The 72,089-nt window shown below is 39.5% G+C and overlaps 1 protein-coding gene across 1 annotated transcript; it reads left to right on the top strand.

Moving 5' to 3' along the window:
- The first annotated feature begins 8,954 nt into the window (after positions 1-8,954).
- Positions 8,955-47,519, top strand: hyal2a (hyaluronidase 2a). The gene is made up of 7 exons (XM_079841303.1): positions 8,955-9,107; positions 13,615-14,569; positions 21,666-21,755; positions 25,135-25,512; positions 34,075-35,028; positions 35,101-35,190; positions 44,192-47,519. The coding sequence occupies exons 2-7, from the start codon at positions 13,640-13,642 to the stop codon at positions 44,543-44,545; spliced, it is 2,796 nt and encodes a 931-aa protein (XP_079697429.1). The 5' UTR covers positions 8,955-9,107; positions 13,615-13,639; the 3' UTR covers positions 44,546-47,519.
- Positions 47,520-72,089: the final 24,570 nt, after the last annotated feature.

The following is a 72,089-nucleotide window of genomic DNA, read 5'->3' on the forward strand; positions in this document are numbered from 1 at the left end:
TTGGGTAGTTTTAAACCAGCAATTAGGTAGTTTTAGACCAGAGATTGGGTTGTTTTAGCCCAGAGATTGGGTTGTTTTAGCCCAGCGATTGGGTTGTTTTAGCCCAGCGATTGGGATTGGGTAGTTTTAAACCAGCAATTAGGTAGTTTTAAACCAGCGATTGGGTCGTTTTAGCCCAGAGATTGGGTTGTTTTAGCCCAGCGATTGGGTTGTTTTAGCCCAGCGATTGGGATTGGGTAGTTTTAAACCAGCGATTAGGTAGTTTTAGCCCAGAGATTGGGTTGTTTTAGCCCAGCGATTGGGTAGTTTTAAACCAGCAATTAGGTAGTTTTAGCCCAGAGATTGGGTTGTTTTAGCCCAGCGATTGGGTTGTTTTAGCCCAGCGATTGGGTTGTTTTAGCCCAGAAATTTGGTTGTTTTAGCCCAGCGATTGGGTTGTTTTAGCCCAGCGATTGGGTAGTTTTAAACCAGCGATTGGGTCGTTTTAGCCCAGAGATTGGGTTGTTTTAGCCCAGCGATTGGGTTGTTTTAGCCCAGCGATTGGGTAGTTTTAAACCAGCGATTGGGTCGTTTTAGTCCAGAGATTGGGTTGTTTTAGCCCAGCGATTGGGTTGTTTTAGCCCAGCAATTGGGTTGTTTTAGCCCAGCGATTGGGTAGTTTTAAACCAGCGATTGGGTAGTTTTAAACCAGCAATTAGGTAGTTTTAGACCAGAATAGACAATAGTTTTAAACCAGCGATTGGGTCGTTTTAGCCCAGAGATTGGGTTGTTTTAGCCCAGCGATTGGGTTGTTTTAGCCCAGCGATTGGGATTGGGTAGTTTTAAACCAGCGATTAGGTAGTTTTAGCCCAGAGATTGGGTTGTTTTAGCCCAGCGATTGGGTAGTTTTAAACCAGCAATTAGGTAGTTTTAGCCCAGAGATTGGGTTGTTTTAGCCCAGCGATTGGGTTGTTTTAGCCCAGCGATTGGGTTGTTTTAGCCCAGAAATTTGGTTGTTTTAGCCCAGCGATTGGGTTGTTTTAGCCCAGCGATTGGGTAGTTTTAAACCAGCGATTGGGTCGTTTTAGCCCAGCGATTGGGTTGTTTTAGCCCAGCGATTGGGTTGTTTTAGCCCAGCGATTGGGTAGTTTTAAACCAGCGATTGGGTCGTTTTAGTCCAGAGATTGGGTTGTTTTAGCCCAGCGATTGGGTTGTTTTAGCCCAGCGATTGGGTTGTTTTAGCCCAGCGATTGGGTTGTTTTAGCCCAGCGATTGGGTAGTTTTAAACCAGCGATTGGGTCGTTTTAGTCCAGAGATTGGGTTGTTTTAGCCCAGCGATTGGGTTGTTTTAGCCCAGCGATTGGGTTGTTTTAGCCCAGAAATTTGGTTGTTTTAACCCAGCGATTGGGTTGTTTTAGCCCAGCGATTGGGTAGTTTTAAACCAGCGATTGGGTCGTTTTAGCCCAGAGATTGGGTTGTTTTAGCCCAGCGATTGGGTTGTTTTAGCCCAGCGATTGGGTTGTTTTAGCCCAGCGATTGGGTAGTTTTAGCCCAGCGATTGGGTTGTTTTAGCCCAGAAATTTGGTTGTTTTAGCCCAGCGATTGGGTTGTTTTAGCCCAGCGATTGGGTAGTTTTAAACCAGCGATTGGGTCGTTTTAGCCCAGAGATTGGGTTGTTTTAGCCCAGCGATTGGGTTGTTTTAGCCCAGCGATTGGGTAGTTTTAAACCAGCAATTAGGTAGTTTTAGCCCAAAGATTGGGTTGTTTTAGCCCAGCGATTGGGTTGTTTTAGCCCAGCGATTGGGTTGTTTTAGCCCAGCGATTGGGTTGTTTTAGCCCAGCGATTGGGTAGTTTTAAACCAGCGATTGGGTCGTTTTAGTCCAGAGATTGGGTTGTTTTAGCCCAGCAATTGGGTTGTTTTAGCCCAGCGATTGGGTTGTTTTAGCCCAGAAATGTGCTTGTTTTAGCCCAGAGATTGGGTTGTTTTAGCCCAGAGATTGGGTTGTTTTAGCCCAGCGATTGGGTTGTTTTAGCCCAGCAATTGGGTTGTTTTAGCCCAGCGATTGGGTAGTTTTAAACCAGCGATTGGGTAGTTTTAAACCAGCAATTAGGTAGTTTTAGACCAGAATAGACAATAGTTTTAAACCAGCGATTGGGTCGTTTTAGCCCAGAGATTGGGTTGTTTTAGCCCAGCGATTGGGTTGTTTTAGCCCAGCGATTGGGATTGGGTAGTTTTAAACCAGCGATTAGGTAGTTTTAGCCCAGAGATTGGGTTGTTTTAGCCCAGCGATTGGGTAGTTTTAAACCAGCAATTAGGTAGTTTTAGCCCAGAGATTGGGTTGTTTTAGCCCAGCGATTGGGTTGTTTTAGCCCAGCGATTGGGTTGTTTTAGCCCAGAAATTTGGTTGTTTTAGCCCAGCGATTGGGTTGTTTTAGCCCAGCGATTGGGTAGTTTTAAACCAGCGATTGGGTCGTTTTAGCCCAGAGATTGGGTTGTTTTAGCCCAGCGATTGGGTTGTTTTAGCCCAGCGATTGGGTTGTTTTAGCCCAGAGATTGGGTTGTTTTAGCCCAGCGATTGGGTTGTTTTAGCCCAGCGATTGGGTTGTTTTAGCCCAGCGATTGGGTTGTTTTAGCCCAGCGATTGGGTAGTTTTAAACCAGCTATTGGGTCGTTTTAGTCCAGAGATTGGGTTGTTTTAGCCCAGCGATTGGGTTGTTTTAGCCCAGCGATTGGGTTGTTTTAGCCCAGCGATTGGGTTGTTTTAGCCCAGCGATTGGGTAGTTTTAAACCAGCGATTGGGTCGTTTTAGTCCAGAGATTGGGTTGTTTTAGCCCAGCGATTGGGTTGTTTTAGCCCAGCGATTGGGTTGTTTTAGCCCAGAAATTTGGTTGTTTTAGCCCAGCGATTGGGTTGTTTTAGCCCAGCGATTGGGTAGTTTTAAACCAGCGATTGGGTCGTTTTAGCCAAGAGATTGGGTTGTTTTAGCCCAGCGATTGGGTTGTTTTAGCCCAGCGATTGGGTTGTTTTAGCCCAGCGATTGGGTAGTTTTAAACCAGCGATTAGGTAGTTTTAGCCCAGAGATTGGGTTGTTTTAGCCCAGCGATTGGGTTGTTTTAGCCCAGCTATTGGGTAGTTTTAAACCAGCAATTAGGTAGTTTTAGCCCAGAGATTGGGTTGTTTTAGCCCAGCGATTGGGTTGTTTTAGCCCAGCGATTGGGTTGTTTTAGCCCAGCGATTGGGTTGTTTTAGCCCAGAAATTTGGTTGTTTTAGCCCAGCGATTGGGTTGTTTTAGCCCAGCGATTGGGTAGTTTTAAACCAGCGATTGGGTCGTTTTAGCCCAGAGATTGGGTTGTTTTAGCCCAGCGATTGGGTTGTTTTAGCCCAGCGATTGGGTAGTTTTAAACCAGCAATTAGGTAGTTTTAGCCCAGAGATTGGGTTGTTTTAGCCCAGCGATTGGGTTGTTTTAGCCCAGCGATTGGGTTGTTTTAGCCCAGCGATTGGGTTGTTTTAGCCCAGCGATTGGGTAGTTTTAAACCAGCGATTGGGTCGTTTTAGTCCAGAGATTGGGTTGTTTTAGCCCAGCGATTGGGTTGTTTTAGCCCAGAAATTTGGTTGTTTTAGCCCAGCGATTGGGTTGTTTTAGCCCAGCGATTGGGTAGTTTTAAACCAGCGATTGGGTCGTTTTAGCCCAGAGATTGGGTTGTTTTAGCCCAGCGATTGGGTTGTTTTAGCCCAGCGATTGGGTTGTTTTAGCCCAGAGATTGGGTTGTTTTAGCCCAGCGATTGGGTTGTTTTAGCCCAGCGATTGGGTTGTTTTAGCCCAGCGATTGGGTTGTTTTAGCCCAGCGATTGGGTAGTTTTAAACCAGCGATTGGGTCGTTTTAGTCCAGAGATTGGGTTGTTTTAGCCCAGCGATTGGGTTGTTTTAGCCCAGCGATTGGGTTGTTTTAGCCCAGCGATTGGGTTGTTTTAGCCCAGCGATTGGGTAGTTTTAAACCAGCGATTGGGTCGTTTTAGTCCAGAGATTGGGTTGTTTTAGCCCAGCGATTGGGTTGTTTTAGCCCAGCGATTGGGTTGTTTTAGCCCAGAAATTTGGTTGTTTTAACCCAGCGATTGGGTTGTTTTAGCCCAGCGATTGGGTAGTTTTAAACCAGCGATTGGGTCGTTTTAGCCCAGAGATTGGGTTGTTTTAGCCCAGCGATTGGGTTGTTTTAGCCCAGCGATTGGGTTGTTTTAGCCCAGCGATTGGGTAGTTTTAGCCCAGCGATTGGGTTGTTTTAGCCCAGAAATTTGGTTGTTTTAGCCCAGCGATTGGGTTGTTTTAGCCCAGCGATTGGGTAGTTTTAAACCAGCGATTGGGTTGTTTTAGCCCAGAGATTGGGTTGTTTTAGCCCAGCGATTGGGTTGTTTTAGCCCAGCGATTGGGTAGTTTTAAACCAGCAATTAGGTAGTTTTAGCCCAAAGATTGGGTTGTTTTAGCCCAGCGATTGGGTTGTTTTAGCCCAGCGATTGGGTTGTTTTAGCCCAGCGATTGGGTTGTTTTAGCCCAGCGATTGGGTAGTTTTAAACCAGCGATTGGGTCGTTTTAGTCCAGAGATTGGGTTGTTTTAGCCCAGCAATTGGGTTGTTTTAGCCCAGCGATTGGGTTGTTTTAGCCCAGAAATGTGGTTGTTTTAGCCCAGAGATTGGGTTGTTTTAGCCCAGAGATTGGGTTGTTTTAGCCCAGCGATTGGGTTGTTTTAGCCCAGCAATTGGGTTGTTTTAGCCCAGCGATTGGGTAGTTTTAAACCAGCGATTGGGTAGTTTTAAACCAGCAATTAGGTAGTTTTAGACCAGTGATTGGGTTGTTTTAGCCCAGCGATTGGGTTGTTTTAAACCAGCGATTGGGTTGTTCTAGCCCAGCGATTGGGTTGTTTTAGCCCAGCGATTGGGTTGTTTTAAACCAGCAATTGGGTTGTTTTAGCCCAGCGATTTGGTTGTTTTAAACCAGTGATTGGGTTGTTTTAGCCCAGCGATTGGGTAGTTTTAAACCAGCGATTGGGTTGTTCTAGCCCAGCGATTGGGTTGTTTTAACCCAGCGATTGGGTTGTTTTAAACCAGCAATTGGGTTGTTTTAGCCCAGCGATTGGGTTGTTTTAGCCCAGCGATTGGGTTGTTTTAGCCCAGAAATTTGGTTGTTTTAGCCCAGCGATTGGGTTGTTTTAGCCCAGCGATTGGGTAGTTTTAAACCAGCGATTGGGTCGTTTTAGCCCAGCGATTGGGTTGTTTTAGCCCAGCGATTGGGTTGTTTTAGCCCAGCGATTGGGTTGTTTTAGCCCAGAAATTTGGTTGTTTTAGCCCAGCGATTGGGTTGTTTTAGCCCAGCGATTGGGTAGTTTTAAACCAGCGATTGGGTCGTTTTAGCCCAGAGATTGGGTTGTTTTAGCCCAGCGATTGGGTTGTTTTAGCCCAGCGATTTGGTTGTTTTAGCCCAGCGATTTGGTTGTTTTAAACCAGTGATTGGGTTGTTTTAGCCCAGCGATTGGGTAGTTTTAAACCAGCGATTGGGTTGTTCTAGCCCAGCGATTGGGTTGTTTTAACCCAGCGATTGGGTTGTTTTAAACCAGCAATTGGGTTGTTTTAGCCCAGCGATTGGGTTGTTTTAGCCCAGCGATTGGGTTGTTTTAGCCCAGAAATTTGGTTGTTTTAGCCCAGCGATTGGGTTGTTTTAGCCCAGCGATTGGGTAGTTTTAAACCAGCGATTGGGTCGTTTTAGCCCAGAGATTGGGTTGTTTTAGCCCAGCGATTGGGTTGTTTTAGCCCAGCGATTGGGTAGTTTTAAACCAGCAATTAGGTAGTTTTAGCCCAGAGATTGGGTTGTTTTAGCCCAGCGATTGGGTTGTTTTAGCCCAGCGATTGGGTTGTTTTAGCCCAGCGATTGGGTTGTTTTAGCCCAGCGATTGGGTAGTTTTAAACCAGCGATTGGGTCGTTTTAGTCCAGAGATTGGGTTGTTTTAGCCCAGCGATTGGGTTGTTTTAGCCCAGCGATTGGGTTGTTTTAGCCCAGAAATTTGGTTGTTTTAGCCCAGAGATTGGGTTGTTTTAGCCCAGCGATTGGGTAGTTTTAAACCAGCGATTGGGTCGTTTTAGCCCAGAGATTGGGTTGTTTTAGCCCAGCGATTGGGTTGTTTTAGCCCAGCAATTGGGTTGTTTTAGCCCAGCGATTGGGTAGTTTTAAACCAGCGATTGGGTAGTTTTAAACCAGCAATTGGGTAGTTTTAAACCAGCAATTAGGTAGTTTTAGACCAGCGATTGGGTTGTTTTAGCCCAGCAGTTTGGTTGTTTTAGCCCAGCGATTGGGTTGTTTTAAACCAGCGATTGGGTTGTTCTAGCCCAGCGATTGGGTTGTTTTAGCCCAGCGATTGGGTTGTTTTAAACCAGCAATTGGGTTGTTTTAGCCCAGCGATTGGGTTGTTTTAGCCCAGCAGTTTGGTTGTTTTAGCCCAGCGATTGGGTTGTTTTAAAGCAGTGATTGGGTAGTTTTATTTAACCCAGCTATTGTTTAAAAATGACTATGGCTGGCTTAAAATGAATCCAAAATAGGTTGGAAATTAAAAATCTGACTATTTTATTACAAGAGGCAACAATAATAATCTAAATGTCAACATTTATAAGCAATTTAATAAATGTTAATTGTTGAATTATTATTCATTAAACTTATTAATAATGTTAATTTCCAACATATTTTGGGTAGATTTTTAAGCAAGCTCAAGCAGTACAGTCATTTTTAAACAATAGTTTGCCCAACAGCATTTTTAGAGATAAATTGCCCTCTAAAGCTGCTGGTTGACCTTTGACCTGAAGGTTTCTGTGGGAGTGTCTTACAGGAGTGGAGATGGAGAGATAAAGCAGGGGAACTTCTGCCTCTGATCTGCTCATGCTCAGGGATGGGTGTGTGTGGTCACTTCCTCTCATATTGTTAAAGCTTCCTGCCGCTGCCTAGCTGATGTCAGACCTGAGGAAGGAAGTCCTCTCTCTTTCATGAGCACACATGAGTCAGCAGAACCTGAGGCGGAACAGGAGGTCAGAGGTCAGGAAGCCCAACTCTGATGTCATATCCATCACGCCAATCCTCAAACATCACATGATAAAGACCAAACCATGGCTAAATATACACGTTCAAAAGCTCGGGATTGGTATGATTTCTCATGTTTTTAGAAGAAGTCTCCGTCACTTTATCTTTGGCTTCACCACAAAAAACACATTAAATATCATCACACAAATCACATCCTTGTGGAACTCCTGTAATTATACATTATACACTTTTTTTTAAAAAGAAATTAAAAAATTTATTCGGCAAGAAAAGTGATCAAAAGTGACAGTAAAGACATTTATAATGTTCAAAATGATTGTATTTTAAATAAATGCTGTTCTTTTGAACTTTCTATTCATCAAAGAATTCTGAAAAAAAAATGTAAACACTGATATGAATCATAAATGTTTCTTGAGCATCAAATCCTCATATTAGAGTGATTTCTGAAGGATCATGTGACACTGCAGCTTTCATCTCAGGAATGAATTATATCTTAAAATATATTTAAATATAAAAAAGCTTTTTTAAATCGTAATCATATTTCACAATATTAGATTTTTGTGTATTTTAAATTAAATAAATTCAGCCTTGTTGAGCCTAAAAGTCTTATTTTTAAAAAAACATAAAAAAAAAAAAAAACTTTTAGGTCATAATTTATTAACATGGACAAATATTAAAATTGACATAACCTGTGTGATGGATGATAAATGTAAATCCCCTGGGCTAAACCAACCCAACAGCTGTGATAAAACAACCCAATCCCTGGGCTAAAACAACCCAACAGCTGGGCTAAAACAACCCAACCCCTGTGATAAAACAACCCAATCCCTGGGCTAAAACAACCCAACAGCTGGGCTAAAACAACCCAACCCCTGTGATAAAACAACCCAATCCCTGGGCTAAAACAACCCAACAGCTGGGCTAAAACAACCCAACCCCTGTGATAAAACAACCCAATCCCTGGGCTAAAACAACCCAACCGCTGGGCTAAAACAACCCAACCCCTGGGCTAAAACAACCCAACCGCTGGGCTAAAACAACCCAACCGCAATGAAAAAACAACCCAACCACTGTGATAAAACAACCCAATCGCTGGGCTAAAACAACCTAACCACTGGGCTAAAACAACCCAATTGCTGGGCTAAAACAACCCAACCGCTGGGCTAAAACAACCCAATTGCTGGGCTAAAACAACCCAACCGCTGGGCTAAAACAACCCAATCCCTGGGCTAAAACAACCCAATCGCTGGGCTAAAACAACCCAACCCCTGGGCTAAAACAACCCAATCCCTGGGCTAAAACAACCCAATCCCTGGGCTAAAACAACCCAATCCCTGGGCTAAAACAACCCAATCCCTGGGCAAAAACTACCCAATTCCAGGGCTAAAAAAACCCAACCACTGTGATAAAACAACCCAATCACAGGGCAAAAACTACCCAATTCCAGGGCTAAAAAAACTTAACCACTGTGATAAAACAACCCAATCCCTGGGCTAAAACAACCAAATCGCTGGGCTAAAACAACCCAACCCCTGTGATAAAACAACCCAATCCCTGGGCTAAAAAAACCCAACCGCTGAATTAAAAATTTTTGGGGGGAATTTATATTATATTAAGCGACTAGAAACCTAGAAGACCTTGTCACACTTTAAAGATAATTGTTTTTCCATTTGTTTTCTTTTTACTGATTTATTATTGTATGTTCATTAAATGATGCGTGTTTATTCAATAAAAAAACGTTCTTTTGGACCTGCTTGTCGACGCTGTACTCATTTGCATACAGGAAACACGCCCCCAGCGAGCTGCAGATAAGCCACGCCCATGCAGCGAATCAATGAAACAAACTTATGGAAGCGGCGCTTTGAAGTTGTTGCGCTGCCGCTCAGATAAAAGCGTCCCAGATGAAGAATGTGATTCCGCTCAGAGCATCGCGACATCGCCACATCTGAGCGCGTTATAAGCAGCGCAACGCTCCCGAAGGCAACAGGCGACGTGGAAAGCGGAGCGATGGAGTTATTTATCTGGGAATGACTGCTGTTTTTATTAGCAAAGGTGAGTCATTTCCATGTAAAAGTTGTCGCGGTTTCATGAGTGTTGCTCTATGGGTGATGTGAACGGGCTGCGGATTGTTTTACACACTTTTTACACACAAAAAGTCTACATTATTCCTCGAAAAATAGTGCCATGGGATGTTTCAAAGTACACATTACTCATATGTTGCTCTTTTGTAACGCAAGGGATTGAGTTCTCAGTTATGTTTTATTTAAACATCAACATCATTAGAAGAAAAAATAGACATATATTAGTTAATTTTCAAGATTAATGTGGAGCGCATATATTTAGATATAGTTTTTGATATCTCTGACTCCTGATTGCTGATTAAAAGGCAAGATTGCATCTTAACAACCGTAAACATTGCCTGAGAAACATCTGATTATAAGCAAAACTGCCATTTGCTCTTCATTTAATGCCATTACTGTATGAGAAACATGAGATATGAGATATTCTGCCTTACATTGCAATATCATCACGCGTCTTTCTATGAATGTGTTGCTTAAAAAAGTGTTAGGCCTACTAAAATACTATTTGTATGCATTTTCTAAATGTATGTTTACATAAATAACATGGATATCTAAGATATAATATTTAAAGGATTTTAGCAGTGGGAATAGCAGTAACACTTGGGTTTTTAACATAATATCATTGTATTATAATAACCAACTTTATTTAAAATAAGAACACAAAATCATAATATCATTGATTAATAAATAATGAAATTTTCATTTATTATATTAAACGTGCGCACATCGATACATCACGGTGTGACCTCTTGGCTGATTTAAAATAGCAATATTTTACAGTAAAGTTGAGTAGTAGATTGTTTTTTTGTTTTTTTTTTACATTTTGAGCGTATTACCATTTGATTTCATTATGTATTAAAAGTGTAAATAAAATGCCTAATGAGTGTATTTAGTATTTATTGGGTCGGTGTAGGGAGGGCTTTTATTTTCCCATTAAGGTGGCATCCGTTTAATAATTGTAATAAATATAATCATTTACACTGTGTGTTATTATTGCATCCTGTTAAAGGTGCACTATGTAACATTTCCAATCCGAACACCACTAGGCCAGTGTTATGTATTTTGTTCAGTCGAGTACTTACAATATCCCAAATGTTTCCAACTATTTGTAAATCGTGAGATGCGATTCTGTGTGTGGGCGTGGCCTGTTGATGACATCATATCCGCGTTAGTTTGTGGTTTTATTCTGCAGAAGCGCTTTCCTCTCACTGGAGTGTGAACAAGTGTCATAGCAGCGGCGAGAGAACACACAGAATAACGCCATCCCATCATCAACACACTCAGATTCATGTGTTCAGGCGTTATTTAGATTTTTTTTTTCCGCACAAAAACTATTGTCGTCGCATCGTAAGATTATTGTAGAGTCACTGTGGTGAGATGGACTTTGTAACGATGTTTTTAGTGCCTTTTATGGGTCTTGTGAGTGTAAATGTACTGAATGCCAATGGAGGCCTATCTGAAGCCTTTCTCAGCATCAGCTTTACACTAAAATATCTTCATTTGTGTCTGAAGATGAACGGAGGTCTGACGGGTGTCCAACGACAGGAGGGTGAGGAATTAATGACAGAATTTTCATTTTTGGGTGAACTAACTTTTAGTCTCGTCCCTTTAAGCAACATAAAATAAATTTTAAATAAAAATCTATATGTGTAGGCTTAGCCTACGCTATATTAAGCCTACATATAATAATCTATCTGGTAAATTACTTGTATGAAAAACTTGAACATTAGCAGCAACGTTGCCGTCCAACAAGCCACATTAGCCGCGGCTAACTGTGTTTTTAGCTCAGCCTTCTTGTTTTTGTAGTGTGCTTCAAAGTGGGTAGTTATAGTCGCTCGAGAAGGGATATTATATCCTGGCTCCATGAAGTGTATTAACTCCCTAAATCCCTTACTATCAGTGGTGCTGACTGGCATCATATCTTTTTCGATCATGCCGCAAATCCCCTGAGTAATGCCCTCCGCTTTCCTGTGGTCATACTCGCCTTCCCACCACAGCAGCGATGGTAGGCGACAGACTTCCTCCCTGCAACACGACTGCATGCAAGTTAAGAAGGTGGTATCTTAGCGAACTTGTAGAGCTGTTGTACTTAATCATAGTTTACAATGGGCGTTTTTGTCATCATTAATTAATTAGAAATGCTCCCACACTCCACTCCGTTTTGACCGGCATGCAAGTTTGTGTCGGGTCTCTTGCCGCCCGCGCGTTCGCAATGTTCAATTAAAGGACAATTAATTTAATTTAATCGAGTACATTCTTGTCGACAATTAATCGATAATTGATTAACCGTTTTAGGGCTGTCAACGAATATTCTAAATTCGAATATATATTCGAATAGTTTTTAAAAAACGAATTTCGAAGGTGAAAATTAATATTCGAATAAATAAAAAAATGTGGGGAAAAAACGCCCGCGGTAGTAGAGGCGTGGCTGTCTGCTTTGCGAGTGAAGCCTTGTGTACTTTGGCCTGTCTCCGCTGACTGCGCGCGCTCCTCCCCAAACGGACGAGGCGTTTATATTTGACGCGCTCGGCGTTGTGCTTTTCTTTGAAACGACAGATGGCGACTCGGAGTAATTGTTCTATAAACTATCAGGAAAAAGCGTCGAGAAGAAGTGGGCTAATGTACACAGGTGACGATATTTATTTTAGTACACTTCACCGAAAACCACACTACAGAAGAATCATGTAAAACAGATCAAAATAAACCTTGATATAACTTGTGACACGAGAACAAAATGTATGTAGAAATGTAACGTTAACTTATACAACTCAATTTATGATATCTAAATGTTTCCTAATTTCACTAAACACTTTCGTGAGTTTTCACTTAGTTTCGTGAACTTTTCTTTATTAAACGGGCTTTTTTATGCTTTTGTAGGCTCGTTTTGTAAATATAAGCAACTAATTTGTATGTGCAAACTGGACCAGCCTTACTTTGCATCGCCCGCCACAAGCTCTGTGTCTGCAACACGACAAGAGGCCATAACGGAGAAATTAATTTAGTTCATTTGTAAGGACATGAGCTTGATCAGTGTCGTGGATGGGGCTTCAGTGAGTTCTGTCAAGCAATGGAGCCGAGGTACTGACTGAAGAGATATTGCATGAATGAAGGATAAATGCACTGCTTCCACTGGTTTGATTATTTACCGTTTCATGTCAAGGAAAAGTTCCATGTTTACCACAGCACAGCTCGCTCGGAGCGTTCAATAATATGCTGTAAAACTTATATTAATATTTGTTTCAATCACTGAATGAAGCCTGCTATATTTGGGACAAGAGTCGCGACCTTAAATTGCTTGCACAAAACTCAGCTCTCAAAATGTGTTTGTTCATTTAAACCGTTATGCGCAGAGAGCGCGAGGGCGAGTCTGCGGTCTTTAGCCATTAGTTGATTTACTTGTTTTTGTGTAGGTAATACGTTGTCAAATATGTTTAAACTTAAATAGACTACCTATATAAGTAGTTATGTCTCTTTGTATTAATTTGTCCTGTTATTGACGTAATGCGCTTCATTGATAAAATGCGCAACCAGATGTTCGAATAGTTTGAAAATTCGTGGCTTTTTTAGAGTGAATATTCGAACGTCATTTTTGAGCAATTTTGACAGCCCTAAACCGTTTACATCCCTAGATCAGAATTAGCTGTAATTAGAAATAGTGATAGACCGATATATCGTCCGGCCGATATATCGGGCGGATATTTGTGATTTTTACGTGTATCAGCATCGGCCGATATAAGGCTGCTGCTTTCGCCGATATTTTTTTCCCCCTGCATTATTTACAGACAGGCGTCCACAGGGCAGCTCTCACCGTCTTCAAACTCTCATGCTCTCCCGTCCTCGCGCATATTAAAGGGTTAGTTCACCCAAAAATTTAAATTGTCATTAATGACTGACCCTCATGTCGTTCGACACCCGTAAGACCTCCGTTCGTATTCGGAACACAAATGAAGATATTTTAGTGTAAATCCGATCGCTCTGAAAGGCCTCCATTGGCTCAATGGCACGGTTCACTCTCAAGACCCTTAAAAGGCACTAAAGACATCGTTACAAAGTCCATCTCACTACAGTGGTTCTACAATAACTTTATAAATCAGCGAGAATAGTTTTTGTGCGCAAAAAAACCCTAAATAACGACTTGCATAGTGATGACGATGTCAAAACACGGCATCATGAAGCTTCGAAGCGTTATGAATCAGCGAGTCGAATCATGATTCGGATCGCGTGTCAAACCGCCAAACTGCTGAAATTTGGCGATTCAAACCGCTGATTCGACTCACTGATTCATAACGCTTCGAAGCTTCATGAAAAAAGCTTCATGAAAAAAAGTATAAGTAATGTATATAAGTAATTATTCGCGCGAATTGCGTCCGGTGTGAACGCCACATAAGGCTGATGAAAAAAAATCGGTATCGGCATCGGCACTAAAAAATCCATATCGGTCGATCCCTAATTAGAAATGTGACTTTTTTTCCCCCCAGGCTCTTATTGTGAACGACTGAAGTCATGGCGCACTGGATCCAGCTTAATTGGAGAATCTGCTTGTTGGTCCCACTGGCTCTGGGTCATCTAACTCCGGCTGAAGACCTGAAGCCCACCATCTGGCCTCTTTACCCTCAGAAGCCGCTGGTTCTGGTCTGGAACGCCCCGACCGAAGACTGCAGGCCTCGCCACAAAGTCCACTTCCAGCTCGATCAGTTTCAGATCGTGGCGTCTCCTAACGAGGGCTTCACCAGGCAGAACCTCACCATGTTCTACAAAGACCGGCTGGGCTTGTATCCATACTTTGAGCACGGCACCGCCATCAATGGTGGACTACCGCAGCTCGCCAGCCTCACGCTCCACCGCGAGCAGATGCCAGAGGGAATCCAGAAGTACATTCGCGACCCGTTCGCACGAGGTCTGGCCGTCATCGACTGGGAGGAATGGCGTCCGCTGTGGATGCGTAACTGGGACGCCAAAGACGTATACAAGAGCCAGTCACAGCGCTTAGTGGCCCAGAAAAACCCGGACCGGACTCCCATCCAGATCAAGAAACTGGCCCAGCAGGAGTTTGAAATGTCCAGCCGGATATTCATGCTAGAGACGTTACGGCTGGCCAAAAGCTTGCGTCCCAACCAGCTGTGGGGATTCTACCTCTTTCCGGACTGCTACAACCACGACTATCGCAACAGCCTGGAGAATTACACGGGCCGCTGCCCGGATGTGGAAGTGGCCCGGAACGAGCAGCTGAAGTGGCTGTGGAATGAAAGCACAGCCCTGTTTCCTTCCATATACATGGGCTCTGTGTTGCGGTCAACATCCTTCGGCCGCCAGTTTGTCCGAAACCGGGTGAAAGAGGGAATGAGATTGGCATCGGTGGGAGAGGGACTGGCACGTCCTGTTTTTGTCTACAGCCGCCCGACGTATAACAATGAGCTGGAATTGCTGACAGAGGTGAGTTTGCAGAAAGCACAGACATTTGCATTGAACAAAATCAAGCCCTTAGTGACCGTTGCAAACTCGGACATCGGTCAACAACAGTGTCAGGGTTCCCACTCTTCCTGGAAAACCTGGAAAATTGATGACAAATTTTCCAGTCCTGGAAAACACATGGAAAATGAGAGAAAATGTAAAATGTCCTGGAAAATCTTGTTGTCGTCTGGGAAAATTCTTTAAAAAAAAAGTTATTTCTTTAGCCGAGTATAAGAGTTTATCGCTGGCCCAAACAATTAGCGCTAGTTGCAGAAGCACATGTTCAGGAATGCTGAGTTTGATACGTGTGAGTAGTATTTTGAATAATGATGTTTAGTCTTGTGTTGCCACTTGCAGCCGTTAGCTAATGCTATAACTGCTCAAATGTGTGCAGTGAATGTTAACTCGTAAGCTGTAGGGGTGGTTAATCTGTCTGATTTCCCGATTCGATTATGATTATTGAAGTCCCGATTCGATTACAGTCGATTATTAACGATTCTCGATTAGCGATTATTGATTTTCCATTTCACAACAGTAAACGAAAATACACTACAAAGTGATTGCAGTATAAAAAAAAGGTCAACTACTGAATTACTTAACTCTTTTATTGAGTAACAACAACTCAAAGCACGTGTCGTGTAGTTACACAGAAATGAATACATCACATTGTGTTGTGACTCATCAAGTTGAACTAAACAATAACAAATAAATGAAAGGCTTATTTCCTTTAGGAAGTAGATCAGAACCAACATACTGTAGAAATTGGACAATTTTCTTCTAGAAAGACAACGTGTTCAGGTGGAGGAAGACTGCAGGTTGCAGTCGAAACATGTCAAGGTAAAGAAGAAGTTTTTTCTCCACCTAAACACCTTGTCTTTCTAGAAGAAAATTGTCCAATTTAATCATTAAGAACACAAAATGAACATTTTTGAACAACTTACTGTAGCTTCAGCTTATATACTGTACTGTAGAACACAGTGACAAAATGTCAAGAGTGTGCGTGATGGATGCGGTGCGCGCGTGGACCGCTCGAGCTCCTCTCGTTCGTTTCCTGACGTGAGAAAGACAAAAGGGGAAAAAACGACAGAAGAAAAACGCGTTCGTGTCGGAGGAGTGTCGAGGCCCGTTCGGTTCCGTGAGCGGGAGCCGCGGGTCGGTGCAGCGGAGCGCGGGACTCGAGCCCAGGGAGATCAGACGGGCCTGTCCGGTAAACACATCCCGTTATCAGACATCTGTGCTGCTTTAGTGTGGCGTTGTGTGTGTTTCCAGTATGAGTCCGGGTGTGTGTGTGTGTGTGTGATCCGCTCATCGCGTCCTCAGGATCGGCTTTATTCCCGCGAATGTGCGCGTCAATGTGTGTCGCGCTCGCTCATCTGACGCGCTCATAAATCTGCGGATTGAAGGCGTTTATTCGGCGTTTGTGCGCGAATCTGAGCCGTGCTAACGCGCTAATGTGCCTGAGCTCCAGAGGAGGCGAGGCGGGAGGATTTCTAGAGTGTTCCCTCAGAATCATCTCAGCATTAACGACAGATTTACATTCATCTAATGAACACACACACACACACACACGGTGGTAGTGTCAGGTTTAGATAAATAAAAAAATCGATTTTTGAAAATTTAATTATCGATTCATACTCGTCCATAACATACTCGCGATTAATCGATAATCGATTTTTTTCACCACCCCTAGTAAGCTGCTACCTAATCACATAATTCTGATATAAAGTCACATTTGTGTGTTATAAAGTCAGAATTGCAAGATATAGTCAGAATTGCGTGATATAAACTCGCAATTCTGAACTTTTCTTCACAGTTGACTTTTTTGCGCAGTTGCGAGTTTAAATCTTGCACTTCTTTTCTCTGAATTGCGAGATCTAAACTGCAATTGCAAGTTATAAAGTCCAATTCTGAGGAAAAAAGAATTGCGACAATTTTTGCGTTTATATCACAAAGATGTAAACTCGCAATTGCGAGAGAGTCAGAATAGCGAGATAAAAAGTCACAATTACCTTTTCTTTCTATTCTGTGGTGTAAACAAGCTTCCATAGTCATTATGTATGATTAAGAGCTCGTATTGAAAAATGCTGGATTGTTAAGTAATGGTAATAAACTGTACGGCTTTTAAAGACTTAGAAAGCAATATTTGGCATGATCCTTGTCTTTTATTCTTGCCGTAGTAAAATTGAAAATGTCCTGGAAAAGTACTGGAAAATGGTTGCTGAAAAAGAGTGGGAACCCTGAGTGTGATTTTCGGCAAAATTGCTGAACCTCCAAAAGTGGTATTGGGTTTATTCTTATGTAAGGTGAAATTAAAGGGTTAGTTCACACATTAAATATAATCGATCACTTTATATATCATATAAAGCGATCGAGTCTCTTCAGAAAATTCACTTAATTCATATGGATTAGTTTTATGAGCTCTTTATGCACTTTCTGAAGTGCAGCTGTCAATGGAGGGACGGAAATCGCTCCGATTTCATCAGAATATCTTGTGATCTGAAGATGAATGAAAGTCTTATAATTTTTCAACTAAATATCCAAATAAATCTAATTATTAAACTAAATTAACTATATAAACTAAATTACTGATCTAAAGCCCACACTGTCACTGCATGATAATTGAAATGAACTGATGACTGTTTTTCTCCAGAATGGCTGTACGGCTGAATCAAATTGTTGCATTATTTTCCTGTTTAACACTGTGAAGCTGCTTTGAAACAATCTGCATTGTTAAAAGCACTATATAAATAAAGTGACTTATAATGAATAAATGCCGACAGAATTTTAAACCTGAGCATTGTTTGAGACACTTCTGTGATGGTTAGATTATTAGAGGGCCCTTTCACACCTACTTTGTTTGGTCCGGATTTTCTGACTTTCAGTTTGATCCGAATCAAAATTACAGGTGTGAAACCTCCCCTGACCACGGTCCAGACCAAACAGACGAAATCTGGTCGTCTCAGTCCGGATCAAACTAAACAAAGGTTTGGTTGGTTTCTAGTGTGAAAGCATTACCTGTATGGTTTGGACTTTCAGAGCATTTACAGGAAGTTCCTGTTTATGTTTAAATATTATAATGTTATTTTTCAATTTCATCTCGGCTATATTGATTATGAAAAGTGAAAAGATGCGCAATATGTCAGAAGACGGAAGGTCGGAAATTATTTTAACCACTTTCTTAAAGGGATAGTTCACCCAAAAACGAAATGTTTATGTTTATCTGCTTATCCCCAGGGCATCAGAGATGTAGGTGTGTTTGTTTCTTCAGTAGAACACAAATGAAGATTTTTAACAGTGTGATAGTCGTATGATGATGTCAATGGAGATATTTTAGAGTATGAGAGTAAAAACACATAGACATACGAATCCTTATTAACCCATGCGGCTCGTGGGGACACATTGATGTCTTAAGACATGAAACCATCAGTTTCTGCGAGAAACCCAACAGTATTTTTTTACCTCTTATCAGATGAATGTCATCTAGTATTCCCAGCGCCATAACTTCCGGCGAATAAGGTCAAAATACTGGCGCGATCAAAGATAGATATATATATATATATATACCGGTCCACGCAGGCATTAATGAGGAATCTATGTATATATCGATGATTGGTCGGTATTTTGACGGTATTTTGACCTTATTCGCCGGAAGTGATGGCGTGGGGACGGCTGATGCAGAGCCACAGAAAAAAATGAAATGCATTTTTAAATATGGATATTTTTCTAACACAAATGCGTCGATTCGCTTCAGAAGGAGTGGAGCAGTTATATGACGTGTGGAGCAGTTATATGACGGACAGATGCATTTTTTATGGACTTCAAAAACAGAGCAACTATTACTGCTATTATAAAGCTTGGATTAGCCAGAACATTTTTAATATAACTCAGATTTTATTTGTCTGAAAGAAGAATGTCATGCACACCTCGGATGACTTGAGGGAGAGTAAATCATGGGCTAATTTTCATTTTTGGATGAACTATCCTTTTAAGTTTTGTTTTGTAGAAAGCCTTTCTATAAAGTTCATTTCGTTTTATATAAATCATATCTTAATTTTAATCAATGTTTCATCAGCCAATTGCCTGGATTTAATAAATAAGAAGCAAATACAGCAGACAATAATCGTGACATGGAGGCGTCTGAGCGATCACTAGCATTGCTCTTGAACACGTCTCATAAATAAACCCAAACTCAGCCTCACAGACATGAGGAATATGTGTATAGAAAGCTTGAAATGTCCACTTTTAAACGAAACAATAAGAAAAAGTCCAGCAATGCCACTGTTCACTAGTGGCAACGATATGCGTCCGTTCATTCACTCTTGTCAAAGGCGCTGAGGTCAGACGCTCGTCCATTTACAAACCAATCAATGTCCAGATGCCGCCCACATGATGAAGACGAGTGGACACAAGTGTGTCATGTAAAGTTGCTCTCGCATAATTGCAACGTGAAACCAAACCAAAACTAACAGAATGTATAAAACGTATCAAAACATGAACTTTGGTTTGGACCTGGGTGTGGACTTTCAGGAGTGAAAACGCCCAGAGAAACATCTGATGAGTGGACTTTCCATTTGCCCTTTATCTTGTTACTACATTTAACTGATTTTGGTGTGATTTTATGCAAAATTGCAGGACAACCAAAAATGGTTAAAAAAAAGTTTCTATGCATGCTGGAATTAAGAGTAACACTTCATTTTTTTTTTTCTTCAAAAAGAGATGGTTAAATTACTATTTATTAACTTTTTACTATGGCTTTAATAATCTGAATCATTATGCAAATTAATTAACATTTAAATTAGTATGTTTACATTTTATAAATGCATTTATCCAAAATAAAAAAATTAATGAATTATCCCAGTATTATGGTAAAATACTGTTCCCATGCACTTTTACAAAACTTGGATAAAACTGTCATCGCTCATTCCCAAATATACTGGTAGAGCATCAGTTCAAGCCCTCTTTAAATAAATGTAAGTAAATATTGTAAACGTAAATAAATATAATAAAATTTGTATATATTATACATATATTTCAATACATTTATTTAAAGAGGGCTTGAACTGCTCTACCAGTTTTGGGAATGAGAGATGACAGTTTTATCCAAGATTTGTAAAAGTTCATGGGAGCAGCATTTTACCATAATTTGGGATAATTCTGTTCATTTAAACCAATTCAAAGACAGATTTAGAGCAAAAGCAACAGTTGCTTAGGTAGCAGTGCTCAGTAACATTTGCAAAGAGCCAATACAACTTATGCAAAATCTCTCCATAGAGCCTTCAACTGACCTCTGACATGTACCAGAATGTGCGGAAATAAAGGTTGACCTTAAAGGACAAAGTCCTCCATTCAACTGCCAGTGACTCTCCACACGGTTTGTCCAGTTGCCAAAGAGACGTCTTCTGAGTGTCTGCGAATATTTCTTCTATTGTGTGCGTTAGTAAAGTTCACACGCCCAGCTGTTTTCTTCCCCCTAAAGATCTTCAGGTTTTATGCACACACAAACAAATCATCTTTAACCCTTAATCACCCCTTGGGGTCCAGCTGACCCCACTGGACTTTTCCTTTATTTTAAAAAAAGTTTTTTTTAAAACTCTGTGACTTTTCCTAAATAATCTATCTAAACATGCACAAAAAATCTGGGCTTGATTTGGTGGTTCTAAAAGGTGTGTAAAAAAAAAAATTTCCATTGAAGGTCCTCGGGGTCAGATTGAAAATGAATGGAAAACTGAAAAACTATTTTTTTTTCCCTTTGTTTGTCACAAAAATAAAACAAAATCCAATTTAAATCTGAAAATGTCTACATTTAAATCAAGGTCTGGTCCTAGAGCATAAACACAAAGTGGAATGAACTTTCTATCTCATATACACACACGCACATGCGTGCACAAACACACACTTGTGTGACTGCAACAGAGCGCATTTGTATAGAAATTGGCAAATAAAATCAACAAAACTGGCATAAATCTGACAAATTGCCATACATAAATGAAGGACTAATACTAGAGCACAAATGCAACATGGAACTAGCATGTACACACACACACACACACACACACACACACACACACACACACACACACACACACACACACACACACAGGTGTCTGGGGCATTTTTTAGATTTTGGTAATGATGGAAAAATGTAAAAAATATATATTTATTTGATTGTCAAATTTTTTTTCCAATAAATCCAGTATAAATCTGTAAATTTCTACATTTAAATCAAGGTCTGGTCCTAGAGCATAAACACAAAGTGGAACGAACTTTCTCACACACGCACGCACGCACACGCGCGCGTGTGTGACTGCAACAGAGAGCATGTTTATAGAAATTGCCAATTACAATCAACAATTCAACTAATACTAGAGCACAAATGCTACATGCATGTAAACACACACACACACACACACACACACACACACACACACACACACACACACACACACACACACACACACACACACACACACACACACACACAATTAATGAAGTGAAAATGAAGTCCCTATGGACCTCTGCTGGATATATGTGGTCATTGCACTTTCTTTCTAAATAAAAACAAATTATACATCGTTTTCCATGTAAAAAAATTATATTTCCTCTGTAAATGTTTGGGGTCTATCTGACAAACGTAAACCCTACTTGAGGGGTGATTTAAGGGTTAAAACAAGATTACTTTTTGTTGTTGTTAAAATACTTACTTCTGTAGGTAAATATGCAGAGACAAGTATATGATTCATCTGAAAATGTGACATCTTTCATAACTGCTCTGTTTGAGTCAAGATTACAGCGAGTGTATTGTGTGTATGGCCTTTGTGTGGTTTATCACAACGCTCTTCCTTGCATACTCATAATTCCTGCTCTTTATCTCTGTATTATGTGTGTTTGTGTGCAGTGGAACAGGAAGGGTGCTGGTCATGTTTTCGGTGCCACCGCCCCACCACACCGTTCCAGCTGATTTCCTTCCAGATTGTTTCCAAGATGCTGTTACAAAATTGTACCCATTCATTATTTGTGGCCTCAACTCACAGCAATGTCCGAGATCCAATCACTGAGTGCCTTATTTGTGTTTGTGCAGATGGATTTGGTGTCCACCATTGGGGAAAGTGTGGCCCTGGGCGCAGCTGGTATCGTATTCTGGGGCGATGCCAATTATGCCAGCAGCAATGTAAGCATTCACACATCACATTATATATTATTTTAATCATTAATAGTCCTTGTTAAGGGGTTCCTATGGTAATAATAACTGTAATGAAGTTAAAGGCTCAGGTCATCATACTATAAGAGTATCCTGCAACTTCCTTGTTAGTCCAAAAACTGCTTTTATTGTTGCCAAGCCCAGAGAACGACTCATTGTGGGATGTGCCTACTTTGGCCCCGCCCACTGGAGTGTTAGTGAGATGACGAGGAGAGAAGAGCGAAACTAAAAATAACATCACCTTCCAAAGGATCCTAAAGCGTATTTATTCTCATCAATGTGAATGTCTCAGTTGAGCATTATTTATGTGTGTTCGCTACATTTCACTGTGGATTCTTTGGGAAATCAGTCGCAGACTTTGATTATATATACAGTAAATATAATGCTATAATCAACACTTTTCATGATTAGTTAACCTTGAGAGCTGTAATAGTAAAAATGTGCTAAATGTTTTCGAGAGGGTTCCACATTTAATACTAGCGATTTCATATGCAAAGATGTCAGCCAATCACAGCAGTGGGCGTTTACACAGAAGTCTCACAGCAGCCAATCACAGCAGTGGGCGTTTACACTGAAGTCTCACGGCAGCCAATCACAGCAGCCAATCACAGCAGTGGGCGTTTACACTGAAGTCTCACGGCAGCCAATCACAGCAGCCAATCACAGCAGTGGGCGTTTACACTGAAGCCTCACAGCAGCCAATCACAGCAGTGGGCGTTTACACTGAAGTCTCACGGCGGCCAATCACAACAGTGGGCGTTTACACTGAAGTCTCACAGCAGACACGCCCCATCAAACATAGCATTCAAATCAGAGGCTAAAATGCTGTTTATTTCTAAATTGACAATTTTTTAAAAATATAAAAATCATACTAACATCATAAGTGCACCACAGGAAACATTATGAAAGAATAAAACTAAACCTCTTTAATCACAAAATAAACATAAACAACCAAGTGTTCCGTTCCCACGGCTCTCAGCCCCGCCCTGCTCGCCATAAAGAGAATAATTAGGGGCCAAGCACCGAAGGTGCGGAGCCCCTCTTGAAACCGTTAGATTTCTTATTATTCCGCCATGGAAGTCTATGGCAGCCCATAGAACCGTTTGCGGGAAAATTATGAAATTTGGTACACTGATAGAGGTCATTACCAATAGTAAACACACCCATTTTGGAGTCTCTAACTCAATCCCTCTAGCGCCACCACCTGTCCAAAGTTTGACTCATATTTTTGCTAATAACTTTTGAACCCGAAATCCTTTTTTCCTCTGATTCCTTGGCTCAAGCCGATTCGATTGCACCCTATGATGTCATTTCCGTCATGAAAATTTTCCCGCCATTTTTAATGAACCGAAACCCAACTTTTTCGAACTCCTCCTAGGCCGTTGGTCCGATTTGCACGAAAATTTAACCAGATCATCTCCAGATAGTGCTGACAAAAAACATGGAATTCAAGTTGATTCGTCAAATCGTTTTCGATTAACACACAAACAAATTTTATGTAACGCTTGCAAAAACACACTTAAGGCAATATCTCCGCAACACTTTATTGTATTCAAACCAAACTTGGTACAAGTCATCACAAGCATGACCTGAGGCAACATGCAGCGTTTCGGCGCAGCGCCACCTACTGGTCCGGAGATACAAAAAATAGCTATTTTTGCTTATAACTTCTTAACCGTTTGTCCAAATATCATAAAATATGCCGAGTCGTCTGATATCCAATTTTACCATATCGGCCATTTTGACTGTTGGCCATTTTGAATTATGTGCTAAAATGCTGTATTTTATTAACGCATGAACGGATTGTTACGAAACTCGGTTTGGGTCATCAGCACGATGTCCTAAAGTAGCCTGAGAAGTTTTGAAACAGCGCCACCTAGTGGATAATTTTTTCCCCAAACGCTTTTAACTTTGGGTGGGGTTGACTTATTTTCGTGGGACTAACTTTTTTAGTCTTCTGAATCCTTGCCGAGTCCAACGATACCAGACTTGCCAGGTTTCGGCGTGTGGTTTGTGCAGCGCGGTAATTTAGCGCTTAAAAAACGTTACCTGATATCTTCGAAACCGCTAGTCCGATCGAGACGAAACCAGCGCCAGAAAATCGGAAACATAGGTCGATAGCGTGATATTTCAGCCAAAATGTCAAAATATTGATAGTAAGGGGTAGTAAAATCCAATCAAACTCAGGTGTCAGTCATCTTTTACATGTTTTTTCATATAAATGTCTATAACTCCAAAATAAAATGAGATATTTTCACCAAAATTGACACACACGTGTATGGGCTCACTCCGATGACACATAAAAAATTGTAGGATTGTGCCTCTTGGTGGTGCTATAATAGAACAAAACCTGACATTGGCACTATACAACTCAATGTTTTAATGTGGTGTTTCAACGTTTTTGCTTCAAATGTCTTCACTCATTTGTTCAGTTGGTCTGCTGCTAGCTTCCTTGTTTGCTTCTGTTGCGCTTGGCCCCGTTAAAGGGTTAGTTCACCCAAAAATAAAAATTCTGTCATTAATTACTTACCCTCATGTCGTTCGACACCCGTCAGACCTCCGTTCATCTTCAGACACAAATGAAGATATTTTAGTGTAAATCTGATGCTCTGAAAGGCCTCCATTGGCTCAATGCACTTTACACTCTCAAGACCCTTAAAAGGCACTAAAGACGTCGTTACAAAGTCCATCTCACTACAGTGGCTCTACAATAACTTTATGAATCGGCGACAATAGTTTTTGTGAGCAAAAAAACCCCTAAATAACGACTTGCATAGTGATGACGATTTCAAAACACGGCCTCATGAAGTTTCGAAGCGTTATGAATCACTGAGCCGAATCATGATTCGGATCGCGTGTCAAACTGCTGAAATTTGGCGATTCAAACTGCTGAATCGGCTCACTGATTCTTAACGCTTCGAAGCTTCATGATGCCGTGTTTTGAAATCGTCATCACTATGTAAGTCGTTATTTAGGGTTTTTTTGCGCACAAAAACTATTCTCGTCGCTTCATAAAGTTATTGTAGAACCACTGTAGTGAGATGGACTTTGTAACGACGTCTTTAGTGCCTTTTATGGGTCTTGAGAGTGTAAAGTGCATTGAGCCAATGGAGGCCTTTCAGAGCATCAGATTTACACTAAAATATCTTCATTTGTGTCTGAAGATGAACGGAGGTCTGACGGGTGTCCAACGACATGAGGGTGAGTAATTAATGACAGAATTTTCATTTTTGGGTGAACTAACCCTTTAATGGCTGCTTGCAGCTATATTTATTAGTGCTTCTGTTGTTTATATTAGATTCATATTATGTGTTATGTTGATCATCTCTTTATTATTTTCCTCATTCAGGCCAGTTGTTCCAGTATAAACCAGTTCTTGCGGGGTCCACTGGGCCGATACCTCCTTAACGTCACCACGGCAACCGAGCAATGCAGCCGCTTCCTGTGCAGTTTCCACGGCCGGTGTCAGCGCAGACATCCCGACTCGGACACATACCTCCATCTTGACCCTCAGACACACACAATCATTGGCCAGGGGAGTGACCTGAGGGTGAAGGGAGCAGTGAGTGAGGAAGAGCAGCGGCGGATGAGTGAAGACTTTCAGTGCCAGTGTTATAGCGGGTATCAGGGCGAGAGATGCGACCTCGAGGACCCTCTTCAGCAGCGGGGGGGCGGACACGCACTAAAAGCGTTATGGATTTACCTTCTCTGTCCATTGCTGCTTCATGCACTGATCTGAACACTCGTTTTCTTGCTTATGAAATGTTTTGTCGCTCCAAATGATGTTCTGAAAAGGTCCCTCGCTTTTCATGTGGGTGAGCTTGAAACTAAAATGCATAAGTACAAACACAGGAAACTCAAAGTTCCTTGGAGTTTAAGTAAGCACTTTTGTTTGTTGTCACATGTTACTCGCACACCAGATGTAGGACATTGTGCAACAGGAAAATCTCATGAAAATTTATGACTAATGTTTTATTTGATACTCAGATAGTTTAGTCTTTGAGTCACCGATCTCTGCACTCTATTGTAAACACAACAGTCGGTTCCGGAACTCATTTTCTTCATGACTTATACACCTTTAAAGACAGAAACACTGTGAGCTATGAGGTTGTTAATCTATTATATTTTCTTCTGCTGGATTTCATCTTATTTTTTTAAATAATTGTTTAACAGCGGAGTTCCTGGTAGAAAACTACATTACCCATGATGCTGTACAGAAAATTACACCAATCAGAGAGTGAAACATGCAACATGTGCCAAAAAATCTTGTTAGCTCCGCCCACTCCCAGTTAAGCACTGCAAATGCCTTAATCGAGTCAATCTATGCTCTCAAAATGAGGTTCATTCTCGAGTTACACCGCACATCTGAGCTTCTTGAGAACCAATGAGGTTCATTCTGGTGTTACGCATCACGTTTGAGCTCCTCGAGAACCAATGAGGTTCATTCTCGTGTTACGCAGCACGTTTGAGCTCCTCGAGAACCAATGAGGTTCATTCTCGTGTTACGCAGCACGTTTGAGCTCCTCGAGAACCAATGAGGTTCATTCTCGTGTTACGCAGCACGTTTGAGCTCCTCGAGAACCAATGAGGTTCATTCTCGTGTTACGCAGCACGTTTGAGCTTCTCGAGAACCAATGAGGTTCATTCTCGTGTTACGCCTCACGTTTGAGCTTCTCGAGAACCAATGAGGTTCATTCTCGTGTTACGCATCACGTTTGAGCTTCTCGAGAACCAATGAGGTTCATTCTCGTGTTACGCATCACGTTTGAGCTTCTCGAGAACCAATGAGGTTCATTCTCGTGTTACGCATCACGTTTGAGCTTCTCAAGAACCAATGAGGTTCATTCTCGTGTTACGCCTCACGTTTGAGCTTCTCGAGAACCAATGAGGTTCATGCTGGTGTTACGCATCACGTTTGAGCTTCTCGAGAACCAATGAGGTTCATTCTCGTGTTACGCCTCACGTTTGAGCTTCTCGAGAACCAATGAGGTTCATTCTCGTGTTACGCCTCACGTTTGAGCTTCTCGAGAACCAATGAGGTTCATTCTTGTGTTACGCATCACGTTTGAGCTTCTCAAGAACCAATGAGGTTCATTCTCGTGTTACGCAGCCTGTTTGAGCTTCTCAAGAACCAATGAGGTTCATTCTCGTGTTACGCAGCACGTTTGAGCTTCTCGAGAACCAATGAGGTTCATTCTCGTGTTACGCAGCACGTTTGAGCTTCTCGAGAACCAATGAGGTTCATTCTCGTGTTACGCCTCACGTTTGAGCTTCTCGAGAACCAATGAGGTTCATTCTCGTGTTACGCCTCACGTTTGAGCTTCTCGAGAACCAATGAGGTTCATTCTCGTGTTACGCATCACGTTTGAGCTTCTCGAGAACCAATGAGGTTCATTCTCGTGTTACGCATCACGTTTGAGCTTCTCGAGAACCAATGAGGTTCATTCTCGTGTTACGCATCACGTTTGAGCTTCTCGAGAACCAATGAGGTTCATTCTCGTGTTACGCATCACGTTTGAGCTTCTCGAGAACCAATGAGGTTCATTCTCGTGTTACGCATCACGTTTGAGCTTCTCGAGAACCAATGAGGTTCATTCTCGTGTTACGCCTCACGTTTGAGCTTCTCGAGAACCAATGAGGTTCATGCTGGTGTTACGCATCACGTTTGAGCTTCTCGAGAACCAATGAGGTTCATTCTCGTGTTACGCATCACGTTTGAGCTTCTCAAGAACCAATGAGGTTCATTCTCGTGTTACGCCTCACGTTTGAGCTTCTCAAGAACCAATGAGGTTCATTCTCGTGTTACGCAGCACATTCTTTTAATGAAAGAATTGTCATTTTTGGGTGAACTATCCCTTTAAGAAGACTAGGAATATAGCGCACGAGTTGTGTGAACCACTTGTAATAATTAAGATGAGACTACTAGTGCTGGAAATGTGACTTATGCTGGCTGACCCGAGTCTGAATCTGGCCTGTATGTCATTTCCTGATCACAACCCCGTTTCCCATCCTGTTCTATAAAAGCAAAAACCCTTAAAATAAATATTAAGATGCTTCTCTTAAACTGAGAGTTATTTATATCCTGTTATTTAAAAATATTTAGCAGGTTTGGATGGCATCCTCTTTATTCATGGACTAATGTAGGCCTAACTGTTGCCGAATCAGCATTTATGCACACTTTTTGCTTCGTTCAGCATCTGTCATATTCATATGTGAAAGGCACAAGCACTGGACTGTGAGAGAAGCATTTGCATTACATCTGAATTGTGACATTTTTGTGAATTAGATTTTCTGAAGTTGTGATGCACAGAGTAACATGATTATATTTGATCAAAACGATTTATGCTGTTGATTAAACACCTTATTGACTGATAACATTCGTTTTAAAGACGTTTTTAAAGATTTTTGTCAAGTTCACAGTCAGAGACCGTTCAGTGTTTCTCGGTTAGTGGAACTTTTTCTGAAGAACGAACCGGGGAAGACGTGTGACTCAAACCCTTGGATCTGCTCAGCACAAGGACCAGCCCAAATTACAGGGTTTGCAAACCGCAAAGTTATATTTGTTGCTTTTAACTTTGTGCACGTTTACCCAAAATAGACATTTACCATGCAATATGAAATATGGCATGTGTGTTAATCTGTAATCACTGTAGAAATGGCGTCGCATGCAGCTGAAGTGTTTCATGGTGTTAACCACAAATGTAATGTTAGTTCCTCATTTGTTAATTTTAGCTTTTTCCGTGCATGTTTTTCTTCTTCTTTCTGAGTATTAAGATAGCAGATTTCAAAATTGCTTCCTTGTTTTCGAGAATTTAAGCCATTTTCTTGAAATGCTGTTAAATTACCATAAATGACACCCCATCTACACGGAAAGCGAGTTTGAAAAATAATGGTAGTAGTGATGGTATTAGACCGTTTCCATGGCACTGAATGATAACCATTTATGATATTTCTGGGACATTGTAATCATATTCATTTGTATTATTGCAGCATTTGGTTGAACCTCATCCTTTAAAATGCATTGAAATAGTCCTATGTAAGAAATATATGTGATAAAACAACCTGGAAAGTACCATTGTACTAACAATACAATACTATAGCGTCTACTATGGTGTATTGGTCAACTCTGAGCACAAAAACAGTCATAAGTATATCTGTGGCAATAGCCAAAAATACATTGTATGGGTCAAAATAATCTAATTATCTTTTATGCCAAAAATCATTAGGATATTATGTTCCAAGATTCCTACCGTGAATATATCAAACATTTATTATTAGTAGTAATAAATGTTGCTAAGGACTTCATTTGGACAACTTTAAAGGCGATTTTTCTCAATATTTAGATTTTTTTTGCACCCTCAGATTTCAAATAGTCGTTTCTCGGGCCAAATTGTCCTATCCTTACAAACCACACATCAATGGAAAGCTTATTTATGCAGCTTTCAGATGATGTATACATCTCAATGTCAAAGAATTGACCCTTATGGCTGGTTTTGTGGCCCAGGTTCACATATTTATATTGTACGTCAGTAAACGTGCCTACGCTCCTCTTCAGACTCCGCCTCTTCCCATTGGAAACTTTTGACAAGAGACGGTCACGAGTGAAGCTGGACCCTTTAATATTTCGTGAGTAATTCATCAAGATTTACTGAATAAGTAAGTACGATTTATTTATTAATATTGTTTGAACGCGTGCCTTTCTTCATATAAACAGCGTCAGAATGTACATTCTCTGTGTTTGACGGTTGTCTCGCCCAAACTCACGGTTCCTCTTTTTAGTTCTGTTCCCAGAATGAACAACACAATCTGTCACGATCATTCTTCTAATGATCATAAACGTCTAAACACAACTTGTCAGATCTTGCAATTTAATGCGAGTTTCGTGTAAGTCGCCATGGTAACCAACACTAACGTAAACATACCATAATACTGTGCTACTCCATCTAAATGTACAATGGTACTAAAAAATTCATGTAAAAATGGTGATAAAACAGTACATTTGTTTTTGTAAGGATATTTTTCATGGTAAATGAATATATATAGGCTATGTTTATTTTGTTGTTCTATGTTGTTTATTTTATGTATTGCCTTGCTTTTTTATTTAGTCCTAGAGTCTGTTATAAAGCTTTTGATTCGTATGTGTGTGTGTGTGTGTGTGTGTGTGTGTGTGTATATGTATATATATATATGTGTATATATGTATATATATTACGTGTATATATGTGTATATATATATATATATATATATATATATATATATATATATATATATATATATATATATATATATATATATATCCATAATATTTTTTAATTATAATTTAAATCGGATTGATTTTCAAATTGTTTGTTAAAAATCAACATCTCAGGAAAATGTTATGGGGTTTCTAATTAGAATATGACTTTCTGTTTCAAAACAGGGCATTGATTTTATAAATGTCCACTGTAGAGACGCCAGGACTTAAATCATGTTTATCAGGCATTTTGGAGACATAACAAGTGAATAGGGAAATAAATTACATATCAATATTCCTATGAAATATTAGATATTATTTTGAAAATGTTGCCAATTATTACTCCCATTATTACACTTATTTTTTCATTACATGTTGCACCAAGAACACATTAATATGCAAATTAGATGCAGTGTAGAGATACATTGTATTGAATGGGAAAATCCAAGTATGGCCATTTTACCCACATATTTCATAAAGTAAAATGGTACATCAATGCATTTCATTATTTCTTTCATAACATAGTTCAGAATCATCTTTAAACAAAGTTTGTTTAAAAAAAATCCTGAAACCTAAAAATGTATTTGTGAATTAAAAATAAATCCCATTGTTTTTGCCTATACATGTAATTTCATGTCATTAATTTTTTTTTACAACTGAGTCCTGGTGTCAACTACAGAGGACATTTCATAACATATGAATAAAATATAATTTTTCAAAAATATTTTTTTCCATTTGTTTCTTATGCTCTAAACCAGGGGTGTCCAAACTCGGTCCTGGAGGGCCACTGTCCTGCAGAGTTTAGCTCTTACTTGCCTCAACACCTGTCTAGAAGTTTCTAGTATGCCTAATAAGACCTTGATTAGCTGGTTCAGGTGTGTTTAATTGGGGTTGGAGCTAAACTTTGCAGGACAGTGGCCCTCCAGGATCAGGATTGGACACCCCTGCTCTAAACAATGTAATGACATGAAAAAATACTAAATTCAAAACACTTTTTTTTTGGGTCCCAGGAGGATATGTGTATATATATGTGTGTATATATATGTGTGTGTGTATATAGATAGATAGATAGATAGATAGTAGGGATGCAACAATACAGTTAGTCCACGGTTCAATACCTCTGTTTTTAACCACGGTTTTCGGTTCGGTTCTGATGGCTTGTCACATCAGTTTTTTGTTATTCTATTCTTAAGCGACAGGAACAGCAAGAGGTTAAAGAGAAAAAAGACAATTTTTTAAACTTTAAACTTTACTTTTAAAAAAACCCTTGTATTCCTAGTGTATTGTAAAATATAAAATATATAAATATAAAGATTTACACTGGCAGCTCAGAGCTGTACAGCAGCATTTAAGTATGAAATTGAATGAATAAATGTAAAAATAAAACTCATAGACTTCACTATAAAATATACATTGATTCTTATTAAAGCTACTGTATTAGTTTTTCAGTCAAGAGCAGTGAGTGATTTTCTCTTTGTCTTTTGTTGTTGTTTTAACATTAAAGGGATAGTTCATTCAAAAATGAAAATTCTGTCATCGAGAAATGAATACAGGTTTGGAACAACATTAGAGTGAGTAAATAATGACATCCTTTTAGAGGTGAACTGTCTCTTTAAGGACGGCGTGTTCACTATAGGCTGCGCCGCTGTCAATTAAAGACCTGCGTTCATCTAATATACAGACACACACACGATTTTACTTTCTCTTTAGACATAACCGACTGTGTTTATGTTAACCTTGTGTGTATTTGACAGTATTAGCGCAGTAAGACGACTACTTAGTCCAGTATTCACGTGTTTGACAGGCGTTTAATGCGCGCGCTCGGAAAAGCGCATGTTAAAACCGCGCACGCGAATGAGCCGGCAAGGCTTTAAAACGCATGCAAATAATGAACTTTGGTGATTGTGAATAACTCTAGTGTTCCGTGAGTATAACTCCACCACTAACCTGTGATGTGAATGTATGTCGCGTTGTTCAGTATTGGGATGGAGACAAATGATAGAATGTGTAGAAAAATAATTAATTAAATGCAAAACCGGAAAAAACGCAATTCACAAGCGCATATTGAACCGTGAATGCCGTACCGAACGGTTCAATATTATATTGAGAATTGTGGTATCTCTAATATATATATATATACATATATATATATATATATATATATATATATATATATATATATATATATATATATATATATATATATATATATTAGGGCTGTCAAATGATTAATGGCGATTAATCACATCCAAAATAAAAGTTTGTGTTTACCTAATATATGTGTGTGTACTCCGTTAATTATTATGTATATATAAATACACACACATTCATGTATATATTTAAGAAATATTTGCATGTATATACTGTATATACATTTATATAATCTATAATATATATATAAATATAAATGTTTTATATATAAAAATATTTTTTTCTGAAATATGTACATGCTTGTGTGTGTATTTATATATAAATAATAATTAACAGAGTACACACACTGACTATATATATATATATATAATCATATAAATACTATAATATTTCCTTTACCATAGCGTAGTATCACCACAAATATAGTATTCATATATCAATATATCACACCACGGTATTACCATGATAATGTGCCCAAGATGTTAATAATGTTAAAGAATAATGTCAATAATTTTTATTCTGTAAGTAATTTTCATAGTTACCATTTCATCTTTGTGTCTGCCTCTGTTTCCTGATGAAATGAAAAATCATGAACATTATGGGCCCTATCTTGCACCCAGCGCAATTGACTTTGTACACCGACGCATGTGTCATTCCTATTTTGCACCCGCGCAAAGCGCGCTTTTCCCTCCACAGAAGCACGTCGCTAAACTAGTGAATGCACTTGCGCTCCCTGGGCGGTTCAGCGCAAAAAAGGAGGCGTGTTCCGGCGCAAACAATCCCTGGTGCTATTTTGCTGTTCCATTAAACAATTGCGCCACTGACCAGAAAAAACCTAGTCTAAAGTCAGTGGCGCGTTGCGCGTTGTTCATTATGCTATTTTAAGGGCGCATGCTTGACCATAATGTATAGCGTGCACAACGCGCATACACTTTGCTCATGTAATCTACACAGATGCAACAGTTATTTTTGCAAATCATAAATTGTTACACTAAAAAAATATTAACACATGAGATGACGGAAATCATTGTGGTGTGCCACGAAGATGTGAAAAAATAGGCATAAATCTAGCTTACAAATTATTCAGGCTAATTGTAATAATTAAGGATAAGACCTGTTTGCCCAATAGTGGCAAGACATATATGTATATAAGGACATCTGACAAATTGGTTTGTCCGTCAAGAACCAGGAAAAAAAATCGACTGAAAAACTGAAAAAACTGAAAGACTGAAAAAAAAAAGACTGTGAAATCACCTTTACCATAATGTACAACATTACAACTTCACTTCTCTGCCTTTCACTGCTCTTACAAGCACATCAGTCTCCTCGGCTGTGAACCGCTCCTGGCGTGCGCCTGGTAAATACGCCATAATAATAGCAATCCATAATGGAACTTGCGCACCTGCTTTTAAAGGGAATGTTGGATGACGCTCGGATTGGTTTATTCACGTTACGCCCAAACCACACCTATGAATAATGAAGCTACTTCAGACCAACCCATTTTAGATTTGCGCCGGGCGCAAGAGCCATTTATCCCGCCGGGAAAATAGCAACAGCGCCGAGACCCGCCCACAAAGTTACTTGCGCTTCACGCTTTGACACTAGCGTTTCAGATCGTTAAAATAGGGCCCTAAAAGTCACGTTTCAGCAAGGTCTACACACACACACACACACACACACACACACACACACACACACACACACACACACACACACACACACACACACACACACACACACACACACTTAGTGTAGTGTTTCCTGAAGTGGATGATTATTATGGATAATGAGTTGTTCAGGATAAAGTATACCTTTGTTCAAAAAAATTGCCTCTCATCATTGAAATTACCTTTGGAAATTAGACTGTAGCTCGGCTTCATTTCCATTTAAATTGCCTCGTGTAGCATCAGGTGTGGATCTGGATGCTAAACGCCTGTCTTTGCAGGTCCAGCGTGTCCCGTTCTCCAGGGATGGACGAGCTTGGATGTCGAACTCTGCTGGTTTTCGGCATCTGTTTTGCGTCTGTTCTCGGCCGTCCCGCCCATCTCCCGTTTTTTTCCGTCTGGAACGCGCCAACTGAGCGATGCACGTCTCAATTCGGGGTCGAGCTGGACTTGAGCGTCTTTGACATCGTCCATAATCGCGGCCAGGCCTTTATGGGCGGCAACATCACCATTTTCTACTCGGATAAGTTGGGAGAGTATCCTTACTACGGCCGTGACAGTGAACCGGTGTATGGAGGTGTTCCTCAGAACGCCAGCCTGAACCAGCACCTCTGGAAGGCCGATGGCGACCTGCGGACTGACATCCCAGATCGTGGATTTCACGGGCTGGCCGTCGTGGACTGGGAAAAGTGGAGGCCGCTGTGGGAACGCAACTGGGACACTAAAGAAGTGTACTGGAAGGGCTCGAGGTCCTTAGTGAAAGCCAAACATCCCAGCTGGAATCCGGGTCAGATAGAAACGGAAGCTGTGCGGGAATTCGAGGAGGCTTCACGGGCCTTTATGGAGGAGACTTTAAAACTGGGCCGCAGAGAGCGCCCTGGAGGATTATGGGGGTTTTACGGTTTCCCCGGTTGCTATAATTATCAGTACAAGAAGAACGGGACGTATACGGGTGAGTGTCCGGCTGTGGAGATGAAGAGGAATGATAAGCTGGCCTGGCTGTGGAACGTCAGCTCGGCCCTGTTCCCTGATATCTATCTGGATGTGGGGCTCCGGGGCCGAGGTCGGGATATCTTGCTGTACAGCCGGCATCGGATCCTGGAGGCCATGAGGGTGAGGGAACCGAGCCGCCCATCGCCCGTCTTCCCCTACGCCAGGATCGCCTACACTTACTCCATGGAGTTTCTCTCACAGGTCAGCATCTACCAGTGAAATCAAAGGATTATACGTAGTTGATGTTTATGTGTCGTTGGTTTGTGTTTTCAGGAGGACTTGGTGCACACCATTGGTGAGAGCGTCGCTCTGGGAGCTTCTGGTATCGTGCTATGGGGCGATGGAAACTACTCCAAAACGAAGGTCGGAGTCGTGATTAGAAATGCACTCACTTCTGCATTATATTATTTAAAGGGACAGTTCACCTAAAAATCCTATCATTATTACTCGCCCTCATGTCGTTCCAAACAAGTAAGACCTTCGTTCATCTTCAGAACACAATTATCGTTTTGATGAAATCAGAGATTTCTGTGCCTCCATTGACAGCTACGCAACACCACTCTTAGATTTAGCTCTTACTGTGCGTTCACACTAGGGATCGACCGATATGGATTTTTTAGTGCCGATGCCGATACCAATTTTTTTTCATCAGCCTTAGCCGATGAGCGAAACGGCCTGCCGATTTTCTTGAGCCGATACTGCTTTTGCTCCCTCAATTTACATCATAAAAATGACACGATCATGATGATAACAATTTAAAATTAAAAAAAAGGAACATTTATTGAACCAATTAAAACTATATTTAACAAATAGTAAAAACAGGTGAGGTAGAACAAGAAGAAGAAAAAAAGATAAATTCTGAAAATAAATATTTAAGCATAAATAAAATAATTACACTATTGCACACAGTATCAACAAGCAAACAGCATAATAAAGTGCACACTGACTGTACTATACTTCATTTAAAACTATTTACAACCTAGTCATTTAATGGTTGAATAACCCAAGTTGGGTTGAATATGGACTAACCCAGCAATTAGGTTGTTTTGACCCAGCGGTTGGGTTAAATGTTTGCTTAAAACAACCCAATTGCTGGGTTAAAACAACCCAATTGATGGGTTAGTCCATTTTCAACCCAACTTGGGTTATTTTTAACCCAGTATTTTTTAGAGCACTTCACTTAATCTCTTGTAGAGCAACACCAGCGGTAATTCAGGAAAAAATCTCCCAATGCTCCACGTGAAACTTCAGTCTTTCCACCTTTTACCATCGTGTCAATTCTCAATTGATTTTGATTAATATGCGCGAGGGAGAGCGAGAGAGTTTGAAGACGGTGAGAGCTGCCCTGTGGACGCCTGTCTGTAAATAATGCAGGAAGAAATATTTGTATTTTTACGTGTATCGGCATCGGCCGATACAAGGCTGCTTGTATCAGCCAATGCCGATACACGTAAAAATCGGAAATATCAGCCCGATATATCGGTCTAACACTAGTTCACACAAGACGCAACTTGCATGAATAAATCGCGCTATTCGCATGTAGTTGGAAGCTTAACATTTTGAGTTTACTCGCTTCACGTTCGCGCGTGAGATTCGCTTCACAACAGAAACGAATTTGCGTCATCGGAGGAGCTTCTGCCAGTCGGCTCGTCTCGTTGTGAAATGGCTGACATGGATTGTTTTAAAGATACGGCAAATAAGCTCACTTTAGCTAGCTTGTAGTCTCAATAGCCTATATATATAGCTCAAATTGAGTAAAGAGTATTTTTTACAACTCACCAGACTGTCCGACCTCCTCACTCACTTTCTTCCAAGCAAGATCCTTTTTATTCCTGTTTCTATAAAGTATGAAGATGTATCGTACAGCTCCGGGTATCCACATATGATTGTGTCCTCGTTGTTGTCACTACTAAGCTGCTGATTGGATAACGCGGCACGAATATCCGCCAAAGTTCAGATTTTTCAGATTGCGCGTCAACCGCCCGAAACGCTCAATCCGCGTTGTGTCATTCGCACAAATTGCGTCATTCGCGGCACCTCATTCACACGAATCGTGCCGCAGAATGTCTCTCGCGCTTAACACTTCATTTGCCAAGTTCACACTAGCCTGACGTTGTCATACTCAATTCTAGTCAGAATATGAGTCTTCAGAACACAATTGAAGATCATTTTGATGAACTCTTGAGCGATTTCTGTGCCTCCATTGACAGCTTCACAGGCCCGGTTCTATGGGGGTGCTAGAGGTGCTAAGCACCCTCAAACACAAGCAAAAGCTCCCTCAGTTGATACTGTAATATTGGCGAAACAGATTTGCAAATTTGTTTCCTCTAGAAAGCGTCAAATGCATCTTTTCACAGTGTGTTTGTGCAGCGGTGAGTAATGTAGCCAATCACAGATAGTTGTCGATCTCTCGATCGCGATCAGTGTTTTTAGGCTATTCAGTGCTGAGTTAATGCAGGCTCGCGAAACCTCTCATTAACAAAACACGATGTACATAAGATGTTTATTGTTGACAACTTAATTTTTATAACGGAGCTTTGTGAGATCGCGATGAACTGACAAAGCAACAGCATTTTAGTGATCGTAGCGATCTCGGCTCACTCTCGAGGCCACAGTCTGTAATAAAACTATTGGCCAATCGCATGCTGCAAAGTTTAGGAAGTGACATCTAAATATAAAGGCCACTCTGCATGAGACAGAAATATCCTCCTGAGACCCAGAATAGAGGCTTTAATGATATTTTAGCGAATTTCTCTGACATCATGCACAGTTTTAAGTCTGGATATTCTTATGAAATATGAGACATTCTTATGAAAATATTATTACACGTCTTTTTACATTTACATATCGTCCCAAAACACATTAATATGCAAATTATATACAGTGTATAGAATGGGAATGGCATATGGCCATGTTTACACATATTGCATAGTAAAATGGTATATCAAATTATTATTTTATATCTTTCATAACATTGAGAATCATCTTTATACAAAGTTTGGATAAAAAAAGCTTGAAGCATAAAAATTGACTGGTGAAAGTAAAAAAAAATCCCATTGTTTTTGTCTATTCATGTCTTTTAATTTTCTCAATAAATAGTTCTGGTGTCCTCTACAGAGCAGAGGATTTAGCATATAACATAGGATTTTTTTTTTATATCCATTTGTTTTTTATGCTCCAAACAATGTAATGACTTAAAAAAAAAGCTTCTCAGGAAGATGATGTGTTAAAATACTAGTAATAAATAATCATACATTTCTCACTGTACACTGCTGTGGTGGAGCTCTTACTGAAGCGAATAAATCACGCTATTCCCACGTAGTTGGACGCTTGAACATTTTGACTTTACTCGCTTCATTTGCTCGTGACATTCACTTCACAATAGACGCAAATTCGCCTCATGGGAGGGACTTCTACCAGCCGGCTCGTCTCGTTGCGAAATGGCCGACATTGATTGTTTTAAAATACACAAATAAGCTCAATTTGCCAGCTTTAGCTAGCTTGTAGTCTCAATCAGGTGAATTCAGGGGGATTGGGACACTTTCTCCAAGTCATCTCAATGGTAAAAAGTGTCCCAATCACCCTGAAATCACCCTATACTGTATGCGCATCTGATTATGTAGCCTTACTCATGCTGCTCACTTTTCATAATCAACATATGAAATAAAAAAATTATAACATTTACACATAGCCTAACTATGAAACTAAATAGGCTACGTTTTCTTTAGCTAACCCTTTGTCTGACGAAAACGTCGGCACATTCTGATGGATTTTTTCCTTCATGACAGTGGAAAAAACTCACAATACTCCGTCATTTTTAGTCATTCAGATAAGTGTAGATATAATTATAAACAGTAAACTGTCTACTTTTATTTGTGTACACTCACAATAACAGCAAAGGTCGTGGACTCAGGGAACAGATTATTTTGCACTCCACTCCAAACGCTGTCTTCATTTCAAAAATATATTTTGTTTATTAAACGCAAAGTTTTTCATTTCAAAAGCATTTCTAAATTCAGTTTATGTTTCCAACAAACTAAATTCTGAGCCAAAATAATGAAGTGGTAAAAAAACCTTTGAGCTACCACCAAATGCAAACATTTCGCTCGTCTCTGTATGTGGCAGCAATGCGTCACACCTGGCATATGTAAAAGTGGATCATTCTTTACAGATGATGGTATGTTTGGACAGAAGACGAGACCGAGTTCTTTATTAAACTCTAAACAATAGAATAGAAAATACCACAATTAATTAAGACCTTGAAGCAGATGAGAGAGAGAAACACCTCATATGTGCCGCTCAAGTATAAGGGATTTCCTTGCCATCAGTGCAGTCACGTCTCTTTCCATTAAAAATAATGGCGTGCGGTGGCTGGGATATACATGAACCTACCAACATACGTAGCATAATTTTTTGAATAACTTATCACGAGAGGAAAAAAAATTGTTTTAGTCGCATAACATCAGTTAATGGAAACGCCGTCATTTCGCAATATTTTTTTATCGACTTTTAGAAAATATTGCAAAAGTTTTGCACAAATCTGTAATGGAAACGCGGCTACTGTCACTTCCGAAACTTTGCAGCGTGTAATTGCCCACTAATCCTTTTTGCAACATGCAAAACAATAGTTTTATTCAATGGATTATATACACTCACCTAAAGGATTATTAGGAACACCTGTTCAATTTCTCATTAATGCAATTATCTAATCAACCAATCACATGGCAGTTGCTTCAATGCATTTAGGGGTGTGGTCCTGGTCAAGACAATCTCCTGAACTCCACATTGCGGCAGTCCTGTGGGAGAAAATGCCTTGTTGATGCTAGAGGTCAGAGGAGAATGGGCCGACTGATTCAAGCTGATAGAAGAGCAACTTTGACTGAAATAACCACTCGTTACAACCGAGGTCTGCAGCAAAGCATTTGTGAAGCCACAACACACACAACCTTGAGGCGGATGGGCTACAACAGCAGAAGACCCCACCGGGTACCACTCATCTCCACTACAAATAGGAAAAAGAGGCGACAATTTGCACGAGCTCACCAAAATTGGACAGTTGAAGACTGGAAAAATGTTGCCTGGTCTGATGAGTCTGGATTTCTGTTGAGACATTCAGATGGTAGAGTCAGAATTTGGCGTAAACAGAATGAGAACATGGATCCATCATGCCTTGTTACCACTGTGCAGGCTGGTGGTGGTGGTGTAATGGTGTGGGGGATGTTTTCCTGGCACACTTAGTGCCAATTGGGCATGGTTTAAATGCCACGGCCTACCTGAGCATTGTTTCTGACCATGTCCATCCCTTTATGAGCACCATGTCCCCATCCTCTGATGGCTACTTCCAGCAGGATAATGCACCGTCACAAAGCTCCAATCATTTCAAATTGGTTTCTTGAACATGACAATGAGTTCACTGGACTAAAATGGCCGCCACAGTCACCAGATCTCAACCCAATAGAGCATCTTTGGGATGTGGTGGAACGGGAGCTTCGTGCCCTGGATGTGCATCCCACAAATCTCCATCAACTGCAAGATGCTCTCCTATCAATATGGGCCAACATTTCTAAAGAATGCTTTCAGCACCTTGTTGAATCAATGCCACGTAGAATTAAGGCAGTTCTGAAGGCGAAAGGGGGTCAAACACAGTATTAGTGTGTGTTCCTAATAATCCTTTAGGTGAGTGTAGACTGTAGACTCGACAGTGAGCCAAGACCGTTCCATTTACCATCACTAAACGCTGTCGCTATGACAGTTCATCCCAATCTCACAAAGTACAATGAAGCTGCTAACAATGCACAATAAATATCTTGCGTCGATTCGTGTCTACACTTTGTTTGTTTGTTCATGAGAGGTTTTGCGACCAAACTTTTGCTATTTTCGGCCGAATAATTTCAGTAGCTGAACATTCGGTGCATCCCTAATAATTCTAAATATATCTATTAAAATACTGATATTCTGGTCTATAACTCCTCCCCGAACCTCCCGCTGCCCTGTATCTTGCTCTCTATTTGGCTGTCGGTCATCGCCGATGTATTTTTCAGTCACAACACATTTGACACTAGCCTGGATGCCAGCCGAACTTAGCCCCGCCCACAACATTTTTACTCGGGCAGTTCGGTCTGGACTTGATCCATAGAGAAGTAATTATGCCCGAACAGAAGCTGTTCGGACCAATGAAATCATCAGGGCGGGCTTTAGACGATGATGGACAGATGATAAACAGTAACGTCATCATCCACGTCATCAAAGGCGCTTGGGTTGAATTTGTTCTAATCCTAAACGAACTTGTTCGTATATGCATTCACCTTTACTATTTCTCTCAGAAATGATGATCGTGTTGGTAAGTACTCTGTGTATCCTTACATTCTTTTTTTACAACACCGGCAAAGATCGTTTACACTCATCTTTTTCTTCTAACGTTAGGCTACTTCTTCCAGCGTGCAGGTACAGGGTTGCCAAGTTTTTACAACAAAACCCGCCCAATTGCTAACGTTCCTCAAAACTAGCCAAAAACAAGCCCAATAGCTTTCCAGGGGGGGGTTCTCCGGGGAAAAAAGGCATTTGGGGTGTAAAATATGTGTTATTTTGGCAGGGCTGGCAGCTAAAAATCGCATTTCTGGGTCTGTATGTCACATAATTGGGGTCGCTTCAACCCGCGGACTTGGCCACACAGTGCATTTGAGTTCTGTTGACATTTGACAACTAATGTTATGCGTCGCTCCGTTGCTCTGATTGGTTGTAGGTCTATCCAATTGAGGTCTTTCCTGGCTCGGTTGAAACACGCCCCATAATCACAGCCCAACGGAGCAGAATCAGACTCACATTCTGACTAGAATTGAGTATGACGACGTCAGGCTAATTTCACACAGCAGCGTGATTGTCACTCATGTGCACGAGCACCGATTGGCCTATGATTTCGGGCATTTGTCAGTGATTTTGCAAAACCTGTCGGTGAGTCAAAATCGGGGCTAAAATCAGGCAGTGTGAACTCTGCATTAGATAAAGCTTTTAGATTTCATCAAAAAGATCTTAATTTGTAGCCTGACAAGCCAGACCCACATCAAGATGTTGGGTCTGGAAACTCACCATTGGCAGGGCTCAATCCGAGGGGCGGGATAAACGGTTGTCTTTCAAATTCCCTCTGCACGCAATAGGATAGCGCCATGAGTGCCACAACCAACCAGAGCGAAGAAGGTGAAGCCGAGCTAACGTTAGTTGATAGACTTTCGCCGTATCCGGTCGGCAAAACTTCGAACATATCTTTTTTTCTTAAGAATGACTTCAGTGCCGTTCTTTGTTCTTTTCTCAAAGAAAAGCTTAAAGGGTTAGTTCACCCAAAAATGAAAATTCTGTCATTAATGACTGACCCTCATGTCGTTGGACACCCGTCAGACCTCCGTTCATCTTCAGACACAAATGAAGATATTTTAGTGTAAATCTGATCGCTCTGAAAGACCTCCATTGGCTCAATGCACTTTACACTCTCAAGACCCTTAAAAGGCACTAAAGACGTCGATACAAAGTCCATCTCACTACAGTGGTTCTACAATAACTTTATGAATCTGCGACAATAGTTTTTGTGCACAAAAAAACCCTAAATAACGACTTACATAGTGATGACGATTTCAAAACAAAGCATCTTGAAGCTTCGAAACGTTATGAATCAGTGAGTCGAATTATGATTCGGATCGCGTGTCAAACCACCAAACTGCTGAAATTTGGCGATTCAAACCGCTGAATCGACTCATTGATTCATAACGCTTCGAAGCTTCATGATGCTTTGTTTTGAAATCATCATCACTATGTAAGTCGTTATTTAGGGTTTTTTTGTGCACAAAAACTATTGTCGCCGATTCATAAAGTTATTGTAGAACCACTGTAGTGAGATGGACTTTGTAACGACGTCTTTAGTGCCTTTTAAGGGTCTTGAGAGTGAACCGTGCCATTGTGTCAATGGAGGTCTTTCAGAGCATCAGATTTACACTAAAATATCTTCATTTGTGTCTGAAGATGAACGGAGGTCTGACGGGTGTCCAACCACATGAGGGTCAGTCATTAATGACAGAATTTTCATTTTTGGGTGAACTAACCCTTAAAGGGTCTTCTGTGTTTTTGTTTCTTAACCCGTCTTACAGGTTTGGAACCACATGAGCGCGAGTTTTCATTTTTAGGTGAACTAAATGAATTGCGTGATAAAATGGACGGAGTACTTCATATGCATGTGGAAGCACAGATTGAAGTGTGTTCAGTGTAAAACAAGCCGACTGTTAAAGATTGCATTCGTACCATTCGGTACACACGGAAGTCCTGTACCGAAACGGTTCGTTACATCCCTAGTATCTATTTAGAAACTTTTTTTGTGGAACCAAAAATGGCTATTCACTGTGAAAACCCTCTTTTGGAACCTGTGTAGAAGCTTCAGGCGACTCATGAACGATACGCAAGCAGTAGTGTACTTTAAAGGGTTAGTTCACCCAAAAATGAAAATTCTGTCATTAATTACTGACCCTCATGTCGTTCGACACCCGTCAGACCTCCGTTCATATTCAGACACAAATGAAGATATTTTAGTGTAAATCTGATGCTCTGAAAGGCCTCCATTGACACAATGCAGTTTACACTCTCAAGACCCTTAAAAGGCACTAAAGACGTCGATACAAAGTCCATCTCACTACAGCGGCTCTACAATAACTTTATGAATCGGCGACAATAGTTTTTGTGTGCAAAAAAACCCTAAATAACGACTTATATAGTGATGACGATTTCAAAACAAGGTATCATGAAGCTTCGAAGCGTTATGAATCACTGAGTCGAATCATGATTCGGATCGCGTGTCAAACTGCTGAAATTTGGCGATTCAAACCGCTGAATCGACTCACTGATTCATAACGCTTCAAAGCTTCATGATCCCTTGTTTTGAAATTGTCATCACTATATAAGTCGTTATTTAGGGTTTTTTTGCGCACACAAAATATTATCGCCGATTCATAAAGTTATTGTGGAACCACTGTAGTGAGATGGACTTTGTAACGACGTCTTTAGTGTCTTTTAAGGGTCTTGAGAGTGTAAAGTGCATTGAGCCAATGGAGGCCTTTCAGAGCATCAGATTTACACTAAAATATCTTCATTTGTGTCTAAAGATGAACGGAGGTCTGACGGGTGTCGAACGACATGAGGGTCAGTAATTAATGACAGAATTTTCATTTTTGGGTGAACTAACCCTTTAAGTGTATTTTCAATAAAACAATTTAAGATGTTTTTAGGTTTTTCACAGCAATGCCATAGAAGAACCATTTTTTGTACCTGTGTAGAAAGTCATAAACATAACCAATGCTTGTCTCCTCTCCATATTCTTTCTGTGCAGGCAGCCTGTGTGGCGATTCAGGACTACCTGGATGTCACTCTTGGCCGTTATATCGTGAATGTGACCGAGGCCGCGTTTCTCTGCAGCCAGACTGTGTGCTCGTCCCAGGGCCGGTGTGTCCGACGGGACCCGAGCGGCACGGCCTACCTCCATCTGGACCCGGCTGCATGGTCCATCATTCCCAGAGCCGGGCCCGGTCCTGTTACCCCGGGTCCGTCTTATGTAGCTCACAGGAGGCTGAGGACGGCTGGAGATGACACCAGAGGATTCACAGCCAATTTTAGATGCCAGTGTTTCCCAGGGTGGGAAGGAGAACAGTGTCAGAAACCAGTGCCTGCGGAGACTTTTACATGACTAAATTAGACTAGACTAGACAACTGTAGTGGTTAAAGCTCAGGGCGGGTCACTTGAAGTTTGCTGGGTTAACAAATACAACCACTTTGCTTTCCAGGGGGACTGATTTAACAACCCAGACAGCAACACAGCGTCTCATTTATAACCAGGGCTTAAAAACGGGAAAAAAATATAAATCGGTTCACTCCGAGCAGAATCGATATTTTAACGTTTACGTTTTGCGTTCCTCATTAAACATTACTGTTCCGAAAACGGTTTGATTTGAAAAAATCACGGTTAATAACGTTATTTTAATTTAGCCTATACTTTAAACAAATATGTATAAATAAAGACTTATTTTCACTCAATAATAATATAATTAAACTTGAATATTTATTTCATAACATTTTTAAAACCACAACAGAAATACATGCATTAATTACAAAGCATAAACAGCGGGATAAATATTGACCTGTTTTAATGGAGCGGAAAGTGGCCTCTATATGCCTAATTATTTTCAGAAGAGTGATAAAATTCTTTGTACATAACTTTTTTTCAACACGACTTGTTTTAAAAATTGCATGAATAAAGAATAAATAAACTGGATAACCTGCTCTTTTAATGCACCGTCAACTGCTAATTTCAAAGCAAACACTGCGCAACACTGCATCCCATAATCAAATTCAGTCAGCTAATAAAGCTCGATCATTTAATGCATAACATACCATTTAATACGAAGCATCAACTGTCTATATAGAAAACATTGACCTGTATTGGCAATCTGAAAGACTATAGGAAAAATGTTTGATAGATGCTATAGCCTACTTGGACAGGCTTAAACGGAATCCACAAACTAGCTTAAATCAGACTATTTGAGCTTAAAGTCCGTACTACTTATTTAAACATACGAAAAGAATGTCCTCCAATACCTGCGCTTTCATTGTAGACCTCAGCGGTGAAAGAAATGAACTTGAGGCATGAAAATGCGCGCTCACAATGACTTACGTTACCAGTAGATTCATAAATGACATTTCACTCAGGCTTGATCCGTCAACGTCACACGCTGGACTACTCTATTCATTATTGGTCACTGCCAAATTAAAATATTAAAGAGAACGATAAAATAACGTTATTAACCGGTTAATGGTCATTTCAAATTAACGTTTCTGTTCAGAACGATTCAAATTGATTTTGATTTCGTTTTCGTTCCTCTTAAAATTTAGTTTGTTTCCGGTTTTCGTTTTCGTTCCTTGAACCGGTTCAGAGCCCTGATTATAACCCTTGTGTACGCACAAAACAGGCCCTGCAAGAGGCGTACACCACTTCCTCAGGGCTCCCGCGGGGTCTTAAAAAGCCTTAAAAGCATTGAATTTATTAATTTGGAAATAATACCTTAAAAAGTCTTGAATTTTGATGTCTGGTCTTAAAAATTGTGCTGTATGTAACTTCTCCGTAGTGTATTTTTCCTCAAATGGTTCATTTGTCAACCACGATTATTTTGATTAAATAACGTAGTAGTAGGGATCGACCGATATGGATTTTTTAGTGCCGATACCGATTTTTTTTTATCAGCCGATGACCGATACGGGCTGCCGATTTTCTTGAGCCGATATTTGTAGCCGATACTGCTTTTGCTCCCTCAATTTACATCATAAAAATGACACAATGATCAGGATGATAACAATTTAAAATTTAAAAAAGGAACATTTATTGAACAAAAAAAAACTATATTTAACAAATAGTCAAAATAGGTGAGGTAGAACAAGAAAAAAAGAGTTCAGTGGTGAAACTAAATTCGGAAAATAAATATTTAAGCAAAAATAAAATAATTACACTATTGCACACAGTATCAACAAGCAAGCAGCATAATAAAGTGCACACTGACTGTACTATACTTAAAACTTTTATACTTTTAAAACTATTTACAACCTATTCATTTAATGCTTAGGTGCACTTAACTTAATCTCTTGAAAAAAATATCGGCGAACGCAGCAGCCTTGTATCGGCCGATGCCGATACATGTAAAAAGCGCAAATATCGGCCCGATATATCGGTCTAACACTATAACGTAGTATAAATAAAGAGTGGCGGAACCAATAATTGAGTACAAAATACGGCGAACACATGATGCCTTCAGTAAATGAAGATCACACGCTACAGCACCACAACCATAGACTCAACACAACACACACCTCAAGCAACAAGCAAAGGAGAAGCGCAAAATAGGTATTAATTTTTTATAATTTTTTTTTGGAATTTAACTTGAAGAAACCTGTAGGAACCCTACTTCCTACGCATAAGCTGTGATTAATAGAAGCGAACTACTTGCGCATCTGTACGCAAACTGACCCAGCGAACAGTTTGGTGACACTGATGGTGAGCTGATGAAGGAAAACCACATCATATCCTCATCATAAATACAGTGCATGTTCACAATGACAGGGTTTATAAAGGGAATTTTGCGCAGGTTCTGGTGTACGCACGGTTTTATGAATCGGAAAAAGTTTTGTGTGTACGTTTAGGATGAAATCTAGGTTTAAAAAATCTAAAAAAGTTTTATAAATGAGGTAATCCACACGTACCAGATGTGGGCCGACACTATGTTGCTGTCTGGGAAATGTACTTGATGAAGTTTATGCCAAATGACTATGTGCTTTGCTAGCTAAAGTTTACAAGAATGCAGTTTATGTTGAGTGAATGTTCAAACGTATGCAAAACCTTGAGAATGCAAATGATCTACCTAATTAATATCAATAAAAAATCATTGAAATCTATATGGAATAAACTATTATGTCACATCAATAGGTCTAAATTTTTTCTTGTTTTCTTTTATGATTGCATGTTGTTATAAGATTTTGTGTTATATAGTTATGCATGCATGCTTACATATTTAATTTAAAACACTCAAACAGAAAAGCCATTACTGGTTGCTGTGATTTTACCTTAGTAGATGCATTTCCTGATGGAAATACCAGTGTCTAGATTTCCTGCAACTTAATTCAGAAAAAAATACATTTTTAATTATTGGACAAAAAAGAAGTAGTAGCCTAGAATACTGTCTAACACTTGATGGCTGCTCTGTCAAGTCCTCGTCGTCAGTGAGGAACCTGGGTGTGCTCTTTGATACCAATCTCTCACACACACACACACACACACACACTCGTGGTCAGTGAGGAACCTGGGTGTGCTCTTTGATACCAATCTCTCATTTGAAAGCCACGTTTCTAGCATCTGTAAAACTGCTTTCTACCATCTTAAAAATATATCTAAGTTACGGCACATGCTCTCAATGCGAAATGCTGGCATTCATGAGCTCAAAGCTAGATTATTGTAACGCTCTACTGGGTGGTTGCCCTGCTCGCTTAATAAATAAACTCCAGCTGGTCCAAATAGCAGGAAGTGTGACCATATTAGCCCAGTTCTGTCAACACTGCACTGGCTGCCTATTAAACATACATTTTAAAATCTTGCTTATTACTTACAAAGCACTAAATGGTTTAGCTCCCCAATACTTGAGCGAGCTCTTAACACATTATACTCCATCACGTCTACTGCAGTCTCTAAACTCTGGCCAGTTGATCATACCGAGAATATCGAAATCAACTGCAGGCGGTCGATCCTTTTCCTATTTAGCACCTAAACTCTGGAACAGTCTTCCTAACATTGTTCGGGAAGCAGACACACTCTCAGTTTAAATCTAGACTAAAAACACATCTCTTTACTGTGGCAAACACATAAAACACTTTTTCAATGAAATTATTGTTAGGCTGCATTAACTAGGTCAGCCGGAACCGGGAACACTTCTCATAACACCTGATGTACTCGTGACATCATCAGAAGAATGGCATCTACGCTAATGATAGTCTCTCTGTTTTATCCCGAGGTTTACTGCAGTCAGCCGGATCCGGGCCGTATCCAGATCAGAGGGTGGACCTGCGCCCAGAGAAGACCAACACATGATCCTGAAGTGTCTGAGAGACCGTGATTAGACGCCCGCTGAAACTGCCTCATCAACACGGCATCTCAATAAACCCGTATCCGGCGTGATGCCTCCGATCTTTTGAATATTCCTATTTAATAATTGTTTAATCGATATATCATCCTCAATAAACCCGTCTCCGGCGTGATGACTCCGATCTTTTGAATATTCCTATTTAATAATTGTTTAATCGATATATCATCCTCAATAAACCCGTCTCCGGCGTGATGACTCCGATCTTTTGAATATTCCTATTTAATAATTGTTTAATCGATATATCATCCTCAATAAACCCGTCTCTGGCGTGATGACTCCGATCTTTTGAATATTCCTATTTAATAATTGTTTAATCGATATATCATCCTCAATAAACCCGTCTCCGGCGTGATGACTCCGATCTTTTGAATATTCCTATTTAATAATTGTTTAATCGATATATCATCCTCAATAAACCCGTCTCTGGCGTGATGACTCCGATCTTTTGAATATTCCTATTTAATAATTGTTTAATCGATATATCATCCTCAATAAACCCGTCTCTGGCCTGATGACTCAGATTTTTCGAATATTCCTATTTAATAATTCTTAATTCGATATGTCATCCTCAATAAACCCGTCTCCGGCTTGATGACTCCGATCTTTCGAATATTCCTATTTAATAATTGTTTAATCGATATATCATCCTCAATAAACCCGTCTCTGGCGTGATGACTCCGATCTTTTGAATATTCCTATTTAATAATTGTTTAATCGATATATCATCCTCAATAAACCCGTCTCTGGCCTGATGACTCAGATTTTTCGAATATTCCTATTTAATAATTGTTTAATCGATATATCATCCTCAATAAACCCGTCTCTGGCCTGATGACTCAGATTTTTCGAATATTCCTATTTAATAATTGTTTAATCGATATATCATCCTCAATAAACCCGTCTCTGGCCTGATGACTCCGATCTTTCGAATATTCTTATTTAATAATTATTAAATCGATATATCATCCTCAATAAACCCGTCTCTGGCCTGATGACTCCGATCTTTCGAATATTCTTATTTAATAATTATTAAATCGATATATCATCCTCAATTAACCCGTCTCTGGCCTGATGACTCCGATCTTTCGAATATTCTTATTTAATAATTATTAAATCGATATATCATCCTCAATAAACCCGTCTCTGGCGTGATGACTCCGATCTTTCGAATATTGCAATTTAATATGACCTCTGACCTGTAAAGTTGCCAGAATAATAATAATCATACGCTGTTTGTTAATTGGCCAGAGGAGAACTGCCCCCCCGACTGAGCCTGATTTCTCCAAGGTTTATTTTCCTCCATTCTGCTCCTGATGGGGTTTTGGTTTCCTTGCCACTGTTGCCTCTGGCTTGGCTTGCTCAGTTGGGGACACTACATTTTCAACTAAATATCCAAATAAATCTAATTAGTAAACTAAATTAACCATATAAACTAAATTACTGATCGAATTACTAATCTAATGTCCACATTGTCACTGTATGATAATTGTAAATGAACTGATGACATTCCCATTTTCTCCGGAGCAGCTGTACGGCTGAATACAATTCTGTTGCATTATTTTCCTGTTTGACACTGTGAAGCTGCTTTGAAACAATCTGCATTGTATAAAGCACTATATAAATAAAAGTTGACTTGACTCTAGAGTTCAAATGAGGTTTATTTTTGACTGTAGTCATTGGTTATTTGCGAAAGAAAGGCACATCAGAGCTGCTTTGTTGCCCGGCGAGCGTCTTCTTTTAGATCAACTGTGTTTGACGCCATCTTTGAAGTGTAAAAGCGACTATAGATGAATAAATACATGCAGGAAACAAGACTAATCACAGTTTTTCATGCAAATAAATAGCCAAAATATCACAATTTAGCAAACATTATAACAACATCATTGCATTGCATGCATAACTTGTGAAATTAGTGAAACCCATTAAATCAAATTGAAGTTTTGTGGCTTTTATTCCAATTTTATGAGCTTTTACCCTGCACTAACTTGCACTCAGGCATATCAGTTTTGTCCAATGCTTCTCCCCCTAATACCACCTGATCTCACTAGCAAATCATAGTTCAGCCTGTGATGTAGCTTAAATGCCATTGGTTATTTTAAATAAAAATTAGTTGAGGCCTTTGATATACCCTGAACAAACTTTCTGTTCCAGTGTGAAATGCATCTGCAAAGGAAAGAGGACTAATTGCAGAAAACTGAGGGGTTGAGAAAGAAACACAATATTTGAGGAATATTTTGCAGCCCTGCAAGCTTTATATAAAGGTAAGATTGCGGTTTTGTTGGTCGTGATGTCAGTGTAAACAAAGCAACACAAACTGTCTGGAGTCATGCACTCTATAGGCCACTAGAGGACAGCAGAAGCACACTATCAAGTGCACTGTGATCGCTCTGGTAAAACACACCTTATTCAGGTTATGTGGGTGTATTTCTCTTATAAAGAAAAGGACTGTGGTGATACCATGGTACAGTGATGGTATGGTATGGTAATACTGTGATACTTAAAAAAAAAATACCGTAGTATTTAAATGGTAGCTACTCCAAGATGCTTCCAGGACTAGCATATTATTATTAGCCTGCTTTTTGTGAGTGTTGAGAATTTTTGCAATAGATGATAATGCTAATCTTGTCATTGCATTATCTTTGAGAAAATTGAAATCGTTTTAAGTTGTTTAGTTTGACCTTGTCAGGGGTCAGAGAGACCTAGCACACTATTAAGGGTGTATTTCCCAGCTGAAATAGGCGACGGGAGATGCATCCAATCTGCAATTTGAGCAAAATAATTGAGTTATTCAGAATTTGGGCTACAAATCTCCGTAAATTGAACCAGGATGTATCCAAATGTAAAAGCGGATCCACACAGGGAAAGAGTAGGAAACTCAGTTTACAATAAAGTTGCATTTGTTAACCTTAGTTAATATAACATGAACTATACACATTTATTAATCATGTTAATTTCAACATTTACAAATGCAATTTTAAGATCTAACATGAAAATTTTAATATCTAACATTGTTAAAATATATTGCTAATTTTTTGCCCATATGCATTAACTAATCATAACAAATGAGACCTTATTGTTAAGTGTTGCATGTCCATTTTTGATTTTCCTTACTTGTAGGGATGCACCGATATGCAAATTTTGTCCGATGCCGATAATCGTTAATTCTTTATATTCGAAAGCCGATAACTGATAAATCTAAACCCAAATTTGTATATAATTTGAGAGCCTACAAAAACAAGTCTCACCGTTATAATCCATGACCCAAGCACACAATTATAATGCTCTTATTATATATGCACATTGCACTTATATTTTCCTTTTTTGAAGTGATCCAGTCATATTTTAAAGGGGTCCTATAATTCTTACAAGATGTAAAATAAGTCTTTGATGTCCCCAGAGTGTGTATGTGAAGTTTTAGCGCAAAATACCCCACAGATCATTTTTTATAGCATGTTAAAATCGTCAATTTTTGAGGGTGAGCAAAAATTTGCCGTTTTTGTGTGTGTCCCTTTAAATGCAAATTAACTGTTGCTCCTGCCCCCTTTCAAGAAGAGGGCGGAGTTTCAAGGGCTCATGTTAGCAGCTCTGATTACCTCACACACATACACGGAAAATGTCAGAAACTGTTCAGCCTTTTATGATTAAACCGGAGTCAGACGATGACGGAGAGACTCATGACAACATGTAGAACGAGACGGGACGTTTCTGAAGGAATAGTTGATGAATTTATGAGTTTTATTAGCATATTCTGTCATGATAATCTATAAAGCGCTGGTGTGGGAACTGTTGTGAGATGAGCCAGAGAATATCTGCGGATGAAGAGAGAACAGGGATAGTTTAGTGTAATTACGGTTATAACTGATGATGTCATCTTGCTTTATGACATGCTATTGCGTTTGTGTTCGTACTGTATCCATAAACATGAAAGACGGACGACAGCTTGAGCGACTCAACCACAACAACCCTTCCTCTTCTCAACATGTTCCTGAGGGCGGGGTTTATGTAAATTTTAGGGTTAGTGATGTCACTAACCCGTGAAGAAGCTTGTTGTAGTTCCTACCAGCCGTTTGTTGTAGTCCTTGAGTGATTTCTGTAAAAGAAAATATTTCTCTTTGCTTTGAACTGTGAGCATTGTAACTTTTGCAGATACTACACACTCACTAAAGTTAAACAAGTCAAAGCATAATCAACCAGACCTTTAAGCAGTTTAAACCCATCATGGCGAACGGCGCGCATCTGAAGTGTCTCAGCTGAAGGTAATAATACATTATTTATTGGCTTTAATATAGCGGCAAACTTTTCTTATCGGGTTGATAACGATAACATTAAAAATTTACATATTTTGGTGAACGATATCAATATGGTGGCCGATGTACCTACTTATTTGATCTGTATTTAAATGTATTGTAATAAAATACATATTTTCATTTGTAATCTACATGACTAGTTGACTAATATCTGCATTCAAGTTCATCTGAATCTAAACCAATGGACTATTTGGCTGTTGAGTGACTAGTCGACTAATCCATAACCCATAATCATGTCTCTCTGCTTAGTGTTTTATAGTCATACTCATGTCAGACTGTTATTCAGTTGAACTACCAAATCCAAATGCCCTTTTCGTGGTTGATTGCCTGTAAAAATCGCATTAAACAGAACCTACAAAAATGGCCGGGTCACTGATTAAGAGAAGAGAAACTTTACATTTCGGGTCATTCTGGTCGGTGGAGCTGGTGAGAGAATTACCCGCGCTCACGAGATAAGGTAAACAAAGGCCGTCGAATTTAGGCTCACTTCCATTCTCCCAGAACTGATTGCATTGACCCAAAGTCACACATTTAGACAGATAAGCAGCCACAGAGGGTGATAATAGACGTCCCATTGCAACTTTTGTGTTTTATCGCTCTCCAACCTGGAACAGCGGTCCCTTAAGACAGCTCGCCACAGTTTGAGAGACATGAAAAACACAAGCAGTTCTGAAGCCAGTGACATTCTGTTTACTGTCAGGTCAGCGTCGATGTACACTAACACATTTTGGAATAATTTGGACTCACCAAGGCTGGATTATTTGATTTAAATGCAGTAATATTGTGTAATATGATTGCAAGCAGCAGAACCAAGCACAAAGAACACGATAATGCCATCATGGCTGGGAGCATCAGACCGACTGCAACAACAAGCAATTAAAAACATATTAAGCTTGAAAAATCATAAGTACAATCACTAGTAATTTGATTTAATGGTTTATCACTTTTGACCAATAGGTGGCGCTGTGGCCAAACTGGTCAGAGTGAGGTGACAATGACACATGCAAAGTTTTGGTGACGCATTGCAGAGATACAGCCTCAAGAGTCATTTTGGCTTCATGCCTCAACTTTGTTGCGACGCTATATGATAACGGTTTTGTCTACCGACACAAAATCCTTAAAATTTTGTCGGCACAGTCTGAAGATGATCTGACTCCAATTTGGTGAAAATCGGACGAACGGCCTAGGAGGAGTTTGAAAAAGAAGCTTTTTAAAGAAAATCAAAATGGTGGACAGAAAGTTCAGCTGACTATGGCAAAATGGTATCTATGTTTTTGGAATGACCCAAGCAATCTATTAAGTAAATTAGATACATTTAATTATAACTTTTGACCACAAGGTGGTGCCGCCCCAAAACCTTTTGAGTATTTTCAGAGCACAATGCCAAAGACATACTGAGTTTCGTAATGATACGCCAGTGCGTAAATATAGCATTTTACGTCAAAATTCAAAATGACTGATATGAGAAAATTGGGTATCGTACAACTTGGCATGATTAACCCTCAAGCCAGCCTCGCATAACAGCCCTTAATCCCTTTGTGGACACATTTGGGCACGAAGGTCATAAGTGTGATTCCAATTTTTTTTTAAAATAAATGTTATATTACCATCTTTGATAAAATCCATTCTATCAATTTATGCCTTTTTTGTGATTTTCGGGGTATTAATGAATTTATTTACCTCTAAAAGTACCATATTTTCATGTAAAATATGCTTATTTATATTTAATATTTCTTTAACTTCAGTAAAATAAAACATATCCGCAAGTCCAGAGAGCCAAAACCTAAAAATGTGGTGACTTTGGTGACATCTGGTGACCTATGATGGTATTAATTTCTTTTTAAAGCTGCAATGGCCACTAGATGGCAATAGAACTCAATGGCTGCATATGGGCTAAACTCTGTAAACCAATGTTTTAACAACTTTTTTTTTTTAATTGCCCAGTTATTGGCTCATTTCATTCCTTTGTTTGTGTATGTGTGAGTGACTGTTTTTTATTTGACAAAAATTAAAAACTAAAACTCTTTCTGTTATAGGCTCATTCAATGGCTTTCAATGCAATGCTTTTGTGGATGTGTGTGTGTTTTGTGTGTGTGTGTGTGAGTGTTTGCCACATTGAGACTGTTGTATAGGCTCACTCCTTCATTTGTGTGTATGTATGATCTGCATTGTGTTGGATTTATTGATTTTTATTGGACAAATAAAAAAAAAATATGCTCGGAATTACAGTTTTTCCCATTCATTTCTATGGGTGCCCATTTTTGTCCACGAAGGCGGGATTAAGGACTTTTTTTTTCAAGCACTTAACATTGTAGAATCGAGTCCATTTTTTTTGTGTTCAGGTGGCAAATTTAGGAAAAGTAGCCGAGTCTTGTACCGCTCAGATTAAAGAAAGTATTTACAAAAAAAAAAAAAAAGATTTTGCCCTCATTTGTCGAGGAGATGGCTTTAGCGTTAACCGAAACTAAAGAGATTACTTTTTATATTTGGCCAAAGCATTCAGACATGCACTTTTATGGACTTCAAAAATGACCCAACCATTCACTGCCATTATAAAGCTTGGAAGAGCCAGGACATTTATTAATATAACTCTGATTGTATTCGTCTGAAAGAAGAAGGTCATAGGATGAGCTGAGGGAGAGTAAATCATGGGATAAATTTCCTTTTTGGGTGAACTATCCCTTTAAAAATGAACATATTGGCAGATACCGATATGGTGGCCGATATATCGTGCATCCCTAAAGAATTATACTAGATTTGGTTTTGGCGGTGGAAATGAATAGGCTTGGACTTGGTGCTGGAAACCCAATAAACCCAGAATAAATCATCACGATTCTGCAGCTAAAAATACAGAATTATCATATTTAAAATAATGTTACTGGTAACAAGACATTTGGCATTATCAGGACACACAAATATTGCATTATTATACATTATATTATATAGTAGTTTAAAGGGTTAGTTCACCCAAAAATGAAAATTCTGTCATTAATTCCTCACCCTCATGTCGTTGGACACCCGTCAGACCTCCGTTCATCTTCAGACACAAATGAAGATATTTTAGTGTAAATCTGATGCTCTGAAAGGCCTCCATTGACACAATGGCACGGTTCACTCTCAAGACCCTTAAAAGGCACTAAAGACGTCGTTACAAAGTCCATCTCACTACAGCGGTTCTACAATAACTTTATGAATCGGCGACTATTTTTTTTTGCGCAAAAAAACCCCTAAATAACGACTTACATAGTGATGACGATTTCAAAACAAGGCATCATGAAGCTTCGAAGCGTTATGAATCAGTGAGTCGATTCAGCGGTTTGAATCGCCAAATTTCAGCAGTTTGACACGCGATCCGAATCATGATTCGACTCACTGATTCATAACGCTTCGAAGCTTCATGAGGCCGTGTTTTGAAATCGTCATCACTATGTAAGTCGTTATTTAGGGGTTTTTTTGTGCACAAAAACTATTCTCGCGATTCATAAAGTTATTGTAGAGCCGCTGTAGTGAGATGGACTTTGTAACGACGTCTTTAGTGCCTTTTAAGGATCTTGAGAGTGTAAAGTGCATTGAGCCAATGGAGGCCTTTCAGAGCATCAGATTTACACTAAAATATCTTCATTTGTGTCTGAAGATGAACGGAGGTCTGACGGGTGTCGAACGACATGAGGGTAAGTAATTAATGACAGAATTTTCATTTTTGGGTGAACTAACCCTTTAATGTAGTTAAATTTTCATTTTGGGTGAGCTATACACAAGATTGTCACAGTGTCCACACCCCAATAATGAAAGGTAAGGAACTGCTTCTGTTCCTCCGTCTATGTTCTTCGCTGGTGTCGTGACCTCAGTCATGCTTTCCGTCCCCTGCTGGTGTCTGAAAGTCTGGCGAACGCTTTTTAATAAGCGCTTCGTCACGCACGGCCTCTGTCCTTCAGAACGAGTGGGCGACGGATTACATGCAGGGTGACTCTGTGTTTGAGCAACTCTCTTCAGTCACGGCCTCCCATCCCCTTCCCCGGCGACCTTTAGGAGTCGCCTTCAGATTTTTTGGGAAGGCCATGACCCTTAACGTGTTGATTCCAGTCTATCTTGTAACCGAATATTGAATATTCGCCTCCAGAATATTCTCCAAAAAATATTTAGGCCTAAATTTAAAGGGTTAGTTCACCCAAAAATGACAAAAAAAAATCAAAATAACACCTTTATCCAGCTTGTTCTTGTCTTCCGTGTGTGTCTCCACGACGCATGCGCGAGAATATGAGCAGATCCGGCGTTCGGACACATGACCCAGAAGAGATTTGTTCTCAAGCAGAGGAAGACGCGCGTATCTCAGCTGTTGAATTCTACATTGATCGTGCTTTAGGTCTCGGTGTAGTTCTCAAAATGGGGTTAAAGTGGCATTTCATGGATTCCCGAATGCCGGATCTGCTCATATTCTCACACATGCGTCGTGGAGACACACACGGAAGACAAGAACAAGCTGGATAAAGGTGTTATTTTGATTTTTTTTTACGCACAAAAACTATTGTCGTCGCTTCGTAAAATTATTGTAGAGCCACTGTGGTGAGATGGACTTTGTAACGACGTTTTTAGTGCCTTTTATGGGTCTTGTGAGTGCTAATGTACTGAATGCCAATGGAGGCCTATCTGAAGCCTTTCTCAGCATCAGCTTTACACTAAAATATCTTCATTTGTGTCTGAAGATGAACGGAGGTCTGACGGGTGTCCAACCACATGAGGGTGAGGAATTAATGACAGAATTTTCATTTTTGGGTGAACTAACCCTTTAAATCCAATGCGTTATTTCCTATTATCGATACAATCGATTGATTACCTTTTAAAACGATGTTAGATTGATATATGTCGTCCGGAAGGCCAACTTGGCGAACACAGATCGATGTAGTTAGATCATAGGAATATAAATCGATACATCGATGTAGTAGATGAACCGTTACACCCCTAATGAAAATGTGTCGTCTCATGTGACATTACAGCCATTTAAACATTCATATGCGGACACATGCTGACATTATAATAACCCATTTACCCCTCGAGTCACATGTAGGTTATTAGTATTTCATATGAAAACCTTCTTGCTGGTTTTTTAATACATTTAAAGGATTCAGTTCTGATGCTTTTTTATCTTTCAGCATTTATTTGCAGCACGTTTTGAATAAACATCTCTCTCTCTCCGCTGATCTGGCTAATGAATAGGATGGCGCAGGAGCAGCGTGTTTGCTATCGCAGCCGAGTCGCTTCACCGCTGCAGAATTGGACTGACACCTGGTCACTTATTTGAAAGTGTGCGCTGATTGCTCTCGCAAAAATGGCAGCCATGCTTTTATTATCTGCAATGAGGAGAGAGACTCTCTAATCAACTTTCAGAGTCTCCGGCGTCACAGGCATTGCTTATTTGGGGTGTGTGTCCTGTTATCTGACCCACTTGCTCTGTGTTTACAGCCGCTTTAGGGACGGAATATCAGTCATTCATATATTTGATTTCTATGCTTATTTATGCACTGCTTGAGCAATATTAGCTTGCATTTTGGGGTCCGTTTTATTGTTGTTGACAATAGTTTGCAATGGAAATGTTAGCATATTGATTACTCCATAATGATCATTATGTACACCGATCAGGCATAACATTATGAATAACACTGATGATCTCTGTTAGTGGGTGGGATATATTAGGCAGCAAGTGAACATTTTGTCCTCAGAGTTGATGTGTTAGAAGCAGGAAAAATGGGCAAGCGTAAGGATTTGAGGGATGTGCTGAACAAGTCCCCACCTCGCAACTTACAGGACTTAAAGGATCTGCTGCTAACATCTTGGTGCCAGATACCATAGCACACCTTCAGGGGTCTAGTCCATGCCTTAATGGGTCAGGGACCAACACAATATTAGGTCATAATGTTATGCCTGATCGGTGTATGTTTGAGGTCTGATATAATCTGAAGTTCAAACCTAATGCCCCGTGAGCACAAACCACACACATACAAACACAGCAGATTACCGCTCTTTCCATTTGCACCTTTTTTTCTGCACATCATTTTGTTATCCCAGTTACAGCCAAATTAACCTGCCGCTCTTATCACTCACCCCAGTGCATTATGGGACATTCAGCATGACTTTCTTTTTAATTAACTTACAGACCTTAGAAATGTGTGCAGTTTTATTTTGAAGAGCAGTGAATGAAGTGTATTGTTATAGTCATGCCTGAAGGCCGTTAGGGTTGCGTTATTGTTTTTATAAAACAATTATTATACAATAAAAACGCTATAGTCACACATTTTCATTAGAATATTGATTTATTTAGAAGTTCATTCAGTGCCTATTTCCATTCCTTATATTTGAGTGCCAAAACAAAACCTGCATTTATCATATGAAAGTAAATGTAAAATTCTGACTTTATAACTCACATTTATGAGTTAATATCACATAATTCTGACTTTATAACTCACATTTATGAGTTAATATCACATAATTCTGACTTTATAACTCACATTTATGAGTTTGTATCCCACATTTATGAGTTTATATCTCACATTTATGAGTTTATAACTCACATTTATGAGTTTATATCACATAATTCTGACTTTATAACTCACATTTATGAGTTTATATCACATAATTCTGACTTTATATCCCACATTTATGAGTTTATCACATAATTCTGACATTTTATCGCACATTTATGAGTTTATATCTCACATTTATGAGTTAATATCACATAATTCTGACTTTATAACTCCCAATTCTGACTTTATATCACACATTTATGAGTTTATATCTCTCATTTATGAGTTTATATCTCTCATTTATGAGTTAATATCACATAAATGTGTATAAAGTCAGAATTGTGAGTTATAAAGTCAGAATTATGTGATATTAACTCATAAATGTGTGATATAAAGTCAGAATTATGTGATATTAACTCATAAATGTGTGATATAAAGTCAGAATTGTGAGTTATAAAGTCAGAATTATGAGTTAATATCACATAATTCTGACTGTATATCACATAATTCTGACATTATAACTCACATTTATGAGTTTATATCATAATTCTGACATTAAAACTCACATTTATGAGCTTATATCATAATTCTGACATTATAACTCACATTCATGAGTTTATATCACATAATTCTGACTTTAAAACACATTTATAAGTTTATATCACAATTCTGACTTTATAACACATTTATAAGTTTATATCACAATTCTGACTTTATAACACATTTATAAGTTTATATCACAATTCTGACATAACTCACATTTGAGTTTATATCACATAATTCTGACTTTATAACTCACATTTATGAGTTTATATCACAATTCTGACTTTATAACACATTTATGAGTTTATATCACAATTCTGACATAACTCACATTTATAAGTTTATATCACATAATTCTGACTTTATAACTCACATTTATGAGTTTATATCACATAATTCTGACTTTATATCACATAATTCTGACTTTATAACTCACATTTATGAGTTTATATCACATAATTCTGACTTTATATCACATAATTCTGACTTTATATCACAGTTGCGAGTTTATGCAATTCTGAGAAAAATGTTAGAATTGTGAGATAAAAGCTTGAAATGACCTTTTATAAAAAAATAAAAATAAAAACGCTGTGGCAGAATCAATCATCCACAACTTCGACCGAAATGAATTCGAGCCAAAATACCATAGAGTTTGATTTGGCACATGACCTTTGACCTCAGCAATGAAAGATATGGCAAGTGTTTCTCCTTTCTTGCAGGAGCCTATAACTTGCGATGATAACAGCTAGCTGCATTTTATTATTTGCATTTCACATTCCCTTTAGCATCAGAACAGCCCACCAGTTGAGAAGAGCGGCTCTAAAGTACTGCACAGAAACCGGTTGTGAATGGTGCGGTTGAGACACTTCACCCTCTTCATTCCTCCTCCTCACACACACACACACACACACACACACACACATGACCACACATGCACGTGCAAAGTGGGGCACTATTATTAAGAATCTCGTAGTTGTTGGTTTCAGCAGAAATGTCAGCGTGTGTTGTAACCTTTACTCGAGCATGTTATCTTCCGCCATGGCAGTGCAATGGGAAAATGAAGGACGAAGACAACGCAATGGGATTTGAAAGGTCCCCATCAGCATCTGGCCCCGAGGCGCTCTCCCTTTCACAGTTCAGCTGCGCAGATACTGGTCTTACGCGTACACACACACACACACACACACACACACACACACACACACACACACACACACACACACACACACACACACACACACACACACGTGGAGAGAGCTTCAAATGTTGCTCTCTGTCTCCGCACATCTTTATCTGGGCCGAGCGGTCACTGTCAGGGAATTACGTGGCACTGGGGGAAGTGCCTAAAACAGCTTTGCTAAGCGCATTTGCTCTGGCAGTGGTAAGTCTAACTGACGCTGTTTACTGCAGTCAACAAAATCAATAATCAAAAGCTGGACATGCTCATGGTTCGGTCACCTGGGAATGTGCGCTGCGTGGCTTAATGTGATTTACAGCAGTAGGACATGTGCATCAACATGTGCCTGACTAACACAACACTTCCAGGTCCGCTTCAGTCATGATGGCAGCAAATGAGCAGTTGCATGATGTGCAAGGACAGTGTTTTCTACCTCTAGTGATTCTATTTCAGATAAATGTTTTTTCAAACTTTCTATTCATCAAATAAACCAAAATAAAGACAAAAATATGACGCAGCACAACTGTTTTCAACATTATGCAGCAAATCAAGATTTTTAATGATTTCTGAAGGATCATATAATCACATAATTCTGACTTTATTTCACAATTGCGAGTTTATATCACATTATTCTGACTTTATATCTCACAATTTTGAGTTTATATCATTATTCTGACTTTATATCTCACAATTTTGAGTTTATATCATTAATCTGACTTTATATCTCACAATTTTGAGTTTATATCATTAATCTGACTTTATATCACAATTGCGAGTTTATATCACATAATTCTGACTTTATATCTCATAATTCTGAAATTATATCACAATTGCGAGTTTATATCATAATTCTAACTTTATATCACAATTGCCCAGTTTATATTATAATTCTGACTAAATAACTCACAATTCTGACTTTATATCTCACATTTATGAGTTTATATCATAATTCTGACTTTATATCTCACAATTATGAGTTTATATCATAATTCTGACTTTATATCTCACAATTATGAGTTTATATCATAATTCTGACTTTATATCACATTTATGAGTTTATATCCTAATTCGGACTTTATAACTCACATTTATGAGTTTATATCACACAATTCTGACTTTATATCTCACAATTATGAGTTTATATCATAATTCTGACTTTATATCACAATTATGAGTTTATATCATAATTCTGACTATATCTCACAATTATGAGTTTATATCATAATTCTGACTTTATAACTCACATTTATGAGTTTATATCACACAATTCTGACTTTATATCACAATTATGAGTTTATATCATAATTCTGACTTTATATCTCACAATTGTAAGTTTATATCACATAATTCTAACTTTATATCTCACAATTGCGAGTTTATATCATAATTCTAACTTTATATCACAATTGCCCAGTTTTTATTATAATTCTGACTTTATAACTCACATTTATGAGTCTATATCACATAATTCTGACTTTATATCTCAATTATGAGTTTACATCCCACAATTCTGACTATATCTCATAATTCTGACTTTATAACACAATTGCGAGATTATATCATAATTCTGACTTTATAACTCAGTTGCTATATATATATATATTATACACATATATATTATACACATATATATATATATATTATACATATATACTGTATATATCTAAATGTACTAAATGTAACTCACTATCCCATCTGTTTTTAGACAGGAGAAGTGGATAATGTAGTAGCATTGATGTATTTTAATATGACAGTGTGTGATATGAAACATTGCACGGGTAAAAGATCTCGTATTTAAAAGATAGCAGGTTCAAACCTCTCATAATTCTTGAGAATCAAGTTATGATGTAAACAAACAAACAGAAGCTCTCTCTAGTCTACATTAATTTAACCAGCTATTACCTTCAGGTGGGTCTCATGACTCTCATCACACACTGCCCATTAGTATCTGAGATTGCTAATGTCTGCGATGGAAGCGCCACTGACTCGAGGTGAGGCATTCTTTCGTTTTACTGATGCACTGTTCAAGGATGTCTTGAATATTTTGCAAAGAATTATTACATGGCAAATCCACTGACTGTTCTTCCTTGTGGAACACAAAAGATATATTGAAAATGGTCTATACAGTGAAAGTCAATGGGGTCCGATGTTGTATTGCATGGACAGGCAGATCGGGATTCTTACAAAAAAATGCTCCAAAAGGGGTTTTCTCTAGCCTGGATGCCAGCCGAATTTAGCCCCGCCCACAATTTTTTTTGCTCGGGCAATTCGGTCTGGACTCGCTCCATAGAGGAGTAATTATGCCCGAACAGAAACTGTTCGGACCAATGAAATTGTCAGGGCGGGCTTTAGACGATGATGGACAGATGATCAACAGTAACGTAATCATCCACGTCATCGAAGGCTCTTGGGTTGAATTTGCTCTTATCCTAAACGGAGAACTTGTTCGTATATGCGTTCACCTTCACTATTTCTCTCAGAAACGATGATCGTGTTGGTAAGTACTCTGTGTATCCTTAAATTATTTTATTACTGGCAAAGATCGTTTACACTCATCTTTTTCTTGTAACGTTACTTAATCCAGCGTGCGTGCAGACAGGGTTTCCAAGTGTTTTTGCAATGTCGCGCACAATTGCTACTCAAAACTATAGCCCAAAACAATAACTTTCCGGGGTGTTCTCCGGAAAAAAATGGCGTTTGGTTGGCAAAATATGTTATTTTGGCAAGGTTGCCTGCTAAAATTCGCATTCCTGGGTTTTATAATCACATAATTGGGGTCGCTTCAACCCGCGGACATGGAGAAAAACACGGACTTGGCAACACAGTGCAGTTGAGTTCTGTTGACATTTGACAACTAACGTTACGCGTCGCTCCGTTGCTCTGATTGGTTGTGGGTCTATCCAATTGAGGTCTTTCCTGGCTCGGTTGAAACACGCCCCATAATCAAAGCTCAATGGAGCGGTACCAGACTCAAATTCTGACTAGAATTGAGTATGGCCACGCCAGGCTAGGTTTTCTCAGCAATACCATAGAAGAACTAGCCTATAGAAATCTAGACGCGCCCTAGCCGCTGTTGTCTAGCAGCTTTCCGTCAGCTTGCGAGCCTGAAAAACTAAACTCTAGTCAGGCCAATCACATCGTGTATAGAGTCGGTGGGCGGGCTTAACATAAAGCTGGCGAACAGCGGAATCAGCTTTGGCCGCGACTCTGGAAGACTTGAGTTAAGCTTTTCTTTAAGAAAAGAAAAAAGAACATCATTCTTAGGAAAGGAAGATGTGTTCTGAGTTTTGCCGACCGGATACGGCAAAAGTTTAAATATAATGCTAGGGCTGGACGATTATCCGAAAACTAATCGAAACCGAAATTTAGAGCCTCTAACCGACGTCTTTTTCCCATGTCGGTTATTTCGGTTTTCACGTGACTCCGCCCCGTCAGTCACATCAAGTGCAGTTTGCAGGCACACAGAAGGTGTTTCTCAATGTCAAGGAAGGTTCATCGGAAGCCAGAATTCCGTCGAAGGGCTGTTCCAATGTCGAGGATCCTCGGAATTTCAACCAAGGTCTGAGTCCTTTGTTCGAAAAATATGCCATATACAGGAAAGGATGCATACGTGTAGCTTTCGCGCTCTCAAATCACCCTCAATCCTATGCGCACAGCTTTGCTATCTTGTTCAAAAAATACAAAATATCAGACTTTGGCGCAGTCGGAGCGTTAACGGGGCAATATGCTTTCAAGTGTAAGTATTTAAGTTACCAAACATTTGTGATAACCGTAGTAAATATAAGTAAAGTTTAACGTTTAAATGCCAGTACAAATTACTACCGTATTGATATTATACAAATTACGTTATTGATGGCTAACGGACCTTTTCACTGACGTCATGACGCGCATTTCTGCCTGAGCCCGACGGGTCCCGACTTTTTTACGCCCCTAGGGCCGGGCTTCGGGCCTTTTTAGGCTTCTCCTTCATTTGATATTTTAGACATTCAATAATTAAAAGAAACAATGAGATGTGCTGCGCTGGTGGAAACAACATGAGACCATGATATCGCGAGTCCACAACTGTCAAGACTGACTTGCAAAGTGTTTAGAGGACGGCACTATGCAACACACATCGCCGCAAATGAGTAAAGCAAGCCAACACACACACTGCCACAAGTGAAACTGAAAATAAGCTAAGTCTGAGATGCTCAAAAACACAACCATCTTCATAAACTAATGAGACTAAAGGCTCTTAGCAGTGTTTCGGTCGCTCGTTCTCATAATGCGGTCTCTGATGTTGAGATGAGCTGATGAATAAAGTGCTCATATCGGTTGCTTTCGTTGACATGAACTCCGTTAAATGTGCATATAGCACGGGAATTGAAGATCGGATTTATATTCATCTCGCGGAGAGGTGTAAGGCAAGACAACCTGCATGTTTTTTTTATTTTATTTGTTTAGATTGTGCAGCCCGTTTCGTTTGCGCGCGCCGTTGCGATCTGCCTGCCTCATCTGGTCAAAAATGCCTTTTTACTGTGATGGTGGTGATAGAGGCTAAACGTTTAAATGACGCTTTAAGTGTTTTATATGGATTTTATAAGCAAGACAAGTCAAGTGTTGATTTCAGAGGCTAAAGCGTTGGGTTAACTCACTGTCGGCCGCTTGGTCATCACTTTAAAGAGCAAAAACTTTAATTTAACAAACAAAAAAATGCGTCAAACATTTTTCTAAATGAACTTAATAAAGAAACGAAACGGAAAATAACTACTTTGACATTAAAAACAAAACGGAACTATTTTAATGGCTGGAACTAATGTGTAATGGGGAGGATAAAAAAAAAAAACACGGGCTCCTGTCGGAATCATGATTCGGATCGCGTGTCAAACCGCCAAACTGCTGAAATTTGGCGATTCAAACCGCTGAATCGACTCACTGATTCATAACGCTCCAAATCGCTGAATCGACTCACTGATTCATAACGCTCCAAACCGCTGAATCGACTCACTGATTCATAACGCTTCGAAGCTTCATGATGCCGTGTTTTGAAATCGTCATCACTATATAAGTCGTTATTTAGGGGTTTTTGCGCACAAAAACTATTCTCGTCACTCCATAAAGTTATTGTAGAACCACTGTAGTGAGATGGACTTTGTAACGACGTCTTTAGTGCCTTTTAAGGGTCTTGAGAGTGAACCGTGCCATTGTGTCAATGGAGGCCTTTCTGAGCATCAGATTTCAACTAAAATATCTTCATTTGTGTCTGAAGATGAACGGAGGTCTGACGGGTGTCCAACGACATGAGGGTAAGTTATTAATGACAGAATTTTCATTTTTGGGTGAACTAACCCTTTAATACCTTTTTGAAGTACAAACCACAGCTTCATAATGAATAGAGACGGTGTAGTAATTCACACACACCATCACTCTCTCATTAATGCATTCAAATAAATGTAATGTAGGTGCTAATTTATCTGATGTACAACAAGCAGAAATCTGCCCCATAGACAATAACTGCTGAAAGTCAACCGTTTCCTTCAAGTATTTTAAAATCACAAAGAAATGCACTTTCATTAGAAAAAAATATCCCACCTTTAATAGTAGAAAATATTTACAGTAAAAACCTTATCAGTGAACTATGAGGGCAAAAAAAGGAAAGCAGAAAAAAAGAGCACAATAATCATTCATTAATCGTAATCCAGGTAAAATGTTCAATTAATCAAGATTTTAAATGTTTTGGTCAAATCGTTACAGCCCTCTATAATGCTATAATCAACACTTTTCACGATTACTTAAGCTTTGAGCACTGTAATAGTAAAAATGTGCTAAAAGTTTTCTGGAGAGTTCCAGATGTAATACTAGCTATTTTATATGCAAAGATGTCAGCCAATCACAGCAGTGGGCGTTTACACTGAAGTCTCACAGCAGCCAATCACAGCAGTGGGCGTTTACACTGAAGTCTCACAGCAGCCAATCACAGCAGTGGGCGTTTACACTGAAGTCTCACAGCAGCCAATCACAGCAGTGGGCGTTTACACTGAAGTCTCACAGCAGCCAATCACAGCAGTGGGCGTTTACACTGAAGTCTCACAGCAGACACGCCCCTTTAAACAGAGGGGGGCTTCATTTTAGGGTGAACTTTTGCTTTAAAGGACATATTCTGTTACATAATCGTGCATCATCCTCTTGTTGTCGTCTCTGATGTGGTCAATGTGGTTTCTCTCTGTTCTGTCACACTTACCTTCACCTGCTGAGCGTCACACACAACATTCCCTTTTTCTCTCTGCCATTTTCCTCGCCGTCTTCCCGGTGTTAGTTCACATTATCGGCCGGGAAGGCCACCTTAATCTGGCAACCCATCTTTTAATGCCTGCTCATAATTGAGGCGGTTTTTCTGAACAGGTGACGTCTGTCGAGTGTGACGAATTTCTCACTCTTGCCGACTCTCTTTTCGCTTTCTCTGCTCTTTTTTCCCCCCCAACATTATTAAGCCACCTCTGTAATTTTCTTTCAGCGGGGAAAAAAACAAAATGGGAAATTAATGAAGATGGTGCCTGTCACAGCGAGAGGGCTGGTTAATTGGTTGTTTCCTCTTTTGCTACAGATGGATGAAGTGTTTTACAGCTGTATCTAAGCATCGCTGTGAACCTGAGCATGAGTAAAACACTGATCTCAGACCAGCAGACCACCGAAAGGCCGTCAAACTATATTTGAAATCACTTCAAAAATAGGAAAATACAGTCTGTCATATCGGCGACATACAATTATAATAAAAACATTATAATTGTGTGTTTGGGACATGGATTTTAATGGTGAGACTTTTGTTTTTGTCTTCAGACTCAAAAATTATATCAAAATTTAGATTTATTTATCGGCCAAAATATCGGTTATCGGCTTTCAAATATAAAGAATTATCGGTTATCGGTATCAGCCAAAATTTGCATATCGGTGCATCCCTAATATCGTTATCATTATAGTCATTGTCCTTGGTATGAACAGGCCTTTAGGCTGGTGTTTTTTAGGGGTGGGAATCTTAAGGCACTTAATGATCTGATCCGATTCTGGGAGTAACGATCCGATTCCCAAAACGATTCTTAACATACTTTTTTGTTAACTAATTATCCTGCTGTGCAAATACATGAACTTTACATTTTAACCTAAATTGGAGTTACTCTGCGTTTTGTTTATAGTTATAATATCTGTTTGACAGTATTGCCATGTTAAAATTGATTATGAAGATTTCTTTTAATAATTTTATTTTATTAACAAAGTTATCTTCAGGATTAACAGGCTCTGAATGAAACATAGTAAGCCATACAATTGCAAAGAACAATCATTAAGAATAAATAGTTCTCAATTTAAAACTAAGTGTGACAAATTTTCAGTTTCTTTAGAACATTTTAACAAAAAAAAAGTCTTTAAACCAAAAAAAGTTACGTCAGGTAAGCATGTCGTAGTTTGTCCATTTTATCTTCACCCTTCGCCGTGAGTTTGATTGACAGGCGATCTGACCAATCACATCGCAGAATCTGCCGGTTTGTCTGACAATGCAGTCAGGAGAGTTAGTAGATTAACGTCGGTGGACTTGAACTTGAAAACGGTGTTTACTGAAGTCTTTCCGCAAACAATACTTCTTTTAGTGTTCATTCATGTTTATGTCATGCTTATCAATCAACTAGAAGGAAGAGATGATCGGTTCACGAGCAGCTTGAGGCGCTACAGCGATCACGACACACTAAAGAGCCACAAAACGCTATTTGTGGGTTACATTTCTTTAAAAAAGACAACATTTTAAAGTTGAGACTTTGTTTCATATCAAAAGTAACTTGCTCTGTCCTGTCTGTCGGCGTGTTGTCAGTGTCCTCTTTGCTCCACGATATATTTTCTCTACGTGAGAACGTAAGTACGGTGGCCCAGTAGTGCACAACACAACGAAATTTAAAAAGCATACATAAGTTCACAACACAACTAAATAAATCCACAACACAACGGAATGAAACCATAACACAACGAAATCAAGACACAACACAACGAAATCAAGTCACAACACAACGAAATCAAGTCACAACACAAAGCAAAATCCACAACACAACGAAATCAAGCCACAACACAAAGCAAAATCCACAACACAACGAAATCAAGTCACAACACAAAGCAAAATCCACAACACAACGAAATCAAGCCACAACACAAAGAAAAATCCACAACACAACGAAATCAAGCCACAACACAACGAAATAGCCACAACACAACGGAAATGCTCCCGACCACTAGGGGACTCTCGGAGTGCGGTAAAGTTAGTTTTCCTTGCCTTGTTCTATATAGATTCGCCAATCTTACAAATATTTAAACACTACGATCAGTTTTAAGTGTGCAGTTGTATATCGACATGAAATATCAATCAAAAATCACTTACGTGCATAATAGCTGCATATTTATACTCGAGAACGCTTTGACCCGCTGCCTCGGCGCTAAGGGAGCGTCTGCCAATTCCACCAAGTTGAAAAATAATTTGTATGAATTAAATTAACTTTTTTTTTTTAATTTTCAAATTCCAATGTTGTGTTGTGCATTATTAAGTCAGTTTTACCAATACAATCAAGCTGTGGAATTTTAACATGTCTGCTTTTAAATGTTAAAAGTAATTTTAATTCTTACAAATTATACGTTTCAACCAATTGGTGGAATTGGTAGACGTTCCCTTAGCGCCGTGGTATCGGGTCAAAGCATTCTCGAGCATAAATATGCAGCTATAATGCATGTAGGTGATTTTAAATTAATATTTCATATAGATAAACAATGGTTAGCCTACATACTGTTAAAACTAATTGTGGTTTTGATTTCTTTGTAAGATTGCCGACTCTATAGAATTCGTTGTGTTGTGGATTTATTTCGTTGTGTTGTGAACTTATGTATGCTTTTTAAATTTCGTTGTGTTGTGCACTACTGGGCCTCCATACGTATGTGTGGTGTGAGAGCCATGGCGTGTCGGACATAGCAACAGTAACTAAAGGGGCGGGGCTTACAGCATATGAACGTTTGTCTATCAAGTAAGTAAGTAAGTAAAATTTATTTGTATAGCACATTTCACAGATAAAAATCACAAAGTGCTTCACAACAGTACAGTACCTAATCAAACAAGTAACAAAAACAATAAATAGATACGAAAAATAAACAGAAACGCACAACAGACCAACCTAACCACCCTTTTTAAATAGAAGAGTTTTCAACTGTGTTTTAAAATGTTGCACTGAGTCGAGGCAGCGTAAGGAAGGAGGCAAAGCATTCCACAGCCTAGGTGCCATAGCTTGAAATGAGCGGTCCCCTCTAGTTTTAAAATGCGTGTGATGGGCAACTAAAAATCTTTGACCTGTTGATCTCAGACTACGTGAAGACGTACGCAGCTGTATCAGGTCAGAGATGTAAGCGGGCGCCTGTCCTTGTAGGGCTCTAAAAGTAAGAACCAAATTTTTAAAGTGCATTCTAAATTTCATTGGTAACCAATGAAGTGAAGCTAAGACCGGTGTGATGTGTGCTCTTTTACTGGTATGGGTTAAAAGCCTTGCAGCCGAATTCTGGACAGTCTGACAAAAATCTTTCTTATTTAGACAAATAAAGAGGCTGTTACAATAGTCTAAACGGGATGAGATAAAAGCATGAATAATCATCACCAATTCGGCCTTTGACACCAAGGTTCTTATTTTCGAAATGTTCCTTAATTGAAAGAAACAGTTTTTAATAAGTTGATTCGAGTGTTTCTTCAAGGACATGGCAGAATCAAAAACAACACCTAGGCTCCTAAGACTCGGCTGGACAGACGAGCTTAGGGCACCAATATGTTGCTTTATCTGAGGGATGCTTTGCTCAGGGGCAATGATCAGTGTTTCAGTCTTAGCTGAGTTCAGAAGTAAAAATGTATAATTTAGCCACTGCTTGATACTGCTCAGACAGCTGAGAAGTCAGTTTATGAGTTAAAAGAGTTAAAAGAGCAGTACAACTGAATGTCGTCTGCATACAGATGATAGGAAACATCAGTAAACTGGCCAATTATCTGTCCTAGAGGCAGTATGTACAGAAGGAAAAGAATCGGTCCCAGGACAGAACCCTGAGGTACACCACTCAATAAACCTGCAGTATCTGACATGATCTGATTAATAAAGACACTAAAACTTCAACCGGAAAGGTAAGAGGTAAACCATTTTATAGCTGATTCAGATATCCCTACTAGATCCTGAAGTCTATTAATCAAAATATTATGATCAATAGTGTCAAAGGCAGATGTAAGGTCCAGTAAAACTAACACTGTATGCTTCCCAGAATCAGCTGACATCAAAATATCACTCGAGACTTTAATTAATGTAGTTTCCGTAGAACGTTTTGGTCAAGAAAAATATCATTTATCTCTAAGAAAGTAGTAAGCTGCTCTGCTACCACTTTCTCTAAAATCTTAGCCATAAAGGGGAGTTTGGATATAGGCCTATAATTCATGGGTTTCGATGGGTCTAAACTGGGCTTTTTAAGAGCGTTAAGATCAACGGGTTTCTCTGTTTAGCCAGTGACCGCGCGCACACAGTGGTGAAGTGGCAGTTTGAATTGAACACAGAATCGATTCTGAATTTTTGAGAATCGATTCTGAATCGTTAGATAACGAATTGCGATACATCGATGCATTGACCTTTTCTCCCACCCCTAGTGTTTTTCAGCAGGGAGTTTAGTCAGGAAAATTGAAGTTGGTTGAAACCAAGCGGCTCCTCCCGCAGTTTCTCTTGAAGCCGATACTGAAGTGAGTTAAACTGCAGTTCATGGACTGGCCACTAGAGACAGACTCCAGAAGGAGCAGAATCTCATTGAGCTCATGTTAAAATGCCCAACTTTACAGCAGAAGAACACATGTTTACAGTCTGGGACAAACTGTGCTTTTGGTCTATACGGCTAATTTTGCCCTTCATGACGACTGTGAGGGGGGTGAATTTATTTATAACTCATTAGTTTACATTATATAAAGCCTTAAAGTTCTACATAATTA

This window comes from Gobio gobio (genome assembly GCF_949357685.1).
Source record: "Gobio gobio genome assembly, chromosome: 17".
Lineage (NCBI taxonomy): Eukaryota > Metazoa > Chordata > Actinopteri > Cypriniformes > Gobionidae > Gobio > Gobio gobio.

Coding starts and splice junctions, on each gene's coding strand:
- hyal2a (XM_079841303.1), top strand. CDS start 13,640: ATGGCGCACTGGATCCAGCTTAATTGGAGAATCTGCTTGTTGGTCCCA. Junction 14,570..21,665: donor AGCTGGAATTGCTGACAGAG/GTGAGTTTGCAG, acceptor GTGTTTGTGCAG/ATGGATTTGGTGTCCACCAT. Junction 21,756..25,134: donor CCAATTATGCCAGCAGCAAT/GTAAGCATTCAC, acceptor TTCCTCATTCAG/GCCAGTTGTTCCAGTATAAA.